This window comes from Neopsephotus bourkii, unplaced genomic scaffold (genome assembly GCF_033783945.1).
Source record: "Neopsephotus bourkii isolate Nb327-2 ecotype Australia unplaced genomic scaffold, CSIRO-AGI_Nbou_v1 NB_1780, whole genome shotgun sequence".
Classification (NCBI taxonomy): Eukaryota; Metazoa; Chordata; class Aves; order Psittaciformes; family Psittacidae; genus Neopsephotus; species Neopsephotus bourkii.
The window spans coordinates 6,137,989-6,210,077 of record NW_026902254.1 but is presented as its reverse complement, the minus strand read 5'-3'; the positions used below and the strand labels follow the sequence as shown (position 1 = coordinate 6,210,077).

General features: G+C 37.2%; 1 protein-coding gene across 1 annotated transcript; it reads right to left on the bottom strand.

The window, feature by feature from the left end:
• Positions 1-37,616: 37,616 nt before the first annotated feature.
• LOC133226419 (cytosolic beta-glucosidase-like) lies at positions 37,617-50,041 on the bottom strand. Its single transcript, XM_061379968.1, is given in 9 exon segments — positions 37,617-37,751; positions 38,219-38,226; positions 38,541-38,810; positions 38,813-38,890; positions 38,893-38,983; positions 41,827-41,929; positions 43,991-44,261; positions 48,447-48,533; positions 50,008-50,041. Coding segments are annotated over 9 exon segments (1,077 nt in total).
• Positions 50,042-72,089: the final 22,048 nt, after the last annotated feature.

Sequence of the window (72,089 nt, the reverse complement as noted above, 5' to 3'; positions counted from 1 at the left end):
AATAAACATATTAACACTGCTAATTATAAAATTAAGTCTATCTTCAAAACAAGTTTGTATGTATGTCTATATTTCATTCATGTAACTATGATTTAGAAAAGGAGCAGTCCTTTTTCAATGAATAAAAATTTGCATAACAATTAAATAAAATACAGTCATTAGAAAAATTACCTTAACTTTCATTTAAGGCAATAGCTAAATTTAAAAACTTTCCAGTCCAAATACGGATCCCAGTATTTATATCTTTTTAAAATAAATAACAAATCTTAGTTTATTATATCTGTATTGTACAGGCTTTCTTATATGACAGTTTTGCTTACCAGCAACTTAAACTGTCCAGTAGATCTTAGTTAGAAACTGGAAGCAAATCATATTTGAAAAATCATGGCAGTCAGGTGAAGTTCCCAATGACTGGAAAAGTGAAATATAACCCCCATTTTCAGGAAGACAAAAATGTAAGACCTGGGAAGCTACAGGCCAGTCGGCATCATGAGGTGGTGGGTGATATCCTGCATGGTTTCACTAACAGGAAATCCTGCCTGACCAATTGGTGGCCATTTATGATGGGGTTACAGGACTGATGGATAGGGGAAAAGCAGTTGATGTCATCTACCTGGACTTGTGCAAAGCACTTGACACTGTCCTGCATGACATCCTTGTTTCTAAACTGGAGGGACGCAAATTTGATGGATGGACCACCTGGTGGATAAAGAACTGGGTTGATGGACACATGCAGAGAGTGCGGTTGACAGCTCAGTGTCCAACTGGGGACTGGTAATGAGTGGTGTCCCCAGGGGTCGGTGTTGGGATTGATCCTATTCAAAGTCTTTGTCAGTGACATGGACAGTGGGATTGAGTGCGCCCTCAGCAAGTATTCTGATAACACCAAGCTGTGTGGCTCAGTTGGTACTCTGGAGGGAAGGAATGCCATCCAGAGGGACCTTGGCACGCTTGTGAGGTGGGCTGATGTCAACCTCATGAATTGTGTGTTCAAAGCCCAGAAAGCCAGGCATATCCTGGCCTGCATCAAAAGGAGCATGGCCAGCAGGTCGAAGGAGGTGATCCTGCCCCTCCACTCTGCTCTCGTGTGACCCTACTTGGAGTATTGTGTGCAGTTCTGGTATCTTCAGCATAAGAAGGACGTGGAGCTATTGGAGCAAGACCAGAGGAGCACCACGAGGATGATCAGGGGACTGGAGCACCTCCTATATGAAGGCAGGCTGAGAAGGTTGGGACTGTTCAGCCTGGAGAAGGGAAGGCTGCATGGAGACCTCATAGCAGCCTTCCAGTATCTGAAGAAGGCCTACAAGCAGAGGGACTCTTCATCACAGGACTGTAGCAATTAGAAAAGAGGTAATGGGTTTAAATTTAAACATGGGAATTTCAGGTTAGATATAAGGAAGAAGTTCTTTACTGTGAGGGTGGTGAAGCACTGGAATGGGTCAAGACCACTCAGACCCCTTCTATTAATTCTAGAGATAAATCTACAAAATGAATGAATAGTATTTTATAAAACTCTGATCATATGGGTTTTGTTCATTTGCATTTTTTGGTGTCTAGTAGAAAAGGACAGATTTTAACATAAGAACTGTGGAGCTGACTACTCAGAAGTAGTCTGTTTTTATGAGAGTTCTCCTTCTCTTCCTGACCTGCAGTAATATTAAATAATTAGATTTTAAATGTCCTTTGTTCTATTATTTCTATATGATATGGTGCCCTTTAAAACCAGATATTTTTTATAGCACAAAAAGCACAATGTTTTCTGACCCAGAACTATATCATAAAAGAAGTCTGAAAGAAGCTAGACCATCAAAGTATAGGATATTAAACTGGTTGGTTTGTCTAGAAAAAGCAAAATCAGCCCTTTGGATTTTTGTTGTGTTACCCGTAATTAATACTAATTAAGGCTGAGGCTCTCAAATATGAAATGGTTGATAAAATCTGCAGGGCTTTGTTTACTATTTTTCAACTTTTATTTGAAAACACAGGTTAAATTCTGATCTGATGAGTGTTTAGCCTCAAACTATCACACAGGTTGTTTTGTATCTATGTAATTGCTGAAGAGTGCTTTGGTCAAAATTCCTGAACACTTTTTATTGCTAATTTTGGCAATAAACCTCTTAATTAGTTAATTGTAAAGCATAAGTGAATAAAGTGAAAATGATCCATCTGTTTATAAAACAGGATTTCTTCTGGGCATAATATTTTCAAACCACAGTGGTAGACACCATACCACCTATTTATTGATAGTCTCTCAATCTTTTTAGAACTAAAACGTGACTTTGAAAGAGATCTGTAATATACCACACACAGTTAATACCATCACTATTTTAATATCATAAGGGGGGCTTGAGAGAGCAGCAAAGAGCTGTAGCCCCTCTCTTCTGATGTGAATCTGGCATAGACAGCAGCTAGAGATGTGGCCATATGAAAGGTATTCTGTTCTCAGAGCAAATTCATGGTAACTCCACTTGGAGAAGAATTTTAAGATTACAGTTCATCTACCATTGCCACAAGGATTATTTCCATGGCGCAGACTCAGAAGTCGAATGAAATACCAGGTATTAGGGACTTTTACCATTGACTTGAATGAAAGCAGGATCATAGATTTTACCGGGTGAATGCATAAGTGGTCTAGGAAGCTTACTGAGGCTACTTATGTTTTCCATGGCAAATTAAATAGGCTTCTCTTCTCAGAGCTGTCAATGTGGCAGCTTTCATGGGTACTAAATTCATCATTTAAAGAGAAAACATGTTAAGAAAAAGGTAATGTCTTTTCTGATTTAAAGATACTGTAAAAAAAACCAACAAACCAACCAACAACCAACAAACCAACCTCTTTTCAATACAGAAAACAAATCTCTTGTATATTCATGTGGGTTACTGAGTAGTTTCCAGACGAAAATATTGCATGTCTTTTATCGGAGCAAAGTAAAGATGATACAATATTCTTGTCTGAGTTTAAAAATATATACAACAATGGAATATTGATAGGAACAAATAATATAAAGTAAAAGAGGATTGAATGATACACTGTGGGAGATGATAAGAATTATTTGGCTTCTAGCAGAGAAGTAAATGACATAAAAGGATAAAGACTGATGGCAATAGGAAATGCACTATGAAGGGGATCACGGGAGTAAACAGGGAATAAATTTGGATAACAGCAGACAAGCATTTAAGGTATAATGCTGATTGAATTATGCATTGTAGCCAGGTGGGGTAGACGGTTGCATCTTGGCCTGGAGTTGTAGCCTCCATTTTCCCGTCTTTCTCCAAGAGTTCAAACTCTCCATAAAATGAGTTGTTAACAGCTGTTTTATTGGTGGCCCTTCGGGCCCCCTTGTTCCACTTTAGATGCAAGGTTGCTACAAACGCATCCCTAAGAAATGGAGAATTAGACCAAGTTCAGAGTGGGAAATCATGAGAGACCCACTCCAGAGCTGTGGAGAAAACTACCATGCATGGAGAAATAAAATGTTGACTTTTTTTAGTGTGTGACTCATCTAAATCTTGTCATCTAAAATCAGACATCTAATCAAATCTATTCAGCTAGACTCTCTCTAAGGTTAAAAGAGAGATCTGGGGACACTCCGAAATCATTATTTAGACTTTCCACCTTTTTTTTCTGTCTTGGGATGGATACAGTCTGCAGGCTGCTATTAATGTTGGGGTAGAAACCAAGCACCACATAAATGGAGGACACAGGGACCACATTTAAGAAATGACTGGCATGCTTTGAAATTATGAAGAGGGTCTGGCTACCAGTGCAGTTCAGCACCCTAACTCGGGCACCTCATCTATGGTGGCTGCAACTCTGCCCCAGAGAGTGACTGGAGCAGGTTAGTTGATGCAGCCTGGGAGCCATCTCACATCTGCCCCTTCTCCTGTAGGAGCCCAGCCATTAACACTGACTGAACAGGTAGCTTATAATTAAAGTGCTTACATTTGGAAGGTCTGAATACTTGTTTTCCATATATCTACCTCTGCACTGGCATTCAGAGCCTGAAGCAATCTGCCTCGCTTACCCTGCACAGCACTCATGGAAAGAGGGGTATCTGCAAGAGGGAATGTCATTTACAGAGGGAGGCTACTGGGAACTCTCAGCAGATAGTCTGATGGCTCATAGCTTGCCTCCACCTGTGATTCCTCATGGCAGATCCTACTGCAGGAATTAGGCCTCTGGGGATGTATGATGAACATATTTCCCTGCTGAGTAGCAGGATTAGTGGTATGTTTCTGCAGACCATGAAGGATGTGGAGGTGATGGGAACACCCAGAAGCACACAGAGATGGGCACAGTTATGAAGTGAAAAATTTGGCTAGACCTTGAGTCCACTATGAAAACTCAACAAGACCTGGCTTAGTTTGGGAACCCACAAACTAAGAGGTGAACATCTTCCCAGCAGATGTTTCTTTACAAATATGTAATCATTGAGACTGCTAGTCTTTGTCTGAACTTGAGTGCCAGACCCACTGTCATGAGGTATCTGATGAGGAGCAATACAAAAATAAATTATTTATTAGAAGGGATAAGGAGATAGTCTCAGCAGTAATCTTCAGTTGTAAAAATGCCCTTATCACATTTTAAATGGGGAAATATGAATTTCATCTTAAAACACTGATATGCTTTTGACACAGTGTTATGGATGGCCTGGGGAGTAAGGGCACAGCACATCTACAAAAAACATGGGTGGCAGGATGACACCAAGAAACTCTTTTAAAATCCTAACTCTAGGAATGCATAGTTAGGAATACGCTTCACTGACATTTGAAGTTGACTTTGATTTCTCATGCTGCCTTGAACAATGGTTTTCAGTCCAGATTTTGTAAGAAGGAGGTACAGCATACTGCTTTATTGCAGCTGCCTAGAATGGAAACCACTGTTCAAAAACAAAAGAGCACCTTACCCAAAATACACACAAAAAATCCCACTACATGATAGACTTATTTCACAGTGGAATACCAAACTATTCTGCATCCATCAGAAAAACTGATTTCAAGTAATTTTAGAACTCACCTTAGGCACCTTAATTTGGAAGAACAGTGAGTAATACTTCTCAAAATATTGTTGGCTTTAGGCTTGAAACACAAGTATTTTACTCAATGCTTTTTCTCTGGATCCTGTTACACTACTTTATTATTACATAGTTTCTTGTTGGCCACTGAGAATCTTAATTTTCAACATAAGCATAATTTAAAACATTTATTTTAAAATATATTGGCTGTACTTTTTTAAACAAGTTAATGATACTTTAGGACAGGTTGGGAAGCTACCATCCTTGACAAGAATAATTCAATACTTATCATAAAATTGGTAACAGGGTAGAAAGAATGGAATAACAGGAGGAAATCCACCAATGAGTGCTTTACCTTATTCAGAACAGTGCTAATATAATAGACTGAACAAATCAGGTCTATAAATTTCTGTCAATGTAGAGTACCCATACAAGGTCTCATGCATCAGCTAAACTTAAATGAGGTCCTTGTACAGACCCTGTGAACAGAAGTGAATTTCACCCTCAACAGTTGAAAAACTACCTTTCATTCTGATTGCATCAGAAAATTAATTTGCTCCATGCTCCAGCAAAACTGAAACTGGTTCAGTCATCAACACAGTCTTTTGAATAACACAGTTTATACTATGCACACAAATAATCTGCTTTCAGGCTAAGTAGAAGGTTTTTACTGTTTTGTTGGTAAAATCTGGTTAATAAAAATATTGACATGTACATTGTATCAACTGATATAAATAGTTCCATAATGATATAAGACCTTGACAACTACATTGAGGCACATGAAGATATACTAGTACAGAGGAAAATGAAGAAAGATGTCAAGAAAATATCTGAAACCAAGTAAGCAGAGCTTTAAAGAGTGAAGGAAGAGCAAGGGAGACAAGGAATATGGAAAATGCAGCATGTTTGGGGCTTTTTTGGGGGTAGTAGGTGAAACAAAATGGCTAATATGAAGACACTTAGGCTACAGAGAAATGGCACCAGATAACCCAAAGGAAAAAAAAAACAACAAAGAGGCAGTAAGAAATTAAGTTTGAAAAGTACTTTTGAAGAGTATCGAATACTATATCCTTAGCAAGGCTTCTAGTTCCATTCCTTGGCTTAAATAGCTTCTCACATAGGGCCCGTGCACTCCAGCCTCCTGCAGGAGGGTTGATTTCACTCAATATTCATATCGCATCCTCCTAATTATCCATCTCTTTGTATTAATGATGAAATAATACAATCTTCTATTTTCCCTAATTAAGTTTATTATGGAGACATTTTTATGTGCCTATTTTTGAAAAACGAAATTTCATTAAAAGTCAGTGTATCAGATCTTATTAATTCTATTACATTACAAGATGAAACATTTCATCAGGAAAAAAAAAAGACTGAATCAAAACCAACCCCAGACTTTGATAATACAGATAAAAAAAATTCCAATGCATTCACTTTTCAATCTCATTCTAAACACTGCAAAACTTTCCTCATATGAAGTTTTTAAATCAATAGAGAATGACTTATCACATTCTCCAACAGAAATATATTTTGTCTACTTTGCTGGGGATTTTTTATCCTCCTGAAAACATTATGAAATGCCAATGCATCTCACTAAGCCATTTTTTTCTTCTTCTTGTAATTAGGAAAAACTAGATAAATAAATTGATATCAATTGCCTTTGGGAAAACCAGGTTGGACTACAAGACCTTTTAATAATTGGAATGGCAGTGCACTCTGCATGCTGTCAGTGCTCAGTGACAATTGCTAAGAGACAATTGATACACAGTGGCATCTTCTTTGTCCTTGCTGGACAGTAGGGACTTTAGTGTCAATGATTTTCTGCCATCATCTGAAAGTGATAGGGGCCTATGAATGGTTGTAGCAAGATAAAGGATCCTTTGATATCCTGTAGAGGAATTGCAACATTTTGCTGCTCTCCTGACATGTTCCATGGCTGTCACTCCAGGGGACACACAGCTGACTGGTTTTGCTGAGGTTTGGAGTCTTCTGCTTCTTGTGAAGCTGCTGCTCAGCATCACTGTGGCACAAGGACAGATCACATGGCATGGCAGACAGTCTCAGAAACACCGGGCTGCTGTTGGACACTGCTTTTTTTACTGTTCTAAAAAAATAACAGCTATAGTGGAATATATAGACTATGCCAGGAGACTGAAAATATCACTTGTAAAATGCACAGAAGAATGACGTGTAGCACATACCTAATTGACTTAGAATGCTTATTTTGGTTTCCTGTAAACCACAAATTTATGTCATATAATTTTATGTTTTCCTTGTGTAGCAGTTTGTCTTCTAGAAGGAAGCACAGTTCCTGAAATTTTATATATCTAAAACCCTTTTTTCAGCCTTATTTCTTGTGCGGGAATGACTGAAATACAGTTTTAAAGGGTTAGGGAAAATAAGGGATTGCTTCTGATGGAGTTTGATCCTGCCTATCCATCAACTTTGTATTGTTAACCATAGCAGCTGGAGTCTGTAGACCACATCTATTCTCCCAAGGGAACCTAGCTTGCCCAAAGTTCACCTTAAAACTCCTCTCTCTTATCGGCATCCCCCATGCCTCCAGCATTTAGCCTGGTAGATGAGGAAAGAGCAGTGGACATTGCTTTTTCCTCAGTATAACAGACATGGACATACTGGAGACAGTCCAGTGAAGGGCTACAAAGATGATGAAGGGACTGGAGCATCTCTCCTGTGTGGAGAGGCTCAGAGAGCTGAGACTGTTCAGCCTGGAGAGAAGGTTTCAGGTGCGGGACCTTATCAATACCTATAAATACCTGTAGAGAGAGTGCACAAATATAGGAAATTAAATTTAAACATAAGAAAAAACTTTCACTGTGAGGATGACCAAGCACTGGGACAGGCTGCCCAGGGAGGTTGTGGAGTCTCCATCTTTGGCGATATTCAAAAGCCATCTGGACATGGTCCTGGGCAACTTGCTTTATGTATCCCTTCTTGAGGGACTGTTGGAGCAGATAACCTTTGGAGGTCTCTTCCCACCTCAACCATTCTCTGAATTCTGTGAATGCAAAGAATGACTAGAAAAGTGCACTTCGATGGTGCAAATTCACCATCATTTATGGGAATCTAGTGCTTCCTGAGAGGTGAAGACTCATTCCAAGTAAGGCCAGGAGTGCCTGACTTTATTGCATAGTACTTTGATGGAGCTAAGACATTCACAGAACATGCTGTTTCCAAACAGCACAGTGAGTGATGGGGAACATTCCAGCACATGACTTCCCCTGGGGCTGAAACAAGGGTATGTAGCCTGCCAGGCTGAAAAGGTCTAGAGCTATACCTGACATTTGTCACTGTGATTGGGATCAGGCCTGTAGCCCTACCCTTTCCCCAAGCTGACCTTTGGAAAAAATCAATCCATTTTGGCACTTTCACTCCCACCTTTCCAAAGTGCATAGCAGTAAAGAAAAATATGGGTAAAAACCTAGCAGCATGCCAAAAGGAAATGCAAACCTGACTGATAGGTGAAGATCTTCAGTGGAGTTGTCCAAATAAATGAAAAAGTAAAGGTAGCAATATTCAGGAGAAAGAAAACCCAACAGACAACCACGAAAAGTTTCCGTTGCTCTGTGAGCCCCAATATGGATTCTGTGTCAGTGATGGCAGTCACACCTACAAAAAAACAGACCAACAGCAGGCACCTTTTGAGCACAGCCCTGCTTGAAAAAGATGTGCAAGGATATTTCTGTTCGCTTGCAGCAAAAAATTCAGTTCAGCAAATAATTCAACTAGTGTAAATAAACAAAAGCTATGTCCTAAACAATGCAGATCCAGGCTAGTGGATAGGGCACTAGACTAGAAGAATAATTAGACCTGTACATACCCAAGTGTGTTGGTTCTTCCGAGATTTCACTATTCATGTATATACTATCTTCACAGCCATCTTACAGGCTGTAAACGTTTGTTCCTGTGGAAGGCAACATCAAAACCCTTTTAAGGCTCTTCTCTGCCACTAGGCTCTTCTACATAGCCAATACTGGTCAAGCAGTTTCTCCACAAGTACAAATACAAGGGGATAGCCAAGCTAGGTGCAATGTGCAGTAAGCATATGGTTACACAACCTAAACTGAATAAATGCTTAAAGGCACTCTATTTGGTCACTCAGGTTTGCTCTGATCAGTTGGTTTACTCTAATTTTGTTCCAGAGTGCCCTCCAGAGGGTAAACAGTGACTGTGAAACTGCTCATAAAATAAAGCCTTGAGGTGGGCAAAGAGATCCTCTCATTCTGGTCTTGGGAAACCAAGAGCCATAGACCGCTTCTGTCTCGTCTTCCAAGATTTACCTTGGCAGAAGAAACTAAAAAAAGGGCTGTGTTGAATCCTGTATGCCCTACACACAAGGATTTAAGGACCTATTTCACATGGGACAAATAGATGCTCCCCCATTAACAGGGCATAATGTAAAACAAGCAGAAAGTCCCTGACTCTCTGCCAGAAGGTCAGACTACATGTTTTGCTTCCTCCATTACTGCTTTCTCCTTACTGTTTAAACACACAATAAAACCCAGAAACACTTCCAGAGAGATTCAACGACCTTAACAATATGCCACTGACATGATCTAGAGTGTTCTAGACATGCTCATGGAATTGGCAAAAATTGAGGAGAACCTGTGAAAGAACTATGCCTTTCTATAGTGAAAGCTGGGGGCCTGGTGGGATACCCTATCACATTTAAAACGCCACTGAACATTTGTATTCATACATCTGAATTGCTCCCTTGTCTGCTCCTTTTAGTGGGAGGGATGGAATATAAACGTGCAACAAATTCTAGTTATGTTGCTTAATGCATCATTGTTCACATCATCCAAATAATGTTGTGATCTGACATATTACTCATTTAATTGTTTCACGTCTTAGGATTTCCCAGGCAGTCTGGTGAAAGGTGGCTTAAGAATTCTCGTCAAATTGTTAGTTTGGCCCTTTGGACTCAAGCTACAGTAAGTATCTTGCATGATACAAGTTCAATTTAATTTTTTTTTTTTTTTTTACTAGGAAAGAACTCTATTAAAAAACCTTTCAGCATTATTTACAACAATAAAACCAGGATGAAATATCTGCTGTCTTAAAGGCTGATAATGGTACAGAGATTACAAATTGCTGTTTCAATAGAGTTGTCTGTTTGTCTGCTTGAGAGTGGCTTTTTACACTACAGGGAAGCTAACCATTTCAGCTATTTCGTAATACCAGTGATGAAAGAATTGCTCTTCCATTATAACCCTATTTTATGTTTAAAGCACAAAGCAGAGCCTCTGTTTCACTATTGCTTAATTCCAGAACAAATGTTATCCTCTTTCTTTCAGAGAATTATAAACTGTGTCTTTATTTACTTGCATGGCACAATTTTCATGCATTTGACAGGCCATTGCTCATGTTCTTCATTGTCACGGTATTAGTGAAACGTAGCATAAGCTCTAAATTTGCAACTGCTGTCCAATCAATAAGAAGATCACACCATCTGAATAATGCTATGATATGTGACATTATCTATTCAACTGTTTTATTTCTTTGGACTTGTGAATGCTGTCACATTGAAAATGAACACCATTTATGCTGACAGATTTTTTACCCATTCAACACCTTTAATGAATATATTTCAAAATGAGGTACCAAATTAAATAAATTGAATGTCAAATCAAAACAGAGATATTAACATTATTTGTAGCAGCAAAGTTCCAAGTAAATTATACTGAACTTACATATGCAATGCATTTAGCAAGAACAGGGTTTTCAAATAGCATAAATCTTGTTGGATGCCAACCTGCCACAGCAATGATATGTAAACCTTATTCTCTGTACTTTCATGACAAGAAAAAAAGGGCACTTTGGCATAGTTTTCTATTGCATCAAATTGTGCACGAACCAAATTTACTGCTACCAGAAAGTTTACCAAGGAAGCTCTGTAAACTTCAGCAAAAGACTCCTGTACCTTTCATTGCCCAGTCAAGACTATCATCATGAATTCTTGACATAAAATCTTCTTTACAGATATTTTTTCCTGGACCAATGACATTTCAAGGGGTGTGTTGCATCTAACACTCTTTTCCCATCCATGAAGTAGCCTTTATAAGAGAATTACACAATTTCCGGAAGAATGGCTCATGAATAGGTTCTCATTAGACTAATCAAGTCTCGTCCTACACGGTATAGAACATGCTTACAGTGCAACAAGCCCTCCTATGATGGGGTTACAGAACTGACAGGGGCAAAGCAGTTGATGTCGTCTACCTGGACTTGTGCAAAGTGTTTGACATTGTCCCGCACAACATCCTTGCCTCTAAACTAGAAAGACATAAATTTGAAGGGTGGACCACCTGGTGGATACAGAATTGGCTGGATGGACACATGCAGAGAGTTGGGGTCAACAGCTCAATGTCCAGTTGGAGATGAGTAATGAGGGGTGTCCTCAGGGGTCAGTTTTGGGATTGATCCTATTCAACATCTTTCCCAGTGACATGGACAGTGGGATTTATGTGCCCTCAGCAAGTTTGTCAATGCCATAAAGCTGTGTGGTTCGGTTGATATGCTGGAGGGAAGGAATGCTATCATGGGGTACCCTGACACGCTTAAGAGGTGACCAGTGCCAACCTCATGAAGTTCAACCAAGCCAAGTGCAAGGTTCTACACCTGGGTAAGGGCAATTTGAGGCACAGGCTGGGTGAAGAAATTCAGACCAGGCCTGTGGAGAAGGACTTGGGTTTTTTGTTGATGGGAAACTTAACATGAGCTGGCTTCAGTGTGTGCTCGCAGGTCAGAAACCCAACCATATCCTGGCCTGCATCAAAAGGAGCGTGACCAGCAGGTCGAAGGAGTTGATCCTGCCCTTCTACTCTGCTCTTGTGAGACCTCTCCTGGAGTATTGTGTGCAGTTCTGGTGTCCTCAACATAAAAAGGACATGGAACTGTTGGAACAAGTCCAGAGGAGGGCCACAAGGATGATCAGGGGACTGGAGCACCTGCCATATGAAGACAGGCTGAGAAAGTTGGGGCTGTTCAGCCTGGAGAAGAGAAGGCTGTGTGGAGACCTCATAGCAGCCTTCCAGTATCTGAAGAGGGCCTACAAGGAGAGGGACTCTTCATCACAGGATTGTAGTGATAGGACAAGGGGTAATGGGTTTAAACTTAAACATGGGAAGTTCAGGTTATATATAAGGATGAAGTTCCTTACTGTGAGGCTGGTGAGACACTAGAACACATTGCCCAGAGAAGTGGTAAATGTCAGTGCCACTGACATGATCTAGAGTTTTCTAGACAAAGGCTTTGGGAGACATGGTCTAGTGTGAGGTGTCCCTGCCCATGGCAGGGGGGGTTGAACTAGATGATTTTACAGTCTTTTCCGACCCTAACCATTCTATGATTCTATGATTACCTGTACAGAATATGACAGTACTGACAACAGGTCCCTCACAGCATGATAGTGTAGCAAACTTCTTGTGTGAAAAAGTTTAAAACTGGATTCATACTGTGAATGAGAGTGTGATACCTTGGTGCATGAACACTTTCCATGTCTTAGGATAAGTGCACCTTTATCTTTCAATAAAGACAGTCCTAACAGGGTTAAATGATATTTATGGACAGTAAGGTAAAGATTGACATTCAGAAGGATTATAAGAGAATGGTTTATCAAAACTGGTATGATTTTGGAGTTTTTCAGCAACCTATTGTATTGTAAAAAATGAAATTGCAAGAAACATGTCATTCCCAGAGCTGTACTCTCACTATTTTTATAGAGCAAGCAAATCAATTCATGTTCCATTAAAGTAATAAGAACTGTATATCGTAAAAATACACTTACAAGAAAACTGGAAATATAATATAGAGTTCCCGTCACAGACCCATTTATTTCTGGTGTAGTGGTAAAAAAAACATGTTTTCAGTTCTGTCTGACATCAGCTGAATATACAAAGGCATGTAAAACCTGCTGCATGAAGAGACCTGAGACTGGATTCCTAGAATGAGTCTCTAGCTCACAACTCTGTTAGCAGTAATATTCAGCAGAGATCTTCCACATGTCTGACTCTCTATATGTACAGTAGAACTTACCAGTTGGTGATTTTTTTGGAACAGCATTCTTCCAGTTGGCAAGGCAAAACCTGGAAGTAACAGCCGGAAGTAACAACTTAGTGGGATATCCAACAAAGAGAAGATCACTTTTCACTTAGCCAAAAATAAGTAGATGTATGTAAAAATTTAGGCTGCATATACATATATATATATACATATATAAGAATTTCCATGATCAGAAAGCTAATTACATCCTTAACTTTTGGACCATCTTTTCCTAACAGAGTAATGCTTTTAGAAACACTTTCAGAAATTAATTTTTAAGTCTAGCCTGAAGTATTTTTATATCCTTGATTTTAATGAAGAGAAAGCAGAAAAAATATTTATTATTATAACCAAAGTCCACTTTCTTATTTTGTCCACTTGTAAAATAGTAAACCAGTACTCTACATATTAAGTGAAGGCCACAGAGAGACCTTGATTAAGCATATAAGTAGGTAGACATTTTCCCACTACAAATACATAAGGCATAGATGTTAACTGTCTTTCCTCACTGACACAATAAATTAGGAAATAAATTATCAAACCCTCAAGAGGCACTCTGAGTAAAAATACTTAAAACTAAGTAACATGAACATTTTGTAAAGTCTGCAAGAGCCTGGTGTCTCCAACTATATTTTAAGACTTCAATTGTAACATACCAATTATCCAGCATTTCACAATGTCCATTTTAAAATTTGTAGAATATCTCAATATTAGATTTTTATTTTTTTAAGCTGATTTATATGACTGATTAAGAAGAAATATACTGCGTGCACGTTGAGCAGTTATATATGAAAGGAAATGCCCTGGAGGGAAGAGGGGAAAAGAAAAATGGTTAATATTCCAGGATCACCTCCTCCAAGCTTAGGAGTGATGCATCCCAACAAAGAGGAAGTCAGGCAAAAGTGCCAGGATGCCTGCATGAATGACCAAGGAGCTCCTGGACAAACTCAGGCACAAAAGGAAAGCCTACAGGGGGTAGAAGCAAGGACAACTGAAGTACTGCATCCAGCTCAGGGGCCCCCAACATAAGAAGGATGTGGACCTGTTGGAGCAAGTCCAGAGGAAGCCATGAAGAGGATCAGAGGGCTGAAGCACCTCTCATATGAAGACAGGCTAAGAAAGCTGGAGTGGTTCAGCCTGGAGAAAAGAAGGCTCCAGGGAAAACTTAGAGCAGCCTTCAGTGCCTAAAGGGGGTTTACAAGAAAGCTGGAGAGGGACTTTTGGTAAGAGCAGGTAGTGGTAGGACAAGCGGTAATAACTTTAAGATGGAAGAGTGTAAATTTAGATTACATATTCAGAAGAAATTCTTTACTATGAGGGTGGTGAGACCCTGGAATATGTGGCTGTTCCATCCCTGGATGCATTCAAGACCAGGTTGGACAGGGCTTTGAGCAACCTCATCTAGTGGAAGGTGTCCCTGCCTGTGGCAGAGGGTTGGAACTGAATGAGCTTTAAAGTCCTTTCCAACCCAAATCATTCTATGATTCTATGATAGTTTTTATATTTCTTCCTTTCCAGAAAAAAAAAAAAAAAAAAAAAAAGTCACAACACTGTGTCAACACCAATAACTGAATTAAAGATGCTATAGAATGGAGGGCTTTTTTAAAAAAAAGGAAACTAATTCTTCAAGCAGACCATATTCCCAGAATGTCATAGCCCTGTAGAGGAAAAGGAATTACAACATTTTAAGGCTACTTTTGTTTTTCATAAATCAGCAGTAGGTGTTTGCACCAGTCACACAATTCATTGTCTTACGACTTACTAAAAATGCCACGTATGATGATTTCCTTGGACCTCAAAATTTATTTTCAAATATTAAAAATAAATTACTGTTTTTATTCTCTCTTTTTTTAATATTTTTCTGTAAGGTTTATTGTACTTCAGGCTCTGTATTATAAGCCACGAAGAGCAATTATATCCTAAAGTATAGTGATCACTACTGAATATGATACTCCAGGTGAAGTATATAACTAGTAATTAGGCACTATTAATTCTATTTAGCTTGATTTATCATCTGTTTCTCCAGGAATTATATTAACTATTCTATTTGACATGTACTGCAGTTAGGAATTCAACAGCATGGTTTGAAAATTCCTTGTTGGTCACTGCATTACAGATATATATTTTTAAAATATTAACTGTGAATAAACTATTTGCCCACTTCCATGTATATAAATATTAATAAATGAAACTTTTGACCTTGAGAAACTCTGATCACTAGTACTTGAGCTATCTTGAATCACTTCATTTGTGAAATTCTCATTAGATAGTCAAATTAGCTCTAAAATATACCTTCTAATTGCCTCTAAAAAAATCCTGGTCCTCTGATAAGTTGACATACTGTTTTGACACATGTAGATGAAATTTTTTTCTGTATGAAATGTTCTCCAGCTGAAAAATCCCTTTTCAAAATGAAATTTTTTAGTAAAACTGTGGTTTTGTTCTGCTTTTCTAACAGTGAAAAATATCAGATTTATTTTTTATTTATTTTCTCTATTTCTTAAATTTAATTTTCATTTATCTTTATCTCCCTTTCTTTTGCATTCCTCACTTTTTTCTAGCATATAATTAGAAGATGTAAAGCAGTAAGAACCTAAGCAGCAGTTTGCTCACATTACAATTACTGTAGAATAGGTCACATATTATCACTTACAATCTACAGTATTTTTTTTCTTAAAATTCATGAGATGAAGAATAAGGGTGGTAAGGGGTTGTGAATCAAATGGCAAGAGAGAGAGGGAGAACATGGAAGTCAGGATAATGATGTCATTTAGTACCGTGATCTTTGCTACCACCATAATATCCATATTCTTTGCATGTGTAGTGGTAGAAGCCAGGTCCTCCATGTGTTTTATTTAAAACATATAACAAAAGGGACTTAGAAAGCTCTGCATTACCACCCAGCCTTCATGTTCGCCACTTGACTGCTACTCCAGCTAGACAGGGACCTGAATTTCCTAAATGTCACAATTTTTGATAGTCATGGAAGTTTCTCATGCATTGATAGCTGTACTCTGTTGTGTAACCCAGGGTGCACCCGTTTTCCCCGGCCTATGCTTAAGGCCAATGAGAATCTATGGTTAGATGATGTTCCATCTCAGAGCCTTAATGAAGCAAAGGGACCAAGGTATGAGAACCAAGTTAAACTGCTTTTCAGAGCAGCAGCTGAAGCAGTATGCCTGCTATATCCATAACTCGATGAATGCAATCCTCCACCTACAATAATCTGACTTAAAATAATTGGGGTAAATATTAGCCACAATCCTATTCAACACAGCACAACTACCCTCGATCCTTATCAGGAACATCTCTTTGTCCTGTTCTGAGGTCTCTAAATCTGCCCCAGGTAGGGCTTTGAACTTGATGATGAAGAAGCACAGGTCCTGTCTTGGAGTTAACCTTTGAGTTCTACCAAACAGCTGATCTGTGTTGAACTGGGACCTACAGAGGAAAACTCGAGAAAACTTTAGGAGAAATTTCAGGTCTTGCCACTTTAATCACAAATTGAGAATTACTAATCACTTTAAAGTTAAACAACTTCTAGAATTGCTTTCTATAAACAGATGCACTATTAAAGCTGTTTTGTTTTTAGAGTGATTTCGGAGATGTTAATTTGTGTGATCAATTAGTAGAGAGCATAAGAAATACATGTAGCTCTATGCAAACATTTTTCAATTTTATTTAAACAGAACAGAAATGAAACATACCCTATTTAGTACCCAGATGACCTTCCAGATTTCCATGTACAGTACCTACGGATTTTTAAGTGTAATTAACAACTTCCATTTCAGTATTTAAGAGCTTCAAGTTCTGTTTCTTTGACAGTCAAAAGCTAATCAATCTTGTTCTCAAATGCTAATACAAGCAATTAAAAATAACATTAATTGAAATACTGCAGGGGCTGTTAGTTTTTTTTAACCTCATGGCAACACTAATTTACAGTACTAATTAGTGAATTGCCCTTTGTATTATAAATCTTTAGAAGGGAGAACTGGCCTTTAGAGCCTAACAGAGAGATGCAGATTGTTGCTGTACTTTCAGTAAGCTTTCACGTTAACTATCAGGATATTCATTTCTCCACATAGACCAAACATGATGGATTATATTGTTTACAGTGAAGAATATTAATTTCTACAAAGAAAAATGCATTGCCTGTTTGTCCTGTTCAAAACATGCAAATATCCTTTATAGGATGAGAAGAAAGAGTATAACTGCCTCATATAAAACACAGGAGGGAAAGTTAAATGGACAATATGCTATACTGAACAAGACAACCTACGAAGCATAGATAAAATATACATAACACATATTATTTTTAAACAAGCATACTGGAAAACTTTTTGATGTGCAATTAAAAAATTGAAAGAACAAGAAGTAAAATAAAAAACTATTGAGTAACAGTTAAAAAAAAGACCACTATTTACCTTAACCAATTTTTCCAGAAGATCCAGTTTAATGTGCTGATATGGCCATTTTTACTCTCTAAACCAAGTCACTTAGAGCAGTTTCCTTGCCAGAAAATTACCAAAGGCTCAAGGTAACTTTGATTTAGGAGCAAGGTTGGAAGCCTTTAGTTGATAGCACTATGCAAATAAGAATCCCAGTCTCCTTGGAAGTACCATTACAGTATCATGATAATACATAAATATGAAAGTATACTTAGCTCCCTCCTTAGTCATATAGGTTGATTTTTCATATTATTTTCATGTATTACTGTTGTGGGGTTTGGAAATCTTATAACAACTTTTAGCTTTTTAGTAATGGGAATGGAAGTACATTGCATTTTCCAGGGAAGCAGAATACTTGTAAGACTTTATATATACATTGGGCTACAACAATTGAAAGGTGAGAAAAGTTATTGTTGAAATAATTAAAACAGTATGATGAGAGGTGAAGTGAAAATAGATATGACACTTATGACAGTAAGGGTAGTCAATCCCCAGGGTCTGTGTATGATATACAGGGGTTGCTACTGAAGCTCTGACCTTCCAGAAATGCAAATGTTGGGTTCAAACTGTCACCAGAAGTAATTGGTATGATCGGCTTTTTGGCAACATCCTCCCTCGCAAGCAGAAAACACACATATGGGGAGACCCCATTTAAAACTATATATGCACATCCAAGGCTCTGGATGTGAAACTACCGATAAAGCAGGCGGCCTCTGAAAAAGAATATGAAAGCAGATTTTTAGGCCTTTACTGGGATTTCACTGCTTAAACAGTAGGAAAACAGATAGCAAAGACAGATAACGTAACGTTTAGTTACTAATAAATATTCAGGTAAGCTTTATTTTTGTTTCTATCCTCTTCCTGAAGAAGAGTATTAGGATCCTCTTTTATCTGGCTTTGTTCCAAAATTGTGTGTATTTAACCACAGTGAAAATCAGATGCTGGCTGTAAGTTCATGATCTGGTTCTTTGGCTGAAGCTGAATTACCCAGAGAATAATGTAGTAGAGCTTCTCTGAAGTGAATGATGATGGTGGTCTTAAGGGATCAATACAGCTGTGTTTTAATGATACTGGGTACATCCACATTAACACGGATTGTGCTTTTAGCAGAGGCAGTATCATTGCCATCATGGAATACATAGTCCACTTTAGGTCTCCTAATGCTGAAATCACCAAGAAAGGCAAGCTTAAAAGATGTCATAAAATTAATAGAAAAAGGTATAGTGTTGATGACATTATAGGAAGTGAACTGCCTTAAAAGGGGGTGTGGGTGAGGGGGAAGCAAAGAACAAGGTAAAAATGTATTAGAAAAAAAAAAAAAAGAACATTTTACAATAAGATGAGTACATCACAGTTTTGTAGCCTAATCTTGATCACAGCACCACTCTAAAGTAATTGTTGCTAAGGAACCTTGAGCTATAGGTGGTAAAATCAGCTCTGTCATCAGTTCTATCAGAGGTCGGGAAGCTAACATTATGACAGAGGCTGGCCAAATACTGAAATATTGTTGCAGCTCGTACCTCATTTGATTCCTAGATCCTGAGAAACTGAACAGCATAGAGGTGACATGTGCCAGCTACTTGAAAAGAAAAAGCAATTGTAAGATTAAACATCAGTGTAAGATCTGAATATAAAGTACTTATTTTCCATCTAGTTTCTTCCCCATCTGTAAAATGAAGGATACTTGGCACACTGAGTCTTAAAAAAGCACTTTAAAGATGAAGCATGAAAGCTTTTTCTCAACCTAAAAGCAAAATATTACTACTTATTCCCCTTCCTCCCAGATGCAAAAAGGAGAAAAAGAAAAGATCTTGATTCAAGGAGAGCACCTTGATGTAATCCTGGGACAGGTAAAGTACACGTGTCCTTTACATGAAGAGAACAAAGTCAACTGCCTTACTTGCTTAAGTCTTCTCGTCTTATGTGAACAGCTGCAGGTTGCAAGCATTGCGTATAAGGGTAAACCAACTTGGTTTTAATGTAAGCATCACAGCTATGTGATTATTGTTTTCTGGGAAGCTACAGTCTTTTCATATTACCTTTTTTATTATAAATCCTTTTCATTAAAAAGAAAAGTTCAATTTTTTTTCTCTCTGTTGTGAGACAGTGGCAGGTTCTGGTGCAATGAAACTCTTACTGTAAGAGTGTGACAAAGCAAGAGGCCACTAACAGAAAAATTGAATCTATGTTAATTATTTTTACAGGGATGGAACATGAACTTCTCCTGCATTGTGTCTGCCTGAAAACCTTTTGCCTATTCCAGATTAGACTGTGCTTTTCAAAATTTGGGTTAATTAGGACTAGCCCTAAACTAGGCTGGTGCTCCGTAATATTAAATGCTCCTGAGATATTAATCTGAGAGGTATTTCCCTTGTTTCTTCTGAGAAAGTGAGGAGCCAGGGCAGTGACTTGCTGCTGGTGATAGGATATGCCAGTACTATACCGGCATTTCAAAGACAGGGTTTTGTTCCACTTTTCTGCTGATCTTTCTCACAGGATTTCTCTGGGGAAGTGAAAGCATGCTATCAAAGTTATCAGAGGGATCACACAAAACATACTGTAAGTTGGACAACATCGAATGAAGTGATTGGAATTAAAATACAACACATAATTGCAAATGTGGTGCGAATATGGGTTCACATTTTTATATTCCAATTTTAAATGAGTCAAAGCCCCAAAATAGAACTCTTATGATTTATAACCTGTCCTTTTGTGAATGTAATCCAGAGGATTAGTCTTTCCCTACTGTTCCTACAGAATTGTCAGTAAAGTTTGGAAGACTGAACACAACATTGTTTTACTAATGGAGGTTGTTTAACTCCCCTTCTCTACACGTACACATGATCTAGTGTAAAGAGTCTTGGAGGACTATAGTAAGGCATTAAACTTCTCTCCATTTCCTTCATCTTGGTCTACTAAAACTGATCAATGCAGCGTCTTTCTACTGCTGTCCTGTAATCTAATAACTACAAGACACTGTTTCCTCTTCTCTCCTGCTACACTTTTGTGAAGGAAGGGTTGGTTTGGGAGCTTAAGTTGAGCAATGATGTAGCATTATGAAATTCAAGTTGAATAAAGCACATAATTTAAGATTTTTTTAATGTAACTTTTCAGAGCTTCTTCGCAACATGACAGCTTTTATGGCATCCCTGTCTGAAGTGCACGGTGTGCATATTAAGAACAAGGCTACACAGTGATTCCTAGTTAGGTTCTGCAGCACACCACACAAGCAGCATTCATGATTTGGCCTCCATACAACCCCTAAACTAGCAAACTGCTGTTTAAGTAATACACATATGCCATGAAGAAATTTAGTATAACCACATCATTACTTGGCGTCTCTGTGCTTACGTATGTTCCGGTGCAGATTTTGTTAGATAACTAAGGGTTTAAAGAGCTTCCAGCAACCCTTCAGATCTTTGTTCTGTCATTAACACCAGACTGTACTGCACTCCCCCATATCATATGTCAGAAACTTGGCCATATCTGTGTTTGCTGTCTGCATAAATAGGAGGTTGGATTTGAGACAAAGCTAACAAGAAGTATCAAGTAACAAGTGCCTGGATAGCTGTTTGGAGATTTTATTGGAAAAAGTATCATGAGAAACTGCATGAAACTTCACAATGCTCACACAACCTGGGTAATCAAAACCAGGCAAAAATTAAGTGAAGAAAACCTGGATTCCTTTGACTGGTTTAACTAAGAATACTAAAAAAAAAAACGATCTGCTTCTCTCTTCCACATTCCTGGAAGCATAATCATGCATGTCACTGAATACATATAGGCATAACATTTTAACAAAATATAACACAGAAAATCAATCTCTCAGGAATAAAGGATGTTGCTACTGTGAGGCAGAGGGAGAAAGAGAAAAAATGAACCCTTAAAAACACCACTGTGGCAGTGGCTGATACAATTATGTGGATTCAGTAGTGGAAATATGGCTCTGTTTTTGTGACAGGAAAATATCGCCTGGGTAAAATCCAAGAAAAGCCTGCTGTAATATCTGAACTGCACAACATTATGCTTTTGTTAGAAAATAAGCCATTGAGAAACCTACAGTACATGCCTGTCTGCGTCCAATAGACTAAATAGGGAAAGAAGTCCCATCATGTTGTCTGTTTGATTTATGATGTGCCTAAATCTTGGGAAAAAAACCTTTTGCGTATCAAACCTCAGTTCAAAACAGTGTTGCATGGAAAGGTAACTGAGACTGACAGCGATGTCTGTTGGCCAAGGATGCTGGAACAGATATGATAAGAACTGCTCTTCTCTTGTTTCTACTGCTTTTGACTTAAAACTATTAAAAAGGATCAGCAAAAGAAAATCTAATTCAAAAATGAGACACAAAAGTAATATCCACAGTGAACTTTTGATACACTGCTGCCTTGGTAATAGGATGGTCTCCAAATACAGTGAATTTCATGCTGATACTTTGATTAGAAAAACACATTAGGAGCTCATTATTTCTAAGCCCTAAGCACTATTTTCTAACACTGCTAGTTAAATTGTGCACCAGCTCTTGTCTGCACAGGCTACTCAAGACATTTTATTTTTTTTTCTTCAGGAAGAGGGTCACCATTACAAAATTCTATAAAAGACATTTTTATTTCAGCTTCAAAGTGTTAATGCTTCCTATGCCTGAAGATGTGCACAGGACATCATTGTAGAGAGGCCTCCCCTGCTTTTGTCATGCTTGGCAAAATTTTGCTTATTTGGGGTATCTTTTTATATCAACCGCATCTAACCTAACCATGACTGAAGAAAATATTCCACTACCTGATAGTGACTACCTTTCTTTTACTGGCTGCTGTGATAGACGGACACTGTGATGACAGGCACTTTATAAATAGGCATAGATCTCCCTGCCCTTATCACACCATTTATCACTGTGTTTGGAAGGTCTTCTAATTACTCTGCCAGTGTAGGTGGTCGCAGTAGCTGAAGGAGTTGCTTTAGGTATACTGCCAAATGTCTAATTTGTCTTGTCATCCTTCACAATAAGTGCCTGTTTCTTGTAGGGTCATTTCTCTGTGCTCATTCTTCCTTGATAGCTCTGTTACCTTTGACACCATAGGCCACCCACTACTCCACAAGAAACTCCCACCCTTAGGTTTATGTGACATAAATTATCGTTTCTTCATCTGGCTAAGAGAGAGTTATTGCTGATACATCCTCTATTTCTCCCCTGCCTCTGCAAGCACCTCTCAAGGCTCTGTCATCATTCCCTTTTCCTTCTTGCTAGTCCCTGCTTGGGTGTCTGTGCCAACTGTCCTGGACCCACTTATTTTCCAGTGCTAATGACTCTTAAATATGCTTGTCTGCCTGTCCAGCCTTGTTTCTGTAGTATCTTGTGCTAGACTCCCTGTGGCTTCCCTAGATGTTGCATGCCTAAGAATGAATGCGCAGCCTTATCTATGGCAGCTAAAGCTTCTTATCACCAGCTTATGCACGTGTCTCACAGTTATTTTGACTGTTCCTTCCGTTCTATCTCCTCACAATCATTTCCTTCTAAAGTATTGTTACCTCCCATCACTGTTCTTCCATATCCTCTGCCTAAATTTTATCCAAGTTCTTTCTCAATGGACTGAATTGAACTTTCTCTGACCTTTACTCTTCTTTCCCATTGTCTCCTGTTCTATTTGTTATAAAATTTGTTCTTCAAGACTATTCCCTACATCAACAATTACTAAGTTGCAGGTGCCAAGGTACTTTTTTGCTATTGGATTGTCATGAATACTTTTGTTCATCATCAACCAAGCTCATTCGTTCTGAATAAGAGGAAGGCTTTTACATTTGTATTATGCAATCAATACTTATTCAAAAAATAAGATTCCTCATAGACCACAAAGTGAAAACTCTGAAATATATTTCTCTGAAAAGTTCTGGAATTGGCATATTGCATTATACAGACTCTGTCTCACTATCAAAAAGCATTCAATCATTCAGATGAAATGTACAGCTAAATAATATATATGGATTTAAATAGATGTTTAATAGCAAAAAGAATAAAATAGAACATTAATTTAATACTGTGTGTAATACAATGCCTCATACCTGGACAGAGTTAGCAAATTCGATGGAAACACAAAGGGGAAAAAATTGACCTGAACAATGGAATAAGATTAGACTGAAGCTTAGATTTCAACAGCACAAACTAAAAAAGCAAAAGAGAAAGACCAAAAAAGGAAATAAAAATTCCAATAATAGAAGTGACAATCTAGGCTGCTAACATAGAAGTATGACATAAAGGCAGCCATACAGCATCACAATTGTCACACTTTGAGGAAGTCCAAATATTTGAATTCTATTTCTCTGCATGGAAATATACAGAAAGAATCAGGAAATACTGCCAAAAATACCTGATGATTTCAAAATCCATTCCCTTTTGTGAATGATGAAAGGACTTAGGACCTCCTACTAAATGGAGTATATTTTTATTTATAATTACATTTTGGTTACACTGACATTAACAACAAACCTCTCACTGACTCAGGAATCCTGAATTTCACTTATGTGACATCTTCAGACATCTTCAGGCCACAGTTCATGCATAACAATACCACTCCCCAAAATGATCAATATACACTCTGGAAATCAGAAGTTTGTTCTAGCTATACTGATACCATCCTAATGGAGACTTCAAGGTTGTACTGATGTAACAGAAAGACAGATTTACTCATTCAGTGTATCATACTTACATACGTAGTCAACATTACACAAACCACACTCTAATCGACTAGGTCTGAACAGACATAAAGGCTGGATTTCAATTCTGATTTCCAATTTCTCATTGTAAACGAAACACTTTAAATATGACTGTGATTTTTATTCATGACCAATCAAACATATACTTTTTTTCTCAAAGCAAGGTAGGGGCAGGAGGAAAAGAGTATTAACAGTCCAGCAACAGACACTGGCTTCCCCAAAATACATGGATTAATACATGGGAAGTAAAACATTTTTGGTACAGAAACAAATTTGTGTTTAAAGCCTCTAAGGTATTATTAAAACCCTAATGAATGTTTTTAATTAACATTCACAGTGTCTTTTTAAGTGAAATCATTTAGGAGTTGCAGTGGAAACCTGTTAAACAAATTGCTAGTTGGAAAAAAAAGAATCCAACTCTGCCTGTTAATAGCTGTTCTGTTTCAAATGGCTCCACACAACCCACTCAGTATATCTGGGAAGTGACAGTGGAAGATTTAACCAGTATTTAGGTATTTTTAAGATGGAGGCATGTGCTAAATTTATACCCAGGTGGTTCAAACTGGTGGCTGAAGTACAGATGTGCAAGGCTACACTGTCAAATAGGTATCTCTCTACACCCTGAACTAGAAAAGAGAATAGATACTTTAAATAGATAATTTTCCTGAATAGATCAATATTCTGCTGTCTTACAGATTCAGGTACACACAGTGGTTTGGCTGGTAAAAAAATCAATACATAGATACAGTCTAATTTTTTGCACCTGGGACCAGTCCAAGGGAGCAGAATGCTGTAGCAGAGTCTCTCCTTCACTCAACTCCAGCCAGGCCTCTGCTCCTCTAAAATCTCCCACAGTTCATCAAAGTGCCCACTGCTCCACAACGTGAACCACTATACACCCCTGAAAAGACAAAGTCACCTCTAGAGCAGAGTTGTGGTTGTAACTGGTAGGGGGCTAGAGCAAGTGTTTGGTTTCACAGTATCCAGCTTGTTATTTGGGGTTTTTTTATGAGTTCTTTTGCATAACTGTAGCAGCCATGCAGCATATTCATACTTCCAGCTATCCATGGCAAAGAGAAATGACTCCTGTTTTAGAACATGGTTTGCCCTTGTTGCGCACAAAACTGGTGCAGGTTTGGGATACTGCAGAATGTTTTGTATGCAATTTATAAACATTGGTTATAAATTAATAAAACTACGGTTCTGGAAAACCTTTTTGTTGAAGTAAAGATATTTTTCATGTTATATTAATCTTCTCCATTACAACTTTCAAACATTCGTACGTTTTACTTATTTAAAAGCAATAGATTAAGACTGAGAGAATTAAAATGGACTTTCCATGACTAAAACTGACTATGGAAAGGACGCAGCAGAACACTGCCACCTCCAGTTACAGATCATGCACAGAATACACTGTCTGTCTTATTCAGACACTTACTCAGAATAAATGAAAAACAGGCACAAGCTGTGGCAACAGGCTCACACTGACTGCCAGCAAAGAGGCACATACACATCTAAGCCTTTGATCACAGCTGACTTTAAAAAAAAATAGTAACAAAAGCTGATACCACAGAAGCAAATAAACTATCATTCCCCACTCACTAGTAACAGCATGTTGCCGTGTTAGAAAAATTCTTATGACTAAGGACTGTTCAATTAAGAACTCTAATCTCTAACTTCAAAGCTTTTCCCACTCAGCTTATAAGGCAAGCGAATCTACTTCCCATTATCTGTACATCCTCGCTGTCTAGTTGTCTAGTATGAACTACTTTTTGAATACTTACAAAATTCTGGGTGATAGCCTATGACATTAGAAAGTGCACAGAGGGAGGGAACATCCAGGCCGGATCATGAAGGTCCATGACCCATGGTAAATAGAGGTAATGTTTAGACTGAAAGACTGCACTGTTGTGGGGAACTTTTTTACTGATGTGAAGAGAGAAGCACATGTCAAACAAGAAGGGCAGAGTTGCAGCTGTTGAGATGAAGTTGACTGTGGCCACAACTACCACGGTATGGGTGGTGAAAAGAGATAATACCCATAAACCATGCAGAAGTGTGAGAATTCATCTCCTGAGATCCATGTGGCTAAAATCTCATGAGGTTCCTGTGTCTGATATTTCATTATGGCTAGAAAATAGCTTCCAACTTTTCTGTAGCCAAGGTTCACTGCTGCCAAGTTCCTTCTCCTCACCTCTCCTTTCCATCTAACCTGCCTTGATTATACTCTTGAGACCTTTGACTTCCTGCTTCAGCTAAGCCGTGTCACATACAACTCTGCTTTCCACATTGGGCTGATATGTTTTCCACTGTCCCTTCCCTAGCCCAATTCCTGAGACTGCTTGGAGACACAGTGGGAAATTGAATGAAGCTGAAAGAATACCCAAAGTGATCAAGAGATGGAAAAAAAGCCTTAATTATAAGATGGAAAGGATAACTATGGCTGGCGTGGCTAGGCAATGTCTACAGCTGGAGGACAGGAAACACGGTTACCCACAGTTATATGAATAAACACAGATGAAAGAAAGAAAATATCTAGCATGGCACCTGGAAACAGTAGCAATAATGGGAAGAAAAGAAGGAATCGTGTTGGGATTAAATGACAAGTTAAACAGGAGAATTGCTTTCCAAGTCTGAGTCTTACAATAACATTTACATTCTACTTTTAAAACAATTTGTGGAATATAATTAACCTTTTAAAAAATCTTTATCTTTAAAGATACAGCCATTACCATTTCACACTTATATATGATTACATCATTTAAAAAATTATCACTGCCTACATAAATGATAACAATTCTCAGACAGAAGAGCAAGTGAGAACAACCAATGAGCATTAGTAAAAACTTGTTTTCCCCTGTTTTTCTGGACAAATCTTGGATGACTTTCTCATTGAAAATAAGCGTACTGTAAATGCAATTATGGTGTGAGAAGAGTAGAATTTTTTCAGCCATAAAAAAGGCAATGTGAAAAGATTTTGGGAAAGTATAAGTATTCACATTAAAAATCTTCTTAAAGAAAGAGCTTGACTTTACAAAATGATGCATACGTTTCCAAATTGTCTTAACTTCAAAAATGATAATAACTTAAAATAATATAAATATTAAAATTATATACTGTGGACCACTCCATTCCTTTTTTAATATTCCAAGGGTACACCTCACACCAGCTTACTTTTCATTAAGTATGGACAGTCATTGTAGCCAGCTTTTAAATTTATGGAATTAAAAACTGAGAGATCATAAGATCATCTAGTTTCATCCTCAGTGAATCACAGGCTCTTAAACTGCACTAGTTTCCCTGGAATGTGTCTGAAACTTGTGTTTGGCTAAGGCATATCTCCCAAACTACACTCAGCCTGATGTGAAAGCATGAAGTGCAGCCTCCAGTCCTTCTGATAGTTTGTGACAGTACTTCCACTGTTTAAAAATGTGTCTGATTTCTCATTTAAATTTGTCTGGCATCCAGAAATTTTTTTCTACCAGACTAAAGAGCTCTTTAGTACCTAGTATATTTTCCCCATGAAGGTACCTGTACACTGTAATCAAGTCACCTCTCAATCTTCTTTTTGATAAGCTAGACAGATTGAGCTCTTTTAGAGTCCCACAGTAAGGCATTTTCTCCAGCCTTCAAATCATTTTTGCAGCTCTTTCCTGAACTCTCTCCCATTTTTCATTGTCCTTTTTAAAAAGTGGACACTAGCACTGATGAAATATTCCAGTAACTGTCTTACCAGTTCCTTATGCTCTTTGCTGTACTTATTCATTCTCTGAAGAAAGGCAGAGCTAGTCAGAAGGCACCATCTGGTGAGGAAGTCTGACTGGTAGGGGGCAGATTTAAATACTTAAAGAGCAGCAGAGGGGAGGGTGGAATGGGCAAAGGACATTTAAAGACTGACTTGCTAGGCTATGATCATTTTTAGTTTCCCCAGGAGGTTAGTGAATTCTTCTCCCTATGACTCCTATTGCCTGTGTTTAGAAAGGTGAATAGCAGCAGACTATAAAATATGGAAAATGAAAATTTCATTGGGATTACACATGGATGAGGAGAATCAGCATCTGCCTGCTGGAAAACATAAGACTAACGGGGGTAAGGCAAGCAGGAAATAAAAAAAGAAGAGACATGCCATGATAGTCAAATAAGATCAGAAGAAATCTACAACAATAAAAAGAATACAAATGGAAAAGGGATTTTGTGACCCTAACTGACGTTGTAACCTGTATTAAAAATTACTGAAGTCTCAGGATGTACATCCAGTATTCAATCCAATGCTCACCCTGCAGAGCCAATGCCTGAGAGAGAAGAGTGATGATTTTGCCTCACTCTGGCTCTGCAAATTGCATTTCTTGGTGAAAGATCCTTTTTAGAAGCTTATAAAGATGTTGAGTGAAGAGCTGGATGTAGAACCTAGGAACTGTTTACTTAATGCGCCCAGCTGATCACAACTGCTGGGATAGCTCATGAGAAAAGGACTGCCAGGCAAGCATAAAGCTGCTTGCCGAGATCAGAGACAACAGCCTGAGTTGCAGATGCAAAACGCATGCAAGTCCAAGGAGCTTTTGAATGACTTTCAGAACCTGTGGAAGCCAAAAACACTCTCTTCTCCCCTCTCTGCATTTGTCTCTGGCTCTGCATTCAGTCATGCTTATTCATTCTTTTATGATCTTTAGACTGGATTTCTACAATGCATGGTGACTGAGGAATAAACTTGAAAAGTGCATGGCAGCTTCAGCTGTTACAGCAGGAGCCTACTTACTACTGCAAAGGTATTAGCCCACGCAGAAAATATACTGCATGAGCTCTTCACTGTAAGTGCTGATCTTGTGTTCACAGTAGCACAAACATTGTTTTGCCTTTTTTTTCTTAAAATCATCCAAGTAATCAATAAGAATTGATTATAAAGTATACACAATATTTAGAGACATCATTTTTAACACTCTTGTAAATTGCTTCATATGATTTCTTACATTTCCAAGAAAGGAGAGTGAAAAGGACTGTTGCTGGGTTTTGAACATCTGACTTTTTTTATAAACATTAGAATATTTAAGGCATATATGGCCTAGAGTTGATCCTCTCTGAAAATGAAAGCTATTTTTGTTGCTTAAGCCCTTTACTAAAGGTCCCATAATGCCTGCTAATATCCATATAAACTTTATCATTCCCTTGTCTGAATTCCAATAAATTCAGCAATACAAAGAACATCAACAGCAAAAATTAGACTTTAGCGGAGGAGATGATAGTTTCTAGGACTTTAAAAGTCTTTGATATGCTGAACCTACTGGTGTTACTGAGGGAATACGAACAAAGGAAGACTCAGATGGAAATATCTTACATGCTTCTCAATAACCGAGACACAGACAAGGTGTGGTTTGGGATGCAGGAGAGGGAATCTTTCCAGACATTCTTCCCTTGTTTTGCAAATAACCATTGCAGGGCATTTTCTTCTTTCCATTAACTGGCAATTAACCCCTTGCTTAACACTAGAAATACTTGTCATGCAAGTTCAGCTCACTCCAGATTTAATCTCTCATGCAAGATGGCTAAAAAAGCACTATACTACGATGTCACCAAGTCAGTTTTACACTGTATAAATGTTCTAGGATGCACAATTTGAGAGTAGAATACAGAATTGCTATAAATATAAGGAAAGTCTTTACTTTCAGGTGTGACCTTCAAAAATAAAAGTGACACAAACAGAGGGTTCATCCTTTCAGAGAATAACAAGAAAAAGATATTTAATTCTTATATTACTGAAAGAAAATTAAATAGAAAAGTAAACACTTTCCAATCATTCATGTATATGATAAAAGTAATTCTCCTTTTGAGAACTGCATTTTCTTACATTTAAAACTTCCAGAAGATAAATTGTTAAGGAAATCTAGAAAACTTCATGAAGCTTATCTTTTTTGACTCTAGCATGAAGAAGAAAAAGGCATTTTTTTCCAATTTATATATTCTAAATTGTGTTATATCCAGATACATGTTTCATTCTTATAGAGGAATAATGCCTTGTAATTATTTTACTATTTGACAGTTTGATTTTTCATTTCCCAGAAATACAATTGCCCACCTTTTTCTGGGCAAATTATTCCACCGTGTAATAGAATTATTAACTCCTCAAAAATCTTCTGTTCAAACATCAGACTTGCCTCACTAAGAATAAGCGTCTTTATTACATTTGAAATAGTAACATTTTGTATTTAATTTCCAACTACTATATGAGTTCCGTAGATGACTTTCCCATTAGTGTTTTTGAGAGATGTATATTGAGCATTCATGTACATCTTCATATTCTCTAATATGAATGTTTATTTCAAAACATGTTTGTTAGCAGCAGGAATGTGACATTGCACATAGAGAGTCAGAACAATCCAGGAGAGAGCAGAAAAATCCAGGTACTATTCCTATTATTATCCCATCTGCTTTTTGACCTTAGCTAAATCATACTGAACTTGTGCTACCTCAATTTCCCTAGTTTAAAACTGAGATCAGATACTTCACTCCCTGTGTAATGAAGCTAGGAATTTCTTTATATAAAAATGGGAGATTCCTTGGTAAAATTGATTCAATGCAAATAAACTAATGCTATGCTATGGTTGAGAATCTGAAGAGAGAGCTATCAAAAAATGCAAAGGCAAACTCCCACAGCAATTATAAAGTAGGTCATATTGAATGTATGTGTTAATGTATTGAAGGAACACATACTTGCTCGGGAAAAACTGCAGTGGCTTTAAACAGCTAGAAACATGTGAGTTCAAATTCAATGCAGAGCTATAGCCTGAAAGTTGTATCTTCATTTAGTAAGACTTTATAACAGATAATGCATTGTTTGCATTTTATCCAATCACTTCTTATACTCTGCTATATTGATCAATATAGTTTCCTCCCTTTTATATTGACATTGTAGCAGCATATACAGAGAACTGCAATGACACTACTTCATTTGACATTGTAATATTCCCCATACAGCTGCATTTATATAATTTTCAGTCCTTTAGAATGGTAATAACTCCCATGAAATCAAATGATAAGCTATTATTATCACAGAAACATCATGAAAAATAATTAGTTTGGAAGCTGGATAGCATTATATAAGCCATCAAAGCACTTCAAAACACAGGGTTTTTTTAATATAGTAGACCCTAGCTAAGGTTCTCTTCTCATTTCTTCTCTTATTTGCACTGCTAAAAATGTGTCTTGTAAAAGATCCATTCCTCAGTAACTGTAAAATTAATGTAATCACAGGACCATCTACTTAAATGGTCAACAGCAGATATTTAGACGGAAAATGAGAAGCAAAGCGTGAACACTTCCAATGGAAAATACTCGGGAATGACCACTTACGACCTTTTGAGATAAAAGTTGTACCAACACCACTATATTTAACAGTTTTCTTACTAATTTTCTAATATGCTTTAAAGCAATTTTCATAATATTTTTGGTAATGAGCCCTGTACTAAGAATAAAAATGTTTCCTGTTGTATATTAAAATGCAAAATCTCATTTTCTGGAATAGAAATCTGTGACTAAGAAGTGGTAGGTATCTAAAGACAGATGTTTATTCTATTAAACTGGACTTGACTTATCTTTCGACTCCAGGATAGATGTATGCCCATATAGAATAGCTTAGCCAAACTGCATTATATATTAACTTAGTTTCTGCAATGGGTGATCCTGTACATAATCCTGGGAAAAGCATTTGAATGCACATAATGGGCCTGAGTTATATAAAACTAAATCATCTTGAAAAAGGAGAGATTTAAATTAAAAACTGTCTCAAAGCCACAGCATTAGCACAGTATCTTTTTATGATGTGCCTCTGTGGATTCAGTACATTTTTTCCTGCAAGGTAACTCTAAATGAAGCATATGGCTTAGAACTAATATCAAACCCAATGATGTTCTGTGCAATGAACATCTGACAAATTAAACTCACGATTTTCATAAGAGTCTGTGTTTTCATCATAAAGGTCCAAATCCCTACATTCTGCTTATGAGGGGTTTTTTTTTGGTGGTTTGGGGTTTTTGGGAGGGTTTCTTTGTTAGTTAGTTCGTTAGTTAGTTAGTTAGTTTGTTTGTTTCTGGTGGAATTGCCATTATCTTTCATTTTGTACAATAAAAAAACAGAATAAAAAAACTACCGTAGCTACTTCTGATGTGGGGATTATGTTGTATATGTACAAATCATTCCTAAGGGAAACCTCTAATGTGCAGGTGAGTAATAGTTACTTCTAACTTTCTGGACACATAGATATGATTTGGAGATTAGAGACTGGTTAGTTTCTGAGATACCCAATCTTTGCTTGCACAATTGAATCAATTAGCAGCAAAGCTGAATTTTGCTTCAGCAGTGGAGTAGTACTTCTACCTAAGCAAAGCAAACCCTCTGCAACAAAAGCAATACCCCAAATAGGTTCTAGATGGGACTTCACCAGCTATCCATCAGCACTACAGCACCCACAGTGCCTAAATATTTAGGTTATCCCCTCTGAGGTGACATAACCTTTCACCTAGGTTATCTCTTCACTGTAGAGCAGGAACTGTTCCTGTGCTGCAGTTGCTAACACTTTTGTAAACTAACAGTTCACTGGGGGCTGGGGTCTAGTTCCTGTTGAAACAAAGCACATCTCAGGTACTGCCTGAACATGTGACATGCTGATTACATCTGGATTCCCAACAATTTAACAATCTGCAGCACCAGTCAGCCTAGCGACTTCTGTCTAACACTGCACACAAAGCTCCTGTGTCTTCTACAGCCCTTTTCCCAGGAACCATCTAATTAGCCTACAGACATCTAGCAGCTCTTGCATAATTCTGCTTTTAAATTAATCTCTTCAATCAAAATCAAAACAGTGGCAAGCAAGAAATCTACTCACATACCTTTAATTCAGACAGATGATCCTCTTCTGTCAGTGAACTGACCAGATTCCTATAGCCTGGTTCCTGCAGAAATCTTCCCACCAGATTCCTATAGCCTGGTTCCAGCAGAAATCTTCCCACCATGAGCATGCAACTGTGCTTTGTTATCTTCACCAAAGATACTTTTGAAGGCAGATTAAGAGCATTTTGGAGAAAAAATGTGTCTTCATAATTTTGCATTGGGAAACTTCTGGTTAAGAGTTGGAAAAAGAAAAAAAGAAAAAAAAAGTTCATTTTTGCAGATGAAAAGATTCAGATTCAAAGGTTAATGTGAAAAAAAAAATGAGATATAAACTTTTAGTAACAAGAAAACACTGCTACAAAGTGGTCATTTCTATTGTCTAGAGGTGGTCTCAGACATTCCCCTAAGAAATTACATGTGACTTCTTACCACAACGTGAAGTTATAAAACTGGCATTTAATTGGAACTTTATGGAATTATGTATTCTGGACCTTTTAAAATTATATTGAAAATCTGATAAATACATTGTTCTATGGTAGCTATAGCCTTATGATTTCAGGGGGCTCTAGGGGGGTTTTGTTTGCTTGTTTGTATTGTTTGGGTCTTTTTAAGCTTTGAATCCCTCAGTATTCACAACAAACTCAGCTTCATTTTAAGACTTCTGCAGTGACTACTGCAAAGCTTCTTAACTTTTATGCTATAATGCAGTCAATGTATTTATAGTTCTTGAAAATGTCACATGGCAATGTTATGCCAGGGACAGCACATCTCAGAGGGTCCTTAATATGTCTGCATTGTTGTATTCTATTTGTAGAGGCATTTTTGTCAGCAGCAATGGAGAAACAGAGCTGCCTCCGCAGTTCTTTCAATAACATTCAAGCTTATAGTTGACCCGAGGGGCTCACATTATGACATCCATATTTAATTTAACAATATATCATATTTTCATGGACTACAGTATTGCATTATAACCTCACTGCTTTATGTGCATGAGACTGCTGCAGAAGCAGGCTTGTACGAATCTACAACACAGACTAAATGGTTAGTTCATGAGAACAAGGTCAAAGTGTAGAGTGATGACAATATATAAAAGGTCTTATAACAACTCTTAGTAATCTAAGGGAAAAAAGGACAAAAATAAGCTCTCCAGGAAGGACTGTATTTAAATAAAAGTGCATTTTTTAAAAATCCCGTTAACTGCACCACCTTGCCTACTTTCAATTTTAGTTCTGCTCTACACTTCCCATTGCAGTCAGCGTTCTCTGCATCTTGTTTCTGCTTCATTCAAGCATATTTAAGGAGAAAACTAACACCAACTGAAAATTAGGCTTTTAACCATCCCTTTATCCTCACAGTAATTTCTATTTGCTCTGCATTTTTTACTGTTGATCTTCTAGCTGACTCCAAATTAAATGGTCATATATTCTCTATTTACTCCCAAATCTAGTCCTGCTTGTTCACATTTATTCCTGCTCATCTCCCTCTTATTTGGCATTGCCTGTATCACATCACATTATCCTCATCTTCTTTACATTCCATTCCAACCAACTTCAACTCTTTCCAATGCCTCCTTCTTGCAACATAAAATTAAGTTAATTCATTCTTTCCTCCCTATCAACATTATTAATAATTTTCTACCAGACAGATTATGGATTAACTACATTGGTTTTCTCCAACAGCTGTGTATGGCAATAGCTTATCCTCTATTTTGCATGCTCTCCTCCATATGAAACTTTATGATATTCTATCATCTCTTTTAGAAGGTTCCACTTTTCAAAACTAAGTAGTTTCAACTACCTTTTTACTGGCAGCCCTGATCTTTGGTCTAGATGTCATCCTTAACAGACATTACATAAAATTAACGAAGAGCAGCCGTAGTAAAAAGCATTTCACTACTCTGATCCATGTTCTTTTCTTCCCTCTCATCCAGCTTTCTGTTTGTCATCTCTTCATGCATTGTATCTAAATTAGATTTTCAGTTCCCTAGGGTAAGAAGACATCATTTTCATTTATCTGTAAAGCACCATGCATGCGTATGGCTCTGCAGAAATGTTAAATATGTATACCCACATTTATTAAAATATTGATGCTTTTATCTATTCATATAGTGCAGAAGCAACATGGCAGCAGTTGTACCCATTTAAAAACTATTTTCCATCTATAATAGCTAAAATGTGATGTATTTATAGTAGCTGCATGCTGTTCACTCTCTTATTTTCTTGTTCACATATACATTGCTCTTTCTGATCTTATTAAGTGAAAATAAAAATCTCTATTTTCTCTGATGGCATGAATATTTTTTTCTAAAAATAAAGCATAGAGGTAACATACAGTGGTTTTATTGCTTATCCATACTGCATGATCACAGTCTTACTGGGTGAAGGTTGCTGTACCACCTCAGGACTACTCCTGCCCTCCAAAATCTTGTAGTTTAAATATTCCTAATGATAGTAAAAACTTCAGGAATTTTGGACACCAATATTCTTGCTACTTAGCTTTAGAGCCATCAAAGTGTCTGATTTTCAGAGTACCTGAGCATAGCTCTTTCTAAATCACAAGATCTTAGAAAGGGAAGACCCTTATTGTTTTGAAAGTTCTGGTTGACAAAAATAACCCAATTAGTGCAAATATGTGTTCTAAAAGCTAGGAGAGTTCTTAATGCAAAAAGACAAAATAAGGATATATCAATCCAATTAAAACATATTAAAATGTCTCTAATAACAAGTGCAGTAACAGTCTGTAGATAGACTCTCCTTTGTAGTCAAGCATGATTATCTTTTGGTTAGGTAAAAAAGCAAGTAGGCATGGCCAAATCCCACAGCAGAATCCACACAGGCCCCTGTTCTGACCTGTACTAATAATTTCAAAAGTTAGCTCAAAAGATAAGAAATTATTGTAGACACTATATGCAAAGCAATTAAACGGTTCTGCTTCGTGTAACACTTAGTAAATGGTTAAGCATTTAAGCATTGAATAAAGTCAACATCTTCAAATATCCTGCTTTCCAGGGTATCTGAGCTGAAAACTTGAAATTGATTGCTCATTCGTGGGTCAGTATCTGAGGAACAGCCCTAACAAACTGTTTACTCAAAGTGGCAGGAAAGATGTTACATGGGGACAAAGTTATAGGCATTTTTTCAGAAAGTATCTTACAGCTGATGGATTTGATATTTATATTATCTTTGCATAGATGGACCTGTTTCAACCAATGTTCCACCATGCCTTTTACTAGATAAAACGATAAACACTGATCCAACTTAATGTCTGACTGTATATGTAACTAAACCTAAGTAAGGTTGCACTGATTACAGTCAACGAACATGCATATTTAAAAGCTTTGCTGCACTGAACAAATGGCAAAGGTTCATTTTAAAAGAAAAGAGGGACTTTTTACAGGGACAGGTAAAGATAGGACAAGAGGTAATGGCTTTAAACTTAAAAAGGGGATTTAGGTTAGATACAAGGAAGAAGTTCCTTACTATGAGAGTGGTGATGCCCAAAGAAATTGTAGATGCTCCATCCCTGGCAGTGTTCAAAGCCAGGCTGGATAGAGTCTTGAGCAACCTAGTCTAGTGTGAGGTGTCCCTGCCTATGTCAGAGGTGTTGGAACTAGATGATCTTAAGCTCCTTTCCAACCCAAACCTTTCTGTGATTCTATGATTCTATGAAATTAAGGATAAAGAATAAAATAAGCAAAACTAAAAAAAAAAAAAAACCAAAAAAAGGCATGAAGATGGAAAAATGGCTACAAAAAACTATTGAACTATAATATGACATTCATGAATGTGATTACTTTGGGCAAATATAACATGGAGACTAGATATTATCTAAGTGAAACAGCATTTTAAAATATAGTCCACTTGATTCATAGTGAGAAGGTCTAGTCTTTGTATATTACCAACAGAAGGAATTCCCAGAAGGCTGAAAATTGGGTTAACTTTATTTCTATCAAAACTAATGGAAAAGCATGTTTCAAATGAAAAAAGAGCTTCACCAGTGCTGAGCACTTTTGGCCATCATGACATAAAGGTAGACGCTGAGATACAACAACATAATGACCTCATACAGGTAGAAATCATCACAAGGAAGTAATTTTGTATGGGAGGTTGTATTCTGCTCTAAGGATATTATGAGATGCAATGGTCATATTTGCAGGCGCACTCAACTTTGCACCCTTCATAATGAAAGTATGAATGATAAGTACTTCTGAAGATCAGTGTAGTTGCTTTCCTCAATGAAGAAATATGGCTCTACAAAACTGAGTTTAAAAATAATGTATGTGTGGAGCACCTTTTCATCTGTTTCAGCCCCAAGATGCGGGAGCAGAATTAATACGGCTTGCTTTCCTTTCAGCTAAACATGTATTGGGGTTTTTCTAACCACATCCCTTCACTCCGATTTACAAGAGTTTTAGCTTCAAGAATCATTGGTTATTGCCCAATGCAAATAAGCACAAAGTAAAATTATATTAAGTTTGCACAATTGATCTTTCATCATTTTAAATGGTACCTTTTAAAATTTCCTGTAAAATCAGCCTGAAATACTCCCATAGTTGACTGCCATCAAGTAGTGCAGGGTCACTTTGGGAAAACCCATTCTCAGTGATATAAATTATAGGGTTATTATATGTATCCTAGAAAAAGAGAGAAGAAGTTTTATTCAGAACAGATGTAAGAAAGCCCATAAAATCAGATGCATTACCCTCTATCTTTTCTAAGCTACAAACTAAAACTAGTTTTCATCAAATTGCACTGACCCTATTAACTTAATTTTCCATGTGCTGACCTTTTATGACTAACAATGGAAAAGCAAAACTGTGCAAATATCCATGAAGACAGTGAAATGACTTATTTTAATGAGAAGACTAAAATATCTTTCCTGCATTAGCATCTGCTTATTGTCACTGCTCCTTAACCCCTTGGTACTGGCAGTCACTTCATGTCCCATTGCCAGGAGTAGCTGCGTGCCAGGAAAACCTTACTGTTGGCATCAGAAAGATGATTTCTGGACTTCAAAAGATGGTATAACACTGGTGTGTCATTTCAAACTGTAAAATAGCTGTCAAGTACAAAGGCAATAGGAAAACACTAAAGCTTCTACATTTCTATCTAGCATGGAATAATTAACAATCCCAAGGTGACTTTTTTTTTTTTATATATCTTGTACAATGTCTTATGCCATCCAGATGTGCTCCTCAAAAACCCCAAATCACCAATATTACACACTGGATTCTTAGATCCCTTCATTGGCCAGCTAAAGCAGTAAAATGGTCCTGTGAGCTATTCCTTCATATTAACACGAAAGTCAGTGCAAACCTCATGGTACAACAGGCAAGCATAAACACCCAGCTACAACAGGCCACATTCAGATTCACCGTTCATTGGAACACTTAGCTTCTTGTCTGCATTTTCTTGGTCTTAGCAGTTCAGAGTATAGAAGTCAGCAGTACCAATGATGATAATATTTTCCTCTTTAATGAATTCTGGAAGACTTGTTGATAAGTAACTCTGCTTTGAATGCTTTGCAGAAATATCGGACTTCACGATGGCTGGATATTCATCATCAACAAATGTTGCCCTGAAAAAATTACCTAAGTTAAAGAACAAAAAGCAAAAGTCACTTTTTGATTTGCTACAGAGGTTCTACTAATCTCAGTTCAGAGCTATAGACACAAGCCCACTTTGTTTTGTCCAAATATCTTGTTGCAACTGTGCCAGGTTTTAGCATGAGCTTTTAGCACATTATAAGCATCCTTGTAAGCTCTGGTACCAATACTGAGGGTATACCATTTTCAGAGCCACATATAGGAACAACATAAGGCTCATTAATAGTGATCACCCAGCCTCCAAATGTTCTGAAGCAATACTTTTTTCATGAGTATCAAAGGTCTAAATGATCTTTTCAGATTCCCCAGTCACCTTCATCTTGTAAGGACTGAGGTAAGCCAAAAGTGATGCAGGGAGCAGGATACAAGGTTATCACTGATTTTGCTGTAATAATTGACTCTTGAAAATATTAAAAGAAACAAAAAAGGGTTAACTTCAAACATTTTATATTTTAACACATGAAGAAACCTCACTGCACATTTTCTCTCTTATGAGATGCAAATATTTTCTCTCAACTGCATGCTGACTACTGTTATAAGACTCCAGAGTTGGCAAAAATGCTCAGCACACAAAATCTTCCAAGCAGACACATAAAATGAAATGAGGATGCAAATTTTCAAAATAGATCAGTGGACAGCAACTCCCCAGGAGAAACATAATTCTGATGGGTGCTGGTCACAGGAAAATATAATCCTTTCATTTAAATGCCTGAATGGCAGCCTGGCTCCATGTACAAGATGCAAGTATGTTGGAAAAATCCTGGCACTTGAGAGCCTTACAGGTAGATTTGTTCTAATGAAAGCGTTTATCTACTTAAGAACTGTGTCTTAAAAAGTGCATTGCCACACTCAGCAAGGTAACTAAGGTGACCTGTTGTGATTTCAAGTTGGTTGGCTGGGTGAGCTGTTCACTCTAGACTGCTCCATTCTCTACCACTGTCTGTACTAGCATCAAGACAAGATACTGTCAATGCATTCAATATTTTGCAGTGGTGTGAATTCAACAGTTCCCTCATTAGATCTATAGGACATTTAAGGCTTTTTGTCAGGCTTTACTAGTTTTTAAATAGAGTTTAGGGCACTGATATCTTTAGCCACCAAGTTGAATGCCTTGGCATTTGCTTATTCAAGAAACCAACTCTCTTCCTTTTGGACTGCTACTCCTGCAAACTGCTTAGTCCCTCTAACTGCAAGAAGGAATTAGCTCACCTCTCTAAAAACTCATGACTTCCTACCTTTTTGGTCCCTTCTTGATAAGACAGAGATCAACTTTAATTTCCTGGATGTGTTGTTAAAGCTTGCCAGCACTGAGGATGTATTTCTAGGGGCTTAAAAGGAATTCACCCTCTGCTCAGATTTAGCAGTGGCTGACATGAATATGTTTCCTAGAGGACTATTTTTATGCTGCCGAGAGGTCACTGTAAGTTTAAATATCAGGATACTTTAAGCTCTCAAATAGCCATTTTTTATTTTGCTTGCATCCAAACAAAACTACATTGCTTTTAGGCCTTCTGAAAACACTAGATATTGCTAAACACATCGTAAGCTCTGGTTCAAAGACTATCAATTAGCTTGCTCTTTTACTTGAACTATCTGGTTTACTGCAGTAATTGGAAAAGGTCAACAGTGGCCTTGAATTATTATTTGTTAAGCTAACAGGTTCCAGCCAGAAATAGGTCTCCATCACCCTAGTGAAATGTAGAAATCAGTAAGCCTTTGCTTCAGAGACCTGGGCTAAATTATACCAAAGTGTGGGCACATATCCTAATAACACATAGATGTGTACAAAATAACTATCCCAACGTCTTGTTGTATTGAAACCCAGAACTGAGAAAGGTCTAAAGAACTTGAAAACAGCAGAAAGGAGGAGGAGGGTTACTAAGATGCGAAGGTTAACAAAATGTATATTTAGGAGGTTATGGATGGTTTATATTATTATTCTTAAAAGTTTCTGAACCAGAGATTTTATTTAATCCAAAGCAGGAAACCTGTTCATTAATAAATATGTCTGTACTATACTGTACTGTATATTCCCTGGTATTCTCAAGTTCAGGTTACTATGTACTCCTATTTAAAAATGCCAGTACAGAACCCCATGCTATCTTCTTCTTAAAAGTACAGTATTAGACTTCAAATTAACCTAAGTTCAACTGACTGATTGTAAGGATTTCTGTCAAATGTCTTTTTAAAGACAACATTTACTGCAGCAATCAATTATAAACCCCAGATTTAAACAGTGTCTTCTCCTAAACAAACAGGTGTATACACATCCTTTAGCACAGCAAGACTCAACAAGTTTGTTTACAAAGTAATTTACAATAAATCTCACTGGTAATTTGCTTTTCCTTCCAAGTGCAGCACCAGAAAAACACATTAAATTCTGAGGAGATACATGCCTGTGCCCTGAGAATGCACCCATGGAAAAGAGGAAGGAATATACCAGAATTCTAAATTTTGAAAGGCAAATTCTTGCAATTTGTAAGAGAACAAATAAGGTTTGCAAATGTTACTTTTGAACAGGGACCTATTAGACTTTAGTGGGACTGGGTCTGTGGTAACTCTGCTGTTGGGACTACAAGGTCTACTACATAAGCTTAAACTGGGAATAAAGAAATCATTTGCTGGTACAAAATCCTGTTCTAACATATTGAGAGTAATGCTGTGTAGAAGACTAGCATTTCTCATTCTAATTTTCAGATTATAAATTACTCAGTACAAGTTATAACATTTAAATGCAACCAGTTATCATTAATTTTTTACATCTCAATTAAACACCAATACTGGACAAGATTTATGCTTTGTATTAGGAAATGAAGAGAAATAGAACTGCATCCCTGAAAAATGTAAATGTCAAGCGAAATTTTCATATTGCCTCATACCTTCCAGAGTAGCCTGATTTAGTTTCTATGGCTGTATCTGTGGGTCAGCTAGAAGCAGAAATACAGCAGAAAATGTTCTTCTGAGAAAGTGTGTATAAAAGAGGTTTGTGCAGACACCCCAAAATTTGGGGATTATAGACATTAAGGTGCATTTTGTCACTGGAAAGTGAAGGTTTGTTCTTTTCTCTCTTCTCTCATCTTCTCTCCCTATCCTGATTCCCTACTTTCGTGCTGAATTGAGGCATAACATCAAACTCTCTCAGACTCAATGCCTCCACTACTGACAACTCATGTTTAGCAGTTAACTCATTCTGCTCAGGGTACCTCCTAGGGTAAAAATAATTGGACGAAAATACTTTAAAAACAAACTTGGTATAAGTTTTAACCAAAACCCTGACACATCTTAAAAACAATACACCTACAACATCACTACTTTAAAAGATTTTACCCTGACTGGGTTAGAAACAGAATGCATTTAAAGGTTTTCAAATGTCCTATGTCCTAGGTGTGAAATTGGTAGTGAATCACTTGGTGTGAATGATTTTATTTGAAAGGACATTGCTCTAGGTTTCTAATTCTTCACATGCTCTTTGTAAAAATGTTTATACGGAAGATGATGGCCTTTCCATGCTATGCAGTTACAATTGCTTCAACAGATCACTGCACAAGAGAAGTGAACTCCTGCCTAATGAAAGCTGGCCTACTTGGAATTCTTCCAATGCCCTTTCGTTAAATGTAAAGTTCATAATATTAATCAGGCAACTGCTTATACTGGGGATCAAGTGAACATTTTCTGAAATTACAGCTGAGTTTTGTCAAAATGTTAGTTTTCCTTACCAATTGCATTCAGAATGTCTGCTTGCTGGCGTCCACTCTGACATCTAAATAACAAAGCCTATTCAGTAGGCAGCTCTGTGGGGTTGTACAGTGCCTGCAGCCCCAGCTGAACGAATATCAGTATAGGAAAGAAACCACAAGGGCTCAGCCAAATTTAAATTCAACACACCACAGAAAACATTCCAAGTGAAGGGCAAGCTGTGCCAGTAAAAGTGGGAAGCGTACTGTAAATTTTGGTGGCAAAGGAAAAACTTCCATTCAAGCATCTCCAGGATGTTGGCACGGTTTTTGCTGTCATGCTCTGCAGGGGGAAATGACTGGTTGGTCTGTTTGCAGCAGATTCACCAGCACCCCTTTCTGAATTCTTGAAACAAAGGTTCCTCCACTCTCTGGTGAAAATTGTAATCTGTAGGATGCAGAGGGCAGGCTGCTGCCTATTGAGCAGCCAAACTCTATATGACCAAAATTCTACAGACATATACCGCTTCTGATGGTATCTTCCTATCAAGATAGAATAACCTGAAGAGGATTTTCCAAGAAACCCTTTCCCTTTGTAGCCTTCCATCTTTGCAATCTTCAAACCAGCAGAAGAAAAGAATTGCCACAGGAAACACTGCCCCAGAAGTATAAAGATGCATATCTTCTCAGTAAAACTGAGATTCAGAATAGTAGGAAGCAGAATTGAGATTCAGAGTTCATCCAAATCTACTTTGCTTTTTTTCTCCTCAAAACATTATCCTCTCAGCATACAAGAGACCTCTGACAAGTGCTTTGATTCTCACACCATTTTTAGTTCAGCCTCAGTTGCTTTTATTCTTTACAATTATTTTTATTTCTTCTTTCTTCTATTCCCTATGTTCTGCAGGCAAAGCTGCCATTTCCTGTCTTTTCCTAGTGAATGATCTTAATCTTAAATCCATACCTACAGAATTAAAATTAAAAAATCCAGAGTGTAGGAAATTCTATGCCTGACTTCTAGCAATCTGACCAGCCTGTTTATGTGCTATATCCCTTTTCACTTTTACACTGTATGCTGAGAGTGAAAACTTTTCTCTTCAGAGCAGGGACTGACTTGTGTTTGTTACAGAACTAAGTGCAGCTCCTAGCTGAGTCTAAAGAACCCTCTCTAACTTGCTAAAGAAAATATATGGGAAAAATATGTTCCTCTCAGTGCAAAATAGTCAATGTGAAGTTCAGTACATCAGAGTATACTGATTATCTAAACGTATTTGTCAAATAAGGTACTTGTCTGTTGTAAGCCATCCAAAAATATCATGGCTAGGATCCCTGTAAGTATAAACATTCTGATGAAGCAAAACGATTTAGAGTTACAATTAAAAAAACTGGAGTAAGCAAAAAGATACATAGGAAACATGATACTAATCCTTTCCCCAAAGATTGTGCTATCCAAGGGGATCTAGAATATTAATTAGTAAGTTGTTGCAAACCTATTAAAAAATCAACCCATAATTACTCTGAAAAAAGTTGCAATTTCAAAGCTACACTGCAGAATAGCATACTGGATTAATTATGCCAGACTGCAGCAATAACCTTGAATTAAAGCTGCAACCTTCTATTTTTAAGAAACAATTGCCTTTCTGGTTGATGAAACCTGTCGTCCCATCAGGTAACAGACGTGACCAGGAAAGAGAAAAGCAATAATGAGTCAATCCAAGCTGTTTGATACATTTCAAATCTTCCTCCCACAGAGTGTAGCTGCCACAAGCTACATCACCAGTCTGGTTCTTGAAAACTCGATCTCCTCCCTGATGGGTGAATGTGTCCCAGACATTAGGGCCCTTTCCATCTGCATTCCAGCCTTCTGCTTGAAAAACTAAACTTGGTTATTACGCTTTTGACATCAAAAGGCATACGTTGAATGTAAACATTTATCACAAAGTAGGCACAAACCCCTCTAAATCCTGTGAGTAAAATAAGCAGTATTCGCTCCCCACTCCTTATAACATTTAAAGTAACTAGGAGCTGTAAGTTATTAGTATTTGTGTTAGGTTTTCATTTATTCATATTTCCCCTTGCAGCTAATTATTGAAAATCCTGTTTTAAAAACCATTCACAGTTCTGACACTCTTCATACTTCCCTGACCAAAAATCAGATGTTTGCAACTCTTGAGATATTACAGGTTTTCACAAAGGGCATTTTCTAATGCAGCTTCCATCCATAAATGTAAAAGATCAGTCCATATCAAAGAAAGCCTTTAGGGTATGAAAAATACATCCAACAAATAGGTACTTAACGGCTTTCTGGATGTCCTTTGAAAATCCTGACAGTCTGTTAAAAAGAAAGGAATGCCATTATGAGCCATGGCCCTAGGCACATACAAGCTGAATTAATAACGCAGCTCTGCAAAACTTTTGTAATTTACTTAGCCAAATATTCACAGAAATGAATTTTGAACATTCAAAACCCCTGCACCATTTTCTTCACTTTCAGAGTTTTGGGAAATTTCTTTTCAATTCCAAAATTGAGATAGACAAATTACTTTTAAAATATTCAAGATAGAGCTGTTGTCTGAGTTTACACAGTATTAGCATTATGTAGTATTTAAACCAAATAAATGCACCTTTCTTCATGACAAGCTTCTTTGTCTTTCAGAAGCAATGCTGTAGCTGAGGCAAAGATTTCATTTTTAACGTGGAGAGATCCGTAAACTTACACCCCTGCAAAATGTGGTTGTGTAATAAAATTAAAAATAACCCCAAAATGGCCAACCTCACTTACATACAAGATTTTTCAGAGCCCAAATGAATGCACAGTTCCAGGGTTACTCTTTAAAAACTAAAATGACATTGTGTGTTAAAATCATGTATAAATTAAATATTAGTTGGGTTGTAAGATTAATAACTATATAATAGCTACATATCAATCCTCAATAAAAGTGTTTTAATAATCAATTAGTATCATAGAAATTAGAGATGGAGGAGAACTATTAGGAGGTCATTGAGTCCATCCCTTGCCAACACAAGATTGCTCCCTTAAGTATATTCAGTACTTAATACACATCTGTCTTATTAAATCTAAGTTTAATGCAAGGTTAAGCATATTGAAGACACTTAATTTAAAGCATTACTAAAATCTGTAATATCACTTCTATAACCTAGCTTTTCAAAGATCATTGTCACATTTCATGCTCTTTACAGGATTTTATTGCTGCATATGAACACCGCTTCATCTACATTTGGTTGGTCAGTAAATGAAACTCATATGGGACAACCTTCAAAGCAGGTCAAATCTTAGATCCAGACAGTTTGAGTTTCTCTTAATCTCAGATTTTATCACAGACTTTGTGCTCTGTCTGTATGATTTTCAGAAAAACACAGTACTAAAAGTTTTCTACATCCTGCTTTTGATTTTGATTACGCTGGCTGAAATAAACAGTCATTTTAGAGCAGTGCAGGAAATAACAAATATCAGTAATTCTCTGGTGGTATATAGAACTTAGAAGACTTTAAGAGCAGGCTTCCTGTATCAATATGATATAGCTCTTTTTTCACTACAGTGGGAGCAAAGGAAAGCCAAAAGCTACCATAATGGGCAACTAACACACCTTAAGAATCAGCAGCTAGAGCAGGTGAAGAGTTTCAGTTTTTGTCTGCCTTCCTCCAGCAAAGGAGGTGGGAGGGAGGAGGAGAAGCATTTGATTTTCAGCAGACTGACAGTGCTACTCCAGTGGCCATTAGTCACTAAAAAGCCCTGACTGGGGCTGTAGCAACAAACCCACTTTCAAGCACTCCTCATGCTCTTCGAAAAGCCTCTCTGTACAGCCTAGAGTATCTGAGCTAGCTAAATAAAGTGTAGGAAGCAATCTAGCCAAGGCAACAGAAAGCTTCACATAAACTAACATATCCTGCTGAGCCGCAATTAGTCTGCACAGAGCTCTGCTCTGCTTCAACGAACCAAGCTTGCACCTCTAAGCTTGCTCGGAAACCTCCACACTACACAGCACTGCATAGTGCAGACATACCCTGAGTTTTAGTGACCTTTGGGGACAGGAAAGAGCAGTGATGAAGAACTGATTTTACATTTCAAGCACATAGGCAAGACTTAACTACCAACTTATCACATAACATGTCACCAAGTGCTTAATATGAATTATCATGAAGCGTGATGCACGTCCCCTGTTCTCTGCATTATGTAATGCATTCCATTGTTACAATGGAATAAGATAGAATGTTTTCCCATTTAAGTGAAGCTCATGAAACAGGAACATTACTGATCAGAGTATTTAAGTTTTCATGTACTTTTCCAAGTTAGCTTTTCTTCTAATTCAGATGTGCTTTCACCTTTTGGAATGAAATTTTCCTGGCCTGATCTCTGCCCAAAAGGTGACATTTTATTTGAATTAATACAGTTCATCTATTTGACATACGAAAGAAGTGAAGAAAACCACTTTTTCCATTATGATTTTTTTTTGCAATTTTTCCTTCTCTCTCTAAAAAAAAAATAAAAAATTAAAAAAATAAAATAAAATCAAGCCGAGTTGAAATTTAGCATAGAAATGGCCCTCAGTAAGAAGAAGTGCTTTTGAGTGTTCTGGTGCAAATTGATTTTGATTTGACTGAGTCATGAACCTTTGAAATCTGCACTTTGAGCATGCAGAGTACAATTGGTATGATTTTTTAGCACTTTGAAATATACAGAGTGGAGAAGGTTGTGCTGTGCATAAATACATAGCTGACAGTAAAAAATAAAGTACTCTGTCAGCCCTTGCCTCATCCACTGTGTATCTTGTGATACGTGCAGCAACTGATTTTGGAATCTACAAGAACTATAGCTTCAATCATGCTACCTTTAGGTTGGAAGCTACACAGCCACAAAGCTTTCAGGAGGAATTCCCTGTTGTGTTTCTTACTTCTGCAGGAAAAGGGTCATCTGAGTAGTGTCTAGACCACATTATCGATTATTTTTTTTTTATGTTTCTCCCACTCAGAAGCCTTAGGAAAGCTCATTAAAAATACATTAAGAGCACATTAAGGTTGCACATCTAGCCACTCAAAAGGCAGGAAATTATAATGTCATTCTATATGCACACACAATTCTCATTTAAAAAATTAGTTAGTAGAGCTATGTGCATTGCAGGACTCGAGTTAGAATCTGGCCCAGAATATTGATACCCTAGGAACAGTAAGCTCTTCAGTCTATAAGGTAAAGCTAACTGAGCTCGTTAAAAAGTACCAGGCACAGGCAGGTACTCTCACTTTCAGCAATAACCAAGAACTAAAGGCTACATCCTCATAGACAATTTTAGATCTACGAGTCCCATTTAGGTACTGAAATCAATGGGAGTTAAGTGCCTGCAAGCTGCAGGGTATAATATGAGAAAATCAGATCTATATGTATTTTAAAGGTCTCTAAACACACATTTATGAAGGGAGAAACTTTGGGGGTGGTTATGGCTGTAGGTGGCCCTGTACCTTGTGGGTTTACATTCCCTAATCTGACACATATTCTTGTATCATGCTCGACAAATCACTTTATGAGCACCTCCATTCAGTTGGGAACATGATACACATCCCTGGGGGAAGGCCTCCATAAGTCCAACTGTTAACCTCCCAGTTCACTGTTTTTCATGTTCTTTGGAGTTGAATTCCGAACTGGGGAACCCTTATGATTGTCAATGTCTGATGAGATGGCTTTCCCATCCAGTTTTGGAATAGCCAATAGTAATCTACTTAAATTAGCTCTAGAGAAAGAAAATCCTCAAGAACTAATTGGAAAATAACTCATATCTGCTTTTCTTTTTGCCCCCGTTCTCAATAGCTAGTGAAAGGTTTCTCCTCCATTTCTATTACCTAACCATATTTCTAAGATTTGAAACATCTTTTACCCTCTTCTTATTACTCAGGCCAGAAGTGTTTATGCAGACATGACACATGGATTTACATCAGATGTAGCATCTACATAACACGGCAAACACTTTCCTTTCTGAATCCAGACTTTTCATTCACTTAAAACTTCCTTAACACTTTGACAGCTAAAAATTTACACCTTCAATTTGATATGCTATTGTAGCTGCACCCCAAGCAAATCCAACTGGAAAAGCAATATCATCTGACACTGGCTCCAGAGGACAGGCTAATACACAGCATTATGCAGTGCTATGGAGATGTGGGCTTCATTTGCAGACAACAGTTTCTGGCTTGATCGCTCTTCCACTTGTTACAAGCAGATTCTATACTGAAGACAAAAATAAACCCTGTGCAACTTCACACACTGAAGGGCAAGCCATGCACTTTGCATATCTCAGGATTAAAGCAGAGCGGTTCAGTCAGCTAACAGTGAAAGTGGAAAAGGCAGCAGTGGAAAAGACTAGGGTGATCACAGTAAAGGGGCGCCACCTAGTACAAAGCATTAGTAGACAGAACAGATCCCTGTTCCCTTCCCTCTCACCTCGCACCTGCCAGCCAAAGGACTTTTTGGATGCTCTACTCAACGTAAATCCTTAGTCACCAGGCAAAAAGTCATTTCCACTCCTTTTAGTAAGCTTCAAAACTCAGCACCATCTCTTCTTTTCTGGCATCAGATAGCTATTTTTTTCTCTCTCAATACCAAAACAACTTGCCTGAAGTATGTGAGAAAGGATGTTTTGGACATTACAGGTTTCGTAGTTGAAACCAATGAGTAGAAGAGAAAGATCTGTATGAGCACACAGACAAAACAGCTATCTTTCTTCTTTAAAATTCTGTGGATGTTAATATTTTCTAAGGCAGCAATGACAACCTTACAGCATGTGTGCCAGAATCATCATCTGCAGAACAGCCCTCAGGTCTCTTCCTCTACCTTCTGTCAATGCTGTTACCCCTCTCGTGTCAGTCGGCTGGGAAGGGAGCAGCAGCAGGAGGACGAGTCAAGGTACAGTTGTAGCAAGTGGGGTGGGCTGCGAGTCGTTCACTGTCCCTTCCCAAAAACCTACAATACCTGGCACACTAGGTGGCACTACTGCAATTTTTTTGTGGACTTAAAGGATGCTTTTTTCCCATCTGTTATAACACTATAATCACACTGCTTTTGCAAAGGTCAGTACCTGCACCTATTGGACTGCTGGGGAATAACGTATGACCACTACTAATTTTTAATTCTTCTTTGCTCCTCTAGCACCTTTCTGATTTCACAGTATTTCTGGGTGAGGACCTACTCCTGCAAACTATTACACACATAAGTTATATTTTCTTTGATAACAAAAATAAGACTAACCTTAGCATGCCCAGAAAAGACACTAGCACAGCTAATGCACAAACTTTTGCCAGGATTGCACACAATGAAAGAGTCAGCTTCTTAGGGGAAAAAAAATCCCACACATAATCCTTTGTAGAGATGCAGAGAAGCTGATTTAATTCCACAGTGCACATTGCAGAACCAGACAGTGCAGATGCAATGCAAAATAAATCAGGCTTTCACAGCAGGCATGCATTTCCTCAAGTGTCTTTCAAAGAAAAGGTAAAAGCCCCTTGAATACAAAGGACCAAAGGGGGAAATGAGGAACAACATAACAACTTGTTCCCAAAACACATGCTGACATATGTTATAGGCAAATATACACATACCTTACGTGCTTCATACAGATGACCAAAAATTGATGCCATGAGCTAGTTAATGGTTTCTGATCTCGTCAGGCTTTCATTTGCAAGAAGGTAAGCTTTGGCCAGTTAACAGTAAAATTCATCAGGGCCACCTGAAATCATGATTAATAGGTAAAATGAATCAGAGTAATAATGCATATTTTTTACATCACTGAATGTTATTTTGAAGGTAGGTACCTTCGAAAATGTAAGTGACATTAAATCTTTTCCCAGAAAATCATACAATTCAATTTCACAGGAGATATAATAAGTATGTAACTCAATAATAAGGGGTTGAGGGGCAGACGGGAGATAGTAGCAATAAAAACCCAATAAAAAGTTTTATAAAATGCTTAACCATAAAAACAAGGGTAAAAAGTATCACTGCTGATTCCCTAGCAGGAATCAACAGAGCCAGAGTTGGAGCTTAGGAGACACTGAGTGGGAGGAAAATATTCCATAAGCAGTCTGGGGAAGAGTGAACAAAATTTGCTTCAGAGGTTAAGGCAGATTTGCAGTAATGAGACACCCGGCTATGCCATATAAGTTGGTAGATACTGAAAGATGCAGAGCTTCAAAATTCAGAGAAGCTGTGTTTATAGCAACTAATCTCAAACTCTTCTGGCAACATGACTTCTGGATTTGTGACCCCACTTGTGGTTGTATTTCTGGACTCATAAACCCACTCCTTGTTGCAAGAGCTGGACTTGGCAATTATATTTCCACTAGACCAACTGCACATGATGACACCTGGGATGTACTTACCTTCTTACTCTGGTATTTTTCACTACATCTAACAAATAACCTGAACCCGACCTACATGTCAGTATTTCGCTGTCCCATTGTTTTGTTGAACACACATAAATACAAAACTGTGAAAGATCTCAGTTCTACCTTGAGGCAATTTTTTTCCAGACTAGGTTTTGGGATTTTACATTTGCACTGACACAGACTATATGTAACTAAATCAACTCGAGCTGAGTACTCCTAGGAATAAATCAAGCAGTTCTTGGATTTCCAAATGTATCTGGACAAATAAATTCATCAATAAACCAATGAAAACCAAGAGTAATTGGCACTAATGCTAAGGGTTGGCAACCTAACTTTGTAAAATGCCAGGTATTACATTAAGGTGAAGGATGAACAGGCTTTGGTGCTGACCCCTTAAGTCAAGTCACATGGATTAATTATCACCAGAGTAATTATATATTGTCAAAATTAGTTTTTCCTGACTGATGTTTCCTAATTACATATCATAAATATGTTTAATAGTATTTACTAGGGAATTTGGAAATTAAAATTTGAAAGAGTTCTGAAAATTAAAATCTCTTTCCTAACATTTTACACTGTGCAGGAACAGAAGGATGTAGCGCTTTTGAAGCTTGACTGTATGTCTCTGAAACAGCCAAAGATAGAAGTTCATATATTCTGTGAGTTGTATTTGTAATAGCTATTCATAAATTTAGCTTCCCTCCATGGCAATATATGGAACAGCTATTGAGAAAACAAATTTACTAAAACATGTTGAAGTCTGCCAGACAAACTTGATTTTTTAATAGTAATACAAAATTAATGAATAAAGAGCAGAAGCTATACTGTCACATGTCTGAATTTTAGCCGTATACTGTTTTCTGTGGGATATTTTAGCACTGAGCTTAAGATGTTCTCAAGTTACGAAGACAGTTTCCACCTTACGTTGTGGCTGCAGTAGAGGACTCCTAACTTTGATCCTCTAAATTGAGCATTAATTAGAAGCCTCTGCTGCATTGTTGATTAGCCTTCCATCTCCTGTTTCAAATGTGTCAAAATTCTGCTCCCAAATTTAAATCAAATTGGAAATGAACTATCATGTTGACTGAAATGAAGGGTGATAATAAACAATGAAGGGTAATGATAAACAACAACTTTGAAGGAAAGCATTTAGTGCAGTACACAAAGATTAGTATTACTTCTGATCTCATTTAATAGCTTTAATAATGAGCTAGAAGAGGGAGTAAATGGTACATTAATGAAATCTGCAGATCTATTAAACTAGGAGGAGCTGAGCACAGTGCTGAAAATGGAGAAATAATACAAGGGGTCACGGGAAGATTAGAAACATGGGCAGAATATTGCAGTGAGATTCAGTTTAGAAAACAGAAGAATATTTGGGTAAAAAAAATCAACAGGTGATAACAGGCAAAAGTCTGGAGAGCTTTCATGCTGGAAGAGATTTAAAATTAAGAACATCAGGAAAACTAGGCAAGTATCTCTAATTGAGCAGCAGAGAAAAACAGTGAAATTTTGGCAAAACTATTAAAAAATAAGCAAAGAAGTAATGACTCATCTTAAGCATCTCTGCAACCATCAGGGTTTTCTACATTTAGTCTGGGCACCGGAAAAACAGGCTCTAAGTCACATGGTTAGAAATTCTGCAGCTATGGAATTTTTTCCTGGAAGAAAACTTAAAAGTAACCCATCCATTTAACAGAGAGTTGTCCTTCATGAGGGGAATGGCAGAACACTGAGCCACTGGCTAAAAGACCATAAAAGAGCGTAAGACTGAAGAAACAAAATGTTCTCCTACTGCTTCTGGTAATCGCATCATGCAGCTTATTTTTTTTGATATTGCTGAGGAAACTGCTGATGTAATGCCAGCTGCTATGTGCTTGGCAATACCAGATATATATGCACAATAACTTGGGATAGCTAAAGCTAGTTGTGAGCAAGTTAATTCCAGTTGAAGAACTCACACAAATTAATCTTGCTGGGAGTAACTCTAGACAAGCTACAGTGGAGTGCCAAATTAGTGTTACATCACTCCCTGTACCAGACACAGTTTTGGCCATTCTGCATGGCACAGAATTAGGATGCATAGTATGTATGTAAAGTGATATTCCAAGTTGGTCATCAGTCTTCAAAAGTCCTTGGTAGCTCTTGACTGCTTAAGGCATTGTCCTTTATTGCTGAGTGCCTCCATACAGGTTTTTAAGTGGGCTTGGACGCTCAGGAGTTTGTCACTGTCACTATGTTGTGACCCAACACTAAGTGTTCAGATAGCAAGGCATTGATCCACAGCTTTACATTTGCACACTTCAGTAGAAAACCTGGCAAAAGCCCTTTCATGTAAAACCATGCTCTATTCATTTATATCTCAGCATGTCCTGCCATTCCTCGTGTCTGGATTGTTCATCTTCTAGGTGAACACGCTTAAAGGCAATGAGCCATCATGCAAAAATGTCAAGATAAAAAAAAAAAAAAAGTATATATATGAAAACCAATGTAAAAACCATCAGAAGCAGAGACAGATCCCTTGTTTTTTTGTGAATGTGACTTATTTGATGAGACAGCAGCCCTTCACTGATGTTTCAGGGAGACCTGCCTATGTTTTACAGAAATTGAGAGTTTCAAGCCATTTGTAGAGCTACCTACAGGCAAACTTGCTTGATATGATTTTTTCAGGAAAACATCTGCTGTACTTAATCAGATTGGCTGCAACTGGTTAGAATGACACATCTGAGTGATTTTAAACTAAATGTGTTAACATTTTTAAAATAGAAGGCAAAGAAATCTTATGTGCATGTGAAAGCAGTGTAGTTTCCCTATTTATGTCATGAATCTGCAGGCTATTTCACTACACAGCTGAATTTTCAAAATCATGTACATATAATCCTTGCTGCACATACCACGTTCTGCTTAAAACCAGTATGTCCCATTTTTTTACAAGTATGTACTTCAAAATCCTAGCACCTTATCCAAGAGTTATCTCACTCTGGAATATCATTTAAGTGTCCAAATGAATGAAAATCCAGAGAACAAATTTGACTCTTTTGAAAATGTGGGCCCAGTATCTGTCCTGACGCTTCTGAAACTTCTCCCTTGTTAACAGCTAAATCATATTTACCCTTAGAAACATGTCATATCATAGGGATGCTGGGGATGGACTCTTCATTAGGGACTGTAGTGATAGGACAAGGGGTAATGGGTTAAAACTTAAACAGGGGAAGTTTAGATTGGATATAAAGAGGACATTCTTTCCTGTTAGGGTGGTGAGGCACTGGAATAGGTTGCCCAGGGAGGTTGTGAATGCTCCATCCCCGACAGTGTTCAAGGCCAGGTTGGACGAGGCCTTGGGTGATATGGTTTAGAGCAAGGTGTCCCTGCCCATGGCAGGGGGGCTGGAACTTGATGATCTTAAGGTCCTTTCCAACCCTAACCATTCTATGATTCTATGATTTTATTCCTGGGAGATTACATACGTGATGCCTGTATTATTCTCCCACTCTAACACTCACAGCTTTCATATTTCCTAGCACAGCTTTTCTTGCTTTTGACCCCATGCGCATCAACAAGAACAAGTCAAAGCAGGAAAGAATTAGTCTGTCCTCCCCACCACATGCACTCATCCAACCACAGCCCTGCCGCTGTTGCACAGCCAGGAGGCACAGGTGTGTGCTCCCGTCACAACACCCAGTTGTTAAGAAGTTTGAGTGTTTACAGGGATGATGCTTAGTCTCACAGTCTATCAACCTACTGATATCAGTGGAAGTCACCAGTCAGCGCATTGACTATGACTAATGACACTGACTATGACTTTAGCAAATATGCTTGAAAAGCTTCTTCCACCAGTCAGGATTAAGAAATCTCATTATATTTGTGTATTTACATAAAATTCACTTCCCTATATATGGAACTATCTACTATTAAGCAGCAGCATACTATGAGAGACAGTAGTTATTACTTTTCAAAAGATTTGTGCCATGCCATTATGCTGTAAATATTTTTTCCTTTTGCAAGAAACACTACACATTGTAATCTTCATTCTTAACTTGCAAAACATTAGTGAACACTACTGTTTGCACCTGGAAAGGGAGATAAGTAGGTACAGCAGTACTTTAATTTGAGAAAGTAATCCAGATACCTATTTGAAATGCAGCAAATACAGGTTATTTTTCAAACAACTTATGATTTACATGTATATTATTTTTGGTCTTCTGAACAATATTACAGATGTGCAGTGAGGTCTCAGAATTATGTTATTCTGGGAATTTCACAAAACACATACCTGATCCTGAAGCTAAACTAATGAAATCAATAGAAAAAAAATAATAGATAAAACTGTTTAATATAGCTCTCTTAGGCTTGATTTAAACACATGAATAAAGAAAGAAAAAAAGATTAAGGGATACAGTACATATAATGGGTGCAGCACTGACCTTTTAATCATCACACAGGTTGCCTACTTAACAAGGAAGTCACATGGATGAATACAGTATCTCATTCAATTTAAGCTCTTTAGATCTTTCCTCATATTTTAGCTTGGCACAAAGAAAACTGAACAGTTGCATAGTATAGATGAAATCATAAACTTTTTTCCCTTTCTGATGAAATACTAGATAATTTTATAAGCACACAACAAAAAAGGTTATGAGTAAGCAAGCCTGTTTTTGGATCTGGGTCCTTTCTATCTCTTTCTCTTTTAATTGTTTCTCTTTTAATTGCCTCTTTTAAACTAAACTGCTGAATACATCTAGTAATGGTTGTTGTATTAAAGCTTCTGGCCCCTGACTGATCAATATCCAGTAGGAGGCAATAGTTAAAGCTATCAGGATGGGAGGTTGGGTGAACATACTTACCAAGCTCTTAGAAAGTTTGCTAGTTCCTTACATTCCCATGGAGGCCTGTAGAAAAATAGTGGATGTTTATGTAATGAAAAGATTACATCATGATCTGTGACACAGACTGGGATGGGGAACACAAAGGCAACCTTTTATTTTCTAGCCTTTGAAAAGCAGATTTTGTGAATTACCATTATTTTAGCAGAATGCATATAGCAGCTTGTTAAATGTATTTAAAAACCATCCACTGGTGGTGCTGCTACCCACATCACTTTCCTCCGAGTCTCAGCCAAGGCAAGAAGTTGCAGTAATAGAAAGCTGTTACCTTTTATATGGACTATTACTACAGCTTGTCATTAGTTTCAGTTATTTGTTTCCTTGTCAAAGACTGAGCAACTTTACGTTGAGTTCCAAGTTCTGCAGCAGAGTGTGCTCTACTGATTATCAATTACTTTTATACTCTGCTTCTGGCCTGCATTCCTGATCTTAGTGTCTGGGTTTTTTTTAAAAACAACTTTCGGCAATGGTAGGAAAACATCAGGGAAAGTTTTGTTTGGCCTCTGAACTCTAGCATGGAGCCTGCTCAATCTCTGTAGGATCAGCCCAATCCGTCTAATGTAAAGAAACCGAGGGGGCTGAAGTGTCATTCTCAAAGTGGACTGAATCTTTGGCAGATGACACAACCAAACCCTAACAAGTTCTCCACTGATCTTAGGTAAAGTGTACTTCTTCCAATGCTTATATTGGGTCCAAATTTCAATGAATCTTAACAGACAGGAAAAAGAGAGGTATGCTGGTAAGGATGTGTTATTGGTGTCCCAATTTTGATTCACTCCTTCAGTATCAAGAGATGTTAAAACTATCTTGTTTCATCCTGAAAAAAAAATAATAAAAAGATCTCATGTTTTAGACACCTCTGATCCATACTATGACAAATTTGAGACTGAAAAGAAAAAGGTGGTCAGACACATGGTCCAAAGCAATGAGGAACAGAGTTGTTAGCTGAAATATTTTCAGGAGTCTAGTACTTACTTTCCCTGAGTCAGGTTGGAACATGCACTCACTGCCAGATGAGTGACCTAAGCAGCATATATTAGCTATCCTGCACTGGACTCATAAATTCCTCTTCATTTTTTTTTTTTGACATTCTGGATATTTCATTGAGAAAAAAATGCATATGATGAAAAATGCTGCAATCTGACAAAGTATTTGGTTTTAATGGAACTGTCATTTTTCCACAGTAAAAAATAATTTAAAAAAGTCATAATAATCTCTGGCTTAAACACCACATTTTCTTCCTTTAAAATGCATTAGTGTGAAATTCCTCAGAGTGCAGTGGAAAAATGCAAATTCTATCACATATCCAACATGTAGAATACAAAAAGATTCCCATTTTGGACTCTATATGGACACAGCTTCTATGAACAAAATCAACAGAAGCTTTCCATTAAAGTCACTGGAAGTTGGATCAGGTCTTAGCTTTCACTAGGACAAATCGTTCAATAAACCCCAAAAAAGAATAGAAAATATGACAATTGAATGGTAACCAAATTATTTCCTCCAACAAAATGTCTTCATGTAACTATAACTGATATTCTAACAACTATTTTCTCAGTCCTCTTTCAATATGGCTGAACTTCCACTATGGTAATAGAAATTGCAAGACGGTAGGGGTTTTTTTTTCATTCTTTCACCCTCCCTCTCCCTCTCCCTCTCCCAGTCAAGATTGGCCAACTCCTCATTAACATATGCTATATATATATATATATATATATATATATAAGACTTCTAAGGATGTTCTAAAGACTGTAGGTTCTGTATTTCTCCTGCAGTTACAGCACAGACTCTTGGATTGATGCCTAGAACAGACCCAAGATCTCTATCTCTCAGCATACTCTCTCATGTGCTATTGGTTATAAAGCTTGCAATTGTTATACAGCTGGATTACTGCCTTAAGCATACCTTTGCCATTCAAGGACAAAATTTAAATGAAACAAAACCTTTGTTCTCCTAGCAAAGTTCAATGAGAATGTCAGTATGACAAAGCAAGCTGGGTATGTTTTTTAATTCAGACACGATCTTGTGATTAGTATAACTTCTGTTTCTGGCAATACGTGGTTATTTTGCATGAAATACTTTCCAGCCATTAATTTGTCTAGGCATTGATTTATTTTCTTCCCTCTTTAAAAATAAGGTGATATTTAAAAAAATTTTTTAATTTTTTTTTTTCATGGAATGTGCTGAGTTTTTGAAGTCTTCATAGATGGAAAAATGGAAAGGGAACAAAATAAGTAGGAAGTAACACTGTCAAAAGACAAAGAATCCTTAACAAAATCAACTGGTACCAATTGTATCCTGCTACAATACTGTAAGCATGACAGTGCAAAAAGATTCCAGTGCTGTTGTTCACAGATCTTTCTCTGTCTCTGAAGAAACTCTGTACAGGAGAACAGAGTCCCTAGAGAAAAGAAAAATGATTTCTCAAAAGCCATACAAAAGATCAATATCAGGATTAGGAAAACATTTAGATCTTTCATCAGGCAAATGTACTTTTCAGGAGACAATACCTGTCTGTACCTTCCCATGTCTACTAAAGAAGTATCTGGCACTGAGCACATTTCTGAAGAGTTAGGAAAATGTGTAGATAGATATTTGCTTTACAACGTAGTTATAAAAATGGAAATCTAAAAGTTCTTTGCTAACTTTGTTTTTTTTATATTTATGAACATAATGAAAATAATTTTACAGGGCTGCTTTTCCCTGGAAAGCATGTCTGTAGAAATGCTCAACAGAGTATGAAACCTAGTATAAATCCTTCAAAAACTGACATTAACAGAGCTTTATGGCTCAAATGTTAAAATGTCAGAAAGAAGACATGAAAATCAAAATCATGTATCCAAGCTCTGCTTTTCTATGCCATAATCCTGCTGAGTGGATGCTGAAACGTACCTTTTTATCCTTAACTTTGCATTAGCAAGTTTCCTGTACTAAATTTACTTTGTATTTTAAAAGTTTAAAAGTTGAATGATTGCCTATTAAAGTCAATACTACAGAATCTCAGCTTCTGCAGAGAAGGAAATGTTGAAGGCTTGTGTTCAGTATACAACCAATTCAAACATGAACACTGTAATGACATTAGAGATTACCTTTTTATCATTCAAATTTCTCCTGTAAATCTGTAAGGGAAAGAGGTGATTTTATAAAAGACATAATTATAACTGCTTTTGAAGTGAGTTGTGATCACAATCTACCAAAAGGGTGGATAAGTATTTTACTAGGACTAGAATTTTAACACATGTGGCAAACCTATCTGCAAACAATAGCTTTTTCATTGAACAGCATCAAAAAACTGTTACACTTTCCCATTGTGGTTTATCTCTTTCATTGCCCACACAGCACTTTAAAATTTATCCTCTTAACAATCATTAAAATTTTAATACAAATTCTTCTCAAACTGCATTTGTACATATATAGTGTAGATATTCATTTGAACACTGGAAATAAATAGTAAAAAAAATTGTTCGGCTGTTTGAACCTAACTCAGGCGAATCTAAGGAGTAATGCCATTACACCACTCACAGCATGTGATACCTCTAACCTCCCATGACTTCACTCATCCTGCTCATTTTTTCAGGCACCATGTCTCTTTACAATTCTTTGACCATTGTGGAGTCTCTCCTAGGTGCTAGTTTCCCCTGCAGTCACTGTATCATTTAGTGAGTTAAATGTTTGCATGTACTTATTCCGAGAGGAACCTTAAATGACAGGAAATAATTCAAGTTTCCAAACATTGGCCATCTCATAATTTCATTTGTTTCTTAAAGTTCTGTTTCTTTCCACACATGGCCCATACCATTGAAAAATGAGCGTAGCTTGGGTAATCTGAAGAACTCCACCAAATAGGAGTAGGCTGGTAATAAAGCACTGAAAAGCACATTTCTACATGAAGGGTTCTACATGACAAATTTCAAAGTGTTCAGACAAGACTGATGCTTAAATCTGTGTTAGAAAAAATCCAGAACCTTTCACTTAAGAAAAAGCAAACTGTTACATGAATTAAGATCACAAAGTTGGATGAAATGTAATTTTTTCTAAAACTTTCTAAATAAGTGACCTAGAATAAAACTGATCTTTGGTCAATGATCATATCGGAGAAATTTCAGCTATGAAGGTGAAAGTTTGACAAACTCATAAATAACTGAAAAGGACAGAAAGAAAACGTTAAGGGAACGATGAATGCCACTATGTTTCCCATCTAGAATACCATTGCTAGTACTCTTACAACACAGTACAGACAGCAGAGTAAGGTGACCTATGGAACAGAAATTTATCATTAATAAAGAGAAAAATCATCATGAAGATTGGAGATGAGATCATGGATCATCCAGAAGACCACCTACTGAAAAAAACAAAAAGACAAAGGGGAAAAGAAATTCTGTTTTAGCCAGCTTCAGTTTCTTACTAGTCTGACCCTTGAACCACTAAGTCATCAATTTCCTAATATCCAGTTTTACTGGCCAATTTCTCAGCAGAACATGACATGATCAATGATCTGAAAGTTTTTAGCTGGTTGTATTGATCAAATATATAAACAAAACACAACTGTCAGCTGCTCTGAGTTTACTGCTGATTAAGTGATATTTAAAGCAATTAATGAATTAATGCTTGAACAGAGAAGAAAAACTACCAACTGATATAAAAGAGTAAAAATGTTTAGTGCTCAATTAATAATTTGCCTTATAATTGATTTTTTTAGTTGTTTGACTGGCAAAACAGAGGTGTAAACTACAATTACCAGCTACCTATAACAGCTCATTTTTTGATTTCTGTTTGTTATTTCTAAAGTGAAGGAAGCAGGATCACTGAGGCTGCCAAACTCTCTTTGAATTATTGGTGCTAAAAAAATAAACATCAGAAAATTCCGATTATTACAAAATGTGAAGGTTGATTACTTTTTCTAGAAAAAAAAGCAGATGAGCAAATGCTATGAAACGTTGAGGCAGGGCTGGAGCACACAAAGGAATTATAGTAAACTAATGAGCTTCCAGGTGTTGGCTGAGCTTGGGTAACTAACAATATTTGCACTCTTAGCCTCAAGCAAACCTGAAGCAAAATGTGTTAGATAAATCTTAAGGAAGAGCACCCTCTGGTAGCAGGACCAGCCCTAAACAAGAGCTAAGTTTGCAATGACGTACCACTTCAGGAAAAACAACCTACCTTATTCCTTCTTTTCCTGATCTGAGAACAGGAACGGTTTCAACTTTTAAAGGCAGCAATTTAATTTCTCTCTGACAGCAACAGAATGATTCAAGATGAAGTACTATCTTGCCTTTTCAGAGAAAGTATCTATAAAACAGGGGAAACTTTCAGAAAGAGACTTGGAGTCAAATTCCATATTGGTCTCACTGGAAAATGTAATTTATGCCTTGCTTAGCCAGGTAAGATGGAAGGCAATCTAGCTCTTAGAAAATAAGGACCTGAGTTAAGGAAAATGGAAGGTGAGAGATTTAAGCCAGAAAAGAACACTATTTAAAGAAACGGTGAAAGCTGAGAGATTAATTTACTGTTAGTTCTATTTTATCTCTTGAAAGTACATTTCTTAATTCTTTAAATCAAAGTTCTTCTGCTATGCATGTTGCCATTATTTCCCTGGAATTGAAAATGTCTGTTTTGTTCAGCAAGTGCATGTTGGAAATCTCGGGCTATTAAAAGATGGTGCCAGTGTTAACTATTATACAAAGGATTAAATCTTAACTAAGTAGTATTAAAAAGTGACTATAAACCTTTAGGTTATTGGTACTTCAAGACTTTTCAAAGAAAAGAAGACCAATATGAAGGATTAATAGTTAAGGTTATGCAAAATCCACTTAATCAGCATGGCTAATTTTAGCTTTAACTAAAGCTGCTAGCAACTATGTGCATTCTGCTTTGGGGTTTTACTTTTTAAGAGAGTGATGAATACATTTTTGAGGTAAATTCATCTTAACTTAGAGTCTACCTAATGCTCTAATTGCTGAAAAAAGTGATTTTAATAGCATTTGCATTTAGGAGAGGAAGCTTGTCTTCAGCTGTGCATTTTTAAGACCCTAATATAAGCATTTTATTTTCACATTTATATAATACACTGTTTGACTATAAAACAGGTGAGTTTTATAAACAATACAGTCATCAACATGGGCATTGTTTTATGAAGAAAGAATTGTTCTCCTGACAGTACATATACCATTCAGAAAGGAGCCTGGGAAAATTGGAGCATACTCTGAAGGTATCAGTACAATGACTTGCCAGTCTGTCTGGGGCACAAATGCTGAGGATGAGGGTCTTTCCTTGACAAATTCTACCTAAGCAACGCAGATGTACAGACTGTCAGCTCAAGCACCCCAGGCATTTTAAACCAGAAATATAAACTTGCTGATACTTACAGCTCTTTTACCCAGCTACAAAATCACAAAGGATTAGATTTTTCAAAATGAATTGGATTAGATATGGTTATACGCTTGGTTAAAACAAAATTATATGAACAATACATTTCCTGCCCAGTGAGAGTCAGATAAAATCTGACCGCATTTCAGACTGGTGGGGTAATGTGTGGTGAAAGCAACGGTGTGGGGTTTCGGTGAACTCAGCTTTCACAAGGTTGTGAAAATCTTGTGGGAGAAGTTACCCTTTACATTGCAAAAATTAAGAGCCATAATAATCATTCCTTAGTGGATTACAAAATGCTTTTTCTAGGAGGAAAAGTGGGTGAGGCTGGTAAAAATAGACTATTGATTCATAATGATGTTATTGCAGTTGGAAGCCCAAGTGAATTCAGATTAGTGTACCTATATTAGCACACGGCTATTATTTATACAAACAGGGTAATGCTATGTTAGAACATATGTCTAGATCCTATCATACTAGTATAGGATAATTTAATTTCCCATAAACTGAAGTCTTTTTAGGCACCTTTAATACTAATATTTTTCTGCATCATGAATTAAAGAATTGTAATTCATGCAGTTTTGCTACACTGTGCCTGCTTGCATGGCCTTAGAAGATAATCTCGACTTCCCTTGGGATTTTCATTGCTGTTGCTTTTTCTGTGAAACCTGTTCATCAGCTAGGATTATCAGGGATGATATGCTGTATTGGATTCAGTGCATCTGCCTATGTGAGTATTCTGCATGTGGCAGTGATCAGCAGAAGATGCTTCAGAAGAAGGCACTAAACCTCCAGTGAACAAATAAACTTTCTTTCACTCTAAATTAATGGATGGAGAAGGCTTAGGCTGTGGGTACCAGAGCTGACAATTGCATGTAATTAAGTCGGTTCACTCTATATAAATTCAGGCAAAGTCAGTAACTGAACAAAAAGCCACTTCAAGGAAACAGGGAATATCAACAGCAAGTCAGGAGTGATGCTCTTCCTTCCAGCAGTAAATTTATGCTCTAATGCAGTGCTGTGTGCACTTACAGAGGTTAGGGTTTCAGCTAACTAGTTTCACTGTTGTTAGCACTGTTATTGTGCTAGCAATTGTACTTAAAAGTCTATTCAATATTCACATAAATATGTAGACAGTAATCTGGCACTGATCTTGGTGCTGCCATGGCTATATGGCCATCCACAGCTCTGTTGTAGGTTGCCCTTGCTACAGTTAGTATCTGCAAGAGCTACTTTTCTAAAGGGGTTTTATTTGAGTGCAGCATAGACGTCTTCAGAGCCTTGCATGTTTTGGATATATGCCTCACAAGAAGGTTGAATCATGGCTATGTTAGAAATGCTTCCTTCCAGATTGCAAATTTTAATTAGATTGACTATACTCAATGAAACTGAAATAACACATATTGTACTATTTCCCTTCGCTAAATATAATTCATTAACACAATTCTGCCTGTTTAAAATCTTCCTGTTCCTGCCCCATAGTCTTTACTCAGATATTGACTTTGATCCATGGCAGGGGGGTTGGAAATAGATGATATTAAGGTGCTTTCCAACCCTAACTATTCTGTGATTCTACCCTGTGATTCTAGTCTTAGTTTAGACCACTGCATAGTAGGCCACTGCATGGTCTTCTTTGCTACACCTCAGAAGAAGCTGTATCTCTTTGATTGTTGGTAGGGATCTGTGGGAGGTTTGTCTTTGAAAATAAATTATGCTAATAGTTCACTTAAAAAATCTTCCCAGTTTTGAATTTTCTGTTTATCATTGTAGACTACCACTCAGAGAACAGCAGTTATGAGCAATAAGCATTTGAGGCTGAAACTTCATATTCAGCTTTAATTCAAATTTCTTCACCTTCAGGGTATCATACAACTCTCATCACTTTATGCAGTTGTGGGTTTGGGGTTTTTTTGCTGGAGGCATTCAGAAAGGACATATGTATATTAACAGTTGGTATCTTGTTTTCTGTTCTTACTTATGTTCATGTGCCAAAATCCATTTCTGTGGGGTATAGATCTGAAAAAACCATTAGAACTCTTTGGGAACTATTTATCTGTGTATGTTTGTACATACATGTTTATACTACAGTTTCTCAATTAACAACAAAAAAGAGTACCCTTCTATATCTTCTAGGAGCTATAAGCTCTGACCACACCTCCCTAATTCAGATGATGCAGGGTTTTCCTGTTATTGCTGTTTTTTTGTTTTTGTTTTGTTTTGTTTTTTTTAAGTAAAAGCATTGTTACTCATAAATAAATCTGTTTAGGTATGCTATAATAAATTATTTTGGTTCTAGAGTAGAGAGTTAAGTACTTAAATCTGTTACAGTTTATAAGGAATTACCTGCAATGCAAAAATTGAAACATTAGATAGGGTGTACTTTTCCCAGCAATATTTGTGTAAACTGTCTGGCACATTAGTTCCTCAGAAATGGGTACTGGTGCATGTGGGCTTCCTAAGTAGCAGAATATTCAAAAATCATGGTAGCTTCTGAGTTGGAAGTTGAAGTGCCCTTACTGCCTGCTGAGACTAATTTAACATATCTCACGTGTTCTCATTTGACACCGCAGCATCAACTCTAGCCATGTGGGTCTCCAGTAACAGCAACTCTGCAGTCACTCCTGTTTGCTGTCTAATCTGCTCATCATAAACAAAATTTCTCCTTTGTAATTTGCCTACATTTTTTATCCTGTTCTCAGCAAGCAGTATTTGCAATCTAATATATATTTGTATTTGTAGGTTATTAAATGTTGCCATCATTCTTTTCTATGAAGTGAACACTCCTACCTAGAAACTCAGTTATAAAGAAAAATTCTAAACCAGCCATTTTTATTGCATTTTTTTCACTCTTAAATTTATCTCTTAAATTTATCTTATGATAATACTGTGATTGTATTAGTATGTACATTTGAGGTAGCATTTATTACGGAGAACAGACCTACCTTATTCATTGCATCTTTACATGTGGTACTTGCCCTGAAAAAAATCAGTCATATTTTTTCTCTTATTTTAAATAAAAGCTCCCAATTTTCTTACCCCAATCCATCTAATGATATTTTACCCTTGCTCTTTTTAAAATGAACTATTCATGTCATGTGATATTTGACTGAAATGAGAAGGTACACTGCCCAGGAGTGAAAAGCCACTCCTGCGGAAGTAAGAAGCAATCTTGTATTTATTTCAACTTTAATGAAATCTAGCCTATATTAAGGGTGTAGAATTGACTGTGGCAAAGTTTTACTGACAAGGATGTCATTTGTTATCTATATCTTACTGTTCCCTTCATTATACTTTGAAATAAAAACTACCACAGACTGTACAGGCAGACAAAATCAACTGTTTAACAATTAATGCTATTTTCTTTTTCTTGTATAAAACACTGTTAATTGCATTTGCTTATTCTCTGTGCTCTGCATCTCAATCCTTTTTTTACAACTGATGTCTTCTTTCAATATTTTTATTCTAGTATCTGAAATACTTTTTTTGGTGTTTTGCTGTCAGATTTGATTAGCTCACTCTCTGTTCAAGTGTCTACTGCTCTTCTTACTTCGGAACAAGAACCTTCAAAACTAACCTGGTAATTTTACTTTAAGACTTCTAAAAAAGGCTCCTTTTCTTTAGCACCTATGGAAAACCTTGACAATGATGAGGCAGCTGATGTTCTTTCTGCAGTTGTTGTCTCACAAAAATTCTTCTCATTGATATCTTGGGCTCTCACGTCTTTATCATATGAGTTCTCTTATCACATCAGCTTTTGAGACAAATTTTTGTTCTGTATTCTTAAAATCCAAAATATTCTCTTAGGTGTCAAAACACACAGATGCCATAACTGCCAACAACAGCATGCCTACTGTGGTAAAAATAAACAAATAATCCTAAAAATCTTTATTAGCTTTTATATAGAAAACAGAGCAAAAGTTCCCAGATGCATGTGACGCCACTAGACATCTTTTCTCACTCAGTCACAACAAAAAGGCATAAACATTTCATGAATCGTGTGATTTTTATAGACGAATGGACAGAAATATCAGTCAACAGAAGCAACGTCAATAAATAAATTTGAGATAATCCTGCAGTAATCAAAGCTCTATTTAGATAGGCTTTGGAGTATTTAATACACCTAAATAAAGAAACTCAGCTGTGTACCAGAAAAATGATGCTGATGCAAGCTATTCTGCTGCTGGCATAGAACCAAAATGGCTGTCATTTTTGCTGTTCTGCTTAGTTTCTTTATTTAGGTGTTTCTTACACTCGATGCTGTTTTATGGGGGTTATCTTAAAAAGAAAGTTAACAAAAGCCCCTCATGTCTAAACTGAGCTGTGTAATATGTTTGATCATCTAAAGTGTTTCTGATCTCCTCCGAGCAACCAGCTCAACTGTTCATGAAGTTTCTCAGTGTTTTGATTTATTTACCTGCTTATTAATTTTATGTTGGTTCTGTTTAATCCCACTTTATTTAGCTTCTTTCTGAGAATGCCATGTGCAACCAGTATCAGTGTCTTATTAAGGAATTCTGTGCACCACATTTGCTTTCTGCATTCATTATTTCATCGAAGAAACCAATTAGTTCGGTTTCACTTGATTTGTGCTTTTTACAAATGTGTTACCGATTTATCACTGCGTTTTCTTCAAGCTGTTTACATACTGACTGCTCTTGCTTTACTAATTGTTCTAGTTATTTGTCAGGTATTGAAGTTAAATTTAGTGGCTTATAATTCTTCATATTTCCTCAACAATCACTTATTCTCTTATCTTAAACTGTAATTTAATTTATGCTCCCCTTGGTTTCTAGACACAAAGAAATGGAGACAGACATTAAGCAGTAAACACTAACACTTAACTAATCTAGTTCAATCTACAAATGCCTTTAGCGAGCAAAGGAGAAAGTTCTGCTTAAACTGGACTCGAGAAGTGGCTTCTATCTTTGGTTTACAAGACTGTACCCTCTCTTGTTGCCTGTACTTCCTGTTTTCCGTAAATGTGTATTTCTTCATGGTGAGAGGGACAGTAAATTAAAATGCTGGCACCATTGTTTGCTTGGTATTTTTGGATCATAAATCAGCTGAGATTAAAGATAACTGCTCCAGCCAAATTACAGCTAGGACTACATCAGTGCTAAGGCAGTACAGCAAGAAATGGATGTCAAGAAACAGAAATGATGTAATCTCCGGCTTCATATGAGGAACAAACATCAAGTCCTATCAAGACAAAGAGAATGGACACTATTTGAAAAGTGGAGAGAAACATAAAATACCTGGTTCTTAAGCAGCTGAGAACCAATAGTCAAAGACTAATTTCTTAAATCTCATCAAAGTTTTGGATCTTAACCTTAAATTCAATGGTCAGCCAAAACCAGCTAAACAATGCAAAAGGTAGTAAATCTGTCTATATTATTTCTTCAGCTAAAACAATTTAACTCTTTTTAAAGACTGTTTTCTCACACTGCTCAAGATTATGAGGCTTGAGCTCTCATGGCAGTGACTGCCAACAGCTCCCTCAACATTCAACTTCCATGAGAGAGAGAGAGCAGCAAATGATAAAGACCCTAGAAAATGCTGTGGAAAAGTCCTCACCAACACTTTTGTCTCTGCAGCAAAGGCAGACTCAAACTAATAAGATTCTACACAACAAATGTGAAACTAGCCAGAAAGGCGCAATGCTAGCCTGCACTTCAGGAATGTGCTTTTTAAAGCAATCCTTTGCTTACCATTTGCAGCACACCATGCCAGTCTCCATTGTGTTCTGTGACTTGCCTGCTAGGGACAGGTAGTTGACACATCTGGCATGCAGTGCTATAGGGTGGGAGAAAAACTACAACATGGAATTTTAAACTTATGAGAAGACAGCCTGGCTGCAAGATGCTGCAAAATAAATTACTGGACAAACTTAAGAGGTCTGCACAAGAGCAGAAAAAACACAGTTGAAAATTCTGTATTTACTATTTGGAAGTCTTATGTCTTGTAAAAATAACACGTTTGATTTTGTCTCTTTGCTGTGGCATGACATGGTATCATACAGCACCTATAAAGGACACTTTTTTTTCCTAGTGATCAATTAGCTTGTGGCTGAAACTGCAGGGAGAGTCTGCTAAGGATATCTCTTACTCAGAGACGTTCAATTAATATGTCTTGTACAGTTGAATGAATTCCAGAGAACAGAAGCCGTATTACTGTTGTAGAGTATTCAAACATAATTACCTGTGTGAATTTTAAATATGGAAAAATACAGCAGAATTCAACATAGGATTGCATTGATAATATATTTTAGACTATATGATTCAATGCCATGTTCTTCTGGAATTAATTTTGAGGAGACTTGTCCCTTTCTCCAATGAAACATCTCAGTTCTTAGATTAAAACACTCCAATGCCAGTTATTGCTCATGACTGTGCACTCTTCCTCAAGTCCTAGACTCCAAGGTCCAATTCCAGCACTATTGCAGCTTCTCACATTTGTTATGCACAGGACTGCAATGATACAGTCACTTCTAGATCAATTCTATGGTGATCCTGATTCATTTAAAGAAAATTATTTCAAAAATTTCCAGTCTTGCATCTTCTCGTGAGACTTGGTCATTTTGTAAACTCATAATATGTAAACCCCACAAATTTTGACTCACTCATTTTAATGAACTTCTGAATGTCAGGTCTTTCAGTCAACAGGGATTACTTTTCCTAAACAAATACGCAATATTTTATTACCTCCAGGTAATGCTAATTACACTGGAAGAAAATGGGAGAGAATCTTTAATATCACTTTTAGCAGAGAAGCCTGGCAGAATGTGATTCACAGAGCACCTAGTAAGTGCATGCTAAATGAAACAAATTTGCTCTGTCTTTAACACTAATTTTAGTAGAAAATATGAAACAAAGATCAGATCTGCTGGGAAAACTGGTAACCTTTTAAATTAATGTTTCCTCAGCCACAATTAATTTAGATTTAATAGGACAGTTAATGTATGTTATTTGAATACTGATTATTAAAAATTCATCAAGGATTAAAAGTTATGTAATAGATTCATGACTGTGTAATTGATATGGACCTTTTGCATAGTCATAATACTCTGCAAATATGTTTTAGTATGTAGTTGTTATTTGTCTAATAGATAATAACTGTTTAATGAAGTCTAAATTAAATACTTGCATTTTAAGTTGAAAAAATGTCTGGGAAGTACAAAACACGATGTAGACCATGTTTACCATGCTGCATTTATCAATATAAAATCACATTGTTTTGAAAGTAGCTGAAAAAGTGAGTATGCTGTGGGGTCTGCCTGAACAAAAAGTTTTCTCTGGATAGTTTCATTGCTGAAACTCCCATGAAACTGCCTCAGTGTCAGGATGATTAAGTACTCAAAAAGCAAGATCCAGAAACTCTGCTGATGTTGACATCAAAATGCATTGTTTTCCCTATTTCCTTACGCCTTGAGACGCAAACCTATAATGATGTATTAATTGCTATTTATTATTATGCTTCCTATTGTTTCATTCTTTTTATGGCTTGTGGCTGCTTACCAGAACTAAAAGAATCCTTTGGATAAAATGGACTGGGGGAAAAGACCAGTGTGAGTCATAATGCAGACTGTTCAAACCGTGTTTTTATTCAGTAATTGAGGGTGCCACAAAGATCTCTAATGACAAGAACGCTAGCTCTGCAACCAGACAGGCAAGCTATAACCTACTGCTGTGGCTCCACCTGCTGAAAGGTATGGGTTTGAGTTCAGAAGGAGTACCACGGTAAGACACCTTGCTTCTCTGATCCACTTACTGTTTTTTTTCTGCATCTCTGCATGGTACTGGCCATGCCATATGTCTTTATGCCATACAGGGTGTAGGTGCACCTTGGTTACTTGACAGCAAGGACCTCAGCCTCTGTCTCAAGGGCAACATGTTACTTATTGTCATCAACGTGTCTGTAGCTCCTGCTACATTGGCTGCAGGTACACCTCTGAGCCCAGATGTGCTTCTTATCATCCTCCCCTTTTGCTTTTTTGACTATCACCCAGCCCTGTCTCAGTCCAGTAGGATAGTGTGACTCACAGTCGTCTGTCAGTGTAGGACTCAGCTGCTGTTTGCCTCTGGCCAGTGCAGACTTTTATTTTCTTTAACTATCACATTAGCCTTTTCCCTTCTGGTTTTCCTTCTGAATTTTCTGCCTGAGTTCAGGGTACTGTTCAGGAAAGAGAATCTCTTGCTTCAGGCACCATTACGCTGCCAATAAAATTGGGACTTTTCTATAGTTAATGTTCTGTAAAATCTAGGGTGATAAGATTTGGGAGTGAAGGAAATTCTTCGAAGTATTCATGTTAAGGAAGTTTAACTTCTGAACCATTTGAATTGCTTAAACATCAGACAGCTTGTCTTTCATATGTTCACACAACAGTACAAATCCTCATCCATCTAGATAGACATAATCACTACCTTGTTGGAACACCATTGCCTTCTTTTCAGCCATAAACACTGATGTGTTAGGAATGAAGTAGTTCAGCTTTTGTTTTCCCTACTAATTTTTCCCCAAACTCTGTGTGTTTGGATCCTACTTACATTATAAAATTAATATATTAAAGTTTTTAAGAAAGTATAACAGGGACTAGAAAGAATATTATTTTATTTCCATTTTTATTAGTAGATTAATGCTTGGAAGCCTGTAAGCTTATTACTGTTGAGTAATGTGCCTAGCTAATGACAATCTTTTCAAAACAGGTTGAATTGACAGTTACAAATTTTAGCAAAATTTTTAATGCAAGGTTGTATAAAAGCATTTATCTCATTCTCTTCCGTATAAATTTAAATTTACATAGCTCTGTAGTTATTTCCTTGAAAATTCACATCAGATTTATAAAAAGCCAGGAGAATGCAAAATTATATGAAACAATCATTTGGAGGCCAAACACTAAAAAAGTGGTGATGGAATTGCATGTCATAAAGAAACCTGGCACAACACGTTTTATGTATTTTTGAGCTGTGTACACTGCTTCCTAAAATTCAATGCAATGGGACTGCATTTCAAAATCAGTATTCCACCTAAAATTATAGGCTGGAACAGCAGAAGAGGAGCGAGATCCCTCTATGAATCTGCTGAGCCCACACCATATGGGTTTTTTCCTTCACTCAAGGCAAAGAAAATAATGAAAATTAAGCATGAAAATCTTCGGGGACTGACTGTTCTTTCTGCAAAAGTGCATCTGTTGATATTTCAAGTTTCAATACGTAAAATTTCAGAGTCTAATGGTGGCTTAATTTGGGATTTATTGATAACCAAACCCAGAGACTTCTAAATAAACAGCTTTGAGAGCATTCTCCTTTTAAGCATTTCCATAAAGTTTTCCATAACTACACAAACTAAACCAAGTAATGTCTGGTATTCTGCCAAAGCACTTTTGAAATATGTCTACTTAAAGGAACAACCGGGTAATGAGAAACAGTGTTTCTCTAGAGACTCCCAACTGAGTAAAAACTGTATTTTCCCCAGTTATACTACTGACACTGAAGATCTCTGACCCTTGACTGCAGTTGACTGTGAGAGGGGCTTGCAGAGAACATCTCTGTGTCTGAGCACAAATGGACAATGTCCAACATGACAACACCGGCCAAGCATCTGCGAATACCTGTGTTTGTCACAAGCAACAGCAGAGCTTGTGGCAACTCAGTGAACTGTCTGATTGAGGCAAGGGTGTAATACTACAGGCTGCAGCTCTGTAAGAAGTTGCTGTAGAAAGATGCCTCTGTGACTGCTTGGATTTAGTGGTGACCAACACCACGCCAGCATGTGTCAGCAGATATCATCAGCTCCCTGTACTTGGAATAGCAGATAACCACACTACTGCAGACATAACTGAGGGTAACCAAATGCTTCTTCTTCCCTTACAACAGCTGTAGAAAACAAAACATAACTGATGATGTCCCAGTCCATGACACGTAGTAGGTAGAAGACTGTGACAGTGAGAAAAAAACCCAGAGAAGATCTAAAGGCACTGGCAGCATGAGAGTCCATTGAGAGGAGAACTAGGGAGCAACCATTTCAGTGAAGGTGATGATAACCCATAAAAATGT